The sequence below is a fragment of the Elephas maximus genome, chromosome 6 (assembly GCF_024166365.1).
Source record: "Elephas maximus indicus isolate mEleMax1 chromosome 6, mEleMax1 primary haplotype, whole genome shotgun sequence".
Taxonomy (NCBI): Eukaryota; Metazoa; Chordata; class Mammalia; order Proboscidea; family Elephantidae; genus Elephas; species Elephas maximus.
Window position 1 is genome coordinate 46561623 of NC_064824.1, and position 72089 is coordinate 46633711.

General features: G+C 38.9%; 1 protein-coding gene across 3 annotated transcripts; it reads right to left on the reverse strand.

The window, feature by feature from the left end:
* Positions 1-2697: 2697 nt before the first annotated feature.
* On the reverse strand, positions 2698-39057 carry MMADHC (metabolism of cobalamin associated D). Of its 3 annotated transcripts, none has more exons than XM_049887173.1 (8): positions 38921-39055; positions 38319-38378; positions 32793-32937; positions 26605-26822; positions 22923-23028; positions 20913-21043; positions 16672-16758; positions 2698-15781 (listed from the first exon to the last, which is right to left on the reverse strand). In XM_049887173.1, the coding sequence occupies exons 2-8, from the start codon at positions 38325-38327 to the stop codon at positions 15587-15589; spliced, it is 891 nt and encodes a 296-aa protein (XP_049743130.1). In that variant the 5' UTR covers positions 38328-38378; positions 38921-39055; the 3' UTR covers positions 2698-15586. The 3 variants fall into 3 exon arrangements, with proteins under 3 accessions (XP_049743130.1, XP_049743129.1, XP_049743131.1); XM_049887172.1 differs by having other exon boundaries at positions 38857-39055; XM_049887174.1 differs by lacking the exons at positions 2698-15781; positions 16672-16758 and adding an exon at positions 16771-18390 and having other exon boundaries at positions 38857-39057.
* Positions 39058-72089: the final 33032 nt, after the last annotated feature.

Genomic DNA, 72089 nt, shown 5'->3' on the forward strand with positions numbered 1-72089 from the left:
CAGTAGGGAAGTGGGCCCTTTGCAAGATATGGACGACAGAATTTAATACAAAAATCAAAACAACTGTGTACAAGTATATAATCAAGTGCAAAATGACAAGGTGTAGGCCAGGTGTTATGCAAATTAAGGGAAAGAAAAGATCAGTGAGGGTAGGAGCAGTCAGGGAACTCCATGGAGTTGTCTTAGAGAAAGCAGGACACAAATGAGTCCTTGAATTGATTTGGGCCCTATTAGGTCACTCAACACAGAACATTAGAGCCTTCATTTTTTGTTTTATCTCACACATTAAATCCATTATTATTCCCTGCTGTTAATTCCCTAGATGTTCCTCCAATTCACTATCACTCAGTGTTTTAAAACAGACTAATGGTTCTAACCCTGGCTGCACATCGAAAGCACCTCACCTGGTAGCCTTTAAAATATACTGATGCCCACTCCCACCACCTCCCCCCGCATCAGACCATCAGACTAATGAAACCATCTGTGGGTACGGGACCAAATCATCAGTATTTAAAGATGCTTCCCTAAGCTATTCAGATGTCCAGCTAAAGCTGGAGACTACTTTGTTAGAAGGCGCCTTGGATCAGTGGTTCTCAATCAGGGGTAGATTTGCCATATACAAATACAGGACACCTGGTTAAACGATTTCAGAAAAACGATTTTTAGGATAAGTGTGATTGTTAAGGTTGTGTCACCTTGGCTGGGCCATGGTTCTCAGTGGTTTGGCAGTTATGATGTAATCTGACAATCATATAATGACGTAATTGCCTCCATGATGAGATCTGATATAATGTGATCACCTCCATGATGGGATCTGCTGTGAGTAGCCAATCAGTTGAAAGGGGGTTTCCTTGGGGATGTGGCCTGCATCCAATATAGGTTGACTTACTGGCCAGGCTCACTGGCTTTTGCTTGCTCTGGACCCTGAAGCTGGTTCCTGTTCATCTGGCCTCTGGTTCTCGGGACTTGAGCTAGCAGCTATCTTGCCTGCTGATATTAGGATTCGTCCATCTCTGCAGACTGTGAGCCAGGAAAAGGCTCCAGTCTGATCCACCAACTTGGGACTTTCCAGCCTCTACAACAGCAAAATTTGACAACCCTAGCTTTTGTGAATTAAAAAACGAACGAAAAGAAACCCCATTTTGCCCCCTAGAGGAAATCTGGTAATGTCTGCAGACATTTCTGATTGTCAGGACCAGTAGTTGCTACTGGAATCTAGTGAGTAGAAACCAGGGACAATGCTAAACATTCCACAATGCACAGGACAGCCCCTCTACAACAGAGGATTGTTTCGTTCAAAAGGTCCATAGTGCCAAGGTGGAGAAACCCCACTTTGGAGCAACAAGAGAATCAGGTATAACAGGAAGAAATAAAGTTTGAATTAAAAGCAGAATTTTGTTCAAATGTAAGGATTAGGTTGATGTTTTAAGTGACAGAAATCTAAGACAGACATGAAAATTTAAACCTCAAGCCAGAGAAATAGTGCTTGAATGTATACTTGAATTTTTAGATGTTTCAGCAAACTTTCAAAGAAATCCAGTTCTTGCAGAACTCAATGGACCGAATGTCTAAGTTTATCTATGTGGCAGCAAAATTAGATAACCCTAAAGTTCTTTCAGCTTAAATTCTGTGACTCTGATATTCTTAATCAGACATGTAATAAGCTTCTTGATAATGACCATGAAGTGCCAATATAGCCAAAAAAAAAAAAAAAAAATCAGCAAATTCCGGTGCTAGGTTTTTTTAATAATTTTTATTGTGCTTTTTAAAGTGAAAGTTTACAAATCAAGTCAGTCTCTCACACAAAAACCCATATACACCTTGCTACACACTCCCAATTACTCTCCCCCTATTTTTTTTTTAATGAGACAGCCCGCTCTTTCCCTCCACTCTCTCTTTTCCTGTCCATTTCGCCAGCTTCTAACCCCCTCTACCCTCTCATGTCCTCTCTGGGCAGGAGATGCCAACATAGTCTCAAGTGTCCACCTGATCCAAGAAGCTCACTCCTCACCAGCATCCCTCTCTAACCCACTGTCCAGTCCAACCCATATCTGAAGAGTTGGCTTCGGGAATGGTTCCTGTCCTGGGCCAACAGAAGGTCTGGGGGCCATGACCACCGGGGTCCTTCCAGTCTCAGTCAGACCATTAAGTCTGGTCTTTTTATGAGAATTTGATGTCTGCATCCCACTGCTCTCCTGCTCCCTCAGGGGTTCTCTGTTGTGTTCCCTGTCAGGGCAGTCATTGGTGGCAGCCAGGCACCATCTAGTTCTTCAGGTCTCAGGATGATGTAGTCTCTGGTTCATGTGGCCCTGTCTGTCTCTTGGGCTCGTAATTGCCTTGTGTCCTTGGTGTTCTTCATTCTCCTTTGATCCAGGTGGGTTGAGACCAACTGATGCATCTTAGATGGCTGCTTGCTAGCGTTTAAGAACCCAGACGCCACTCTTCAAAGTGGGATGCAGAATGTTTTCTTAATAGATTTTATTATGCCAATTGACTTAGATGTCCCCTGAAAGCATGGTCCCCAAAACCCCTGCCCCTGCTACACTAGCCTTTGAAGCATTCAGTTTATTCAGGAAACTTCTTTGCTTTTGGTTTAGTCCAGTTGTGCTGACCTCCCCTGTATTGTGCGCTGTCTTTTCCTTCACCTAAAGTAGTTCTTATCTACAAATTAGTGAATGCCCCCTCCCACCTTCCCTCCCTCCCCCCTCTCGTAACCACAAACGAATGTTTTCTTTTCAAACTATTTCTCAAGTTCTTGTCATAATGGTCTTATACAATTGTCCTTTTGCAACTAATTTCACTCAGCATAATGCCTTCCAGGTTCCTCCATGTTATGAAATGTTTCCCAGCTTCATCACTGTTCTTTATTGATGTGTACTATTCCATTGTGTGAATATACCATAATTTATCCATTCCTCCATTGATGGGCACCTTGGTTGCTTCCATCTTTTTGCTATTGTAAACAGTGCTGCAATAAACATGGGTGTGCATATATCTGTTCATGTAAAGGCTCTTATTTCTCTAGGATATATTCCAAGGAGTGGGATTGCTGTATCGTATGGTAGTTCTATTTCTAGCTTTTTAAGGAAGCGCCAAATCGATTTCCAAACTGGTTGTACCATTTTGCATTCCCACCAGTAGTGTAGAAGTGTTCCAATCTCTCCACAGCCTCTCCAACATTTATTATTTTGTATTTTTTTGATTTATGCCAGCCTTGTTGGAGTGAGATGAAATCTCATTGTAGTTTTGATCTGCATTTCTCTAATGGCTAATGATCGTGAACACTTCCTCATATATGTTAGCTACCTAAATGTCTTCTTTAGTGAAGTGTCTATTCATATCTTTTGCCCATTTTTAAATTGGGTTATTTGTCTTTTTGTACTTGAGTTTTTGCAGTATCATTTAGATTTTAAGAGATCGGGCGCTGATCAGAAATGTCATAGCTAAAAACTTTTTCCCAGTCTGTAGGTAGTCTTTTAACTCTTTTGGTGAAGTCTTTGGATGAGCATAGGTGTTTGATTTTTAGGAGCTCCCAGTTATCTAGTTTTTCTTCTGCACTATTGATAATGTTTTGTATACTGTTTATGCCATGTATTAGGGCTCCTAACGTTGTCCGTATTTTTCTTCCATGATCTTTATCATTTTAGCTTTTATATTTAGGTCTTTGATCCACTTTGAGTTAGTTTTTGTGCATGGAGTGAGGTATGGGTCTTGTTTCATTTTTTTGCAGATGCATATCCAGTTATGCCAGCACCATTTGTTAAAAAGACTGTCTTTTCCCCATTTAAGTGTTTTGGGGCCTTTGTCAAATATCAACTGCTCATTTGTGGGTGGATTTATGTCTGGATTCTCAATTCTGTTCCATTGGTCCATGTATCTGTTGTTGTAACAGTACCAGTTTGTTTTGACTACTGTGGCAATATAGTAAGTTCTAAAATCAGGTAAAGAAGGCCTCCCACTTTGTTATTCTTTTTCAGTAATGCCTTATTTATCCGGGGCCTCTTTCCCTTCCATCTGAAGTTGGTGATTTCCTTCTCCATCTCATTAAAGAATGTCGTTGGGATTTGGATCAGAATTGCATTAAATGTATAGGTTGCTTTTGATAGAATGTTGTTGTTGCTGTTGTTGTTGTTAGGTGCCGTCGAGTCAGTTCTGACTCACAGCGACCCTATGCACAACAGAACAAAACATTGCCCGGTCCTGCACAATCCCTACAATTGTTATGCTTGAGCTCATTGTTGCCGCCACTGTGTCAATCCACCTCGTTAAGGGTCTTCCTCTTTTCCGCTGACCCTATACTCTGCCAAGCATGACGCCCTTCTCCAGGGACTCATCCCTCCTGACAACATGTCCAAAGTATGTAAGACGCAGTCTCTCTGTCCTTGCCTCTAAGGAGCATTCTGGCTGCACTTCTGCCAAGACAGATTTGTTTGTTCTTTTGGCAGTCCATGGTATATTCAATATTCTTCACCAACACCACAATTCAAAGGCATCAACTCTTCTTTCGGTCTTCCTTATTCATTGTCCAGCTTTCACATGCATATGATGCAATTGAAAATACCATGGCTTGGGTCAGGCACACCTTGGTCTTCAGGGTGACATCTTTGCTCTTCAACAGTTTGAAGAGGTCCTTTGCAGATTTGCCCAGCGCAATGCGTCTTTTGATTTCTTGACTGCTACTTCCATGGCTCTTGATTGTGGATCCAAGTAAAATGAAATCCTTGAGAACTTCAATCTTTTCTCCATTTATCATGATGTTGCCCATTGGTCCAGTTGTGAAGATTTTTGTTTTCTTTATGTTGAGGTTTAATCCATACTGAAGGCTGTGGTCTTTGATCTTCATTAGTAAGTGCTTCAAGTCCTCTTCACTTTCAGCAAGCAAAGTTGTGTCATCTGCATAAACGCAGGTTGTTAATGAGTCTTCCTCCAATCCTGATGCCCCGTTCTTCATATAGTCCATCTTCTCGGATTATCTGTTCAGCATACAGACTAAATAGGTATGGTGAAAGAATACAACCCTGACGCACGCCTTTCCTGACTTTAAACCAATCAGTATCCCCTTGTTCTGTCTGAAAAACTGCCTCTTAATCTATGTAAAGGTTCCTCATGAGCTCAATTAAGTGTTCTGGAATTCCCATTCTTCGCAGTGTTATCCATAGTTTGTTATGATCCACACAGTTGAATACCTTTGCATAGTCAATAAAACACAGGTAAACATCCTTCTGGTATTCTCTGCTTTCAGCCAGGATCCATCTGACATCAGCAATGATATTCCTGGTTCCATGTCCTCTTCTGAAACCAGACTGAATTTCTGGCAGTTCCCTGTCGATATACCGCTACAGCCGTTTTTGAATGATCTTCAGCAAAATTTTGCTTGTGTGTGATATTAACGATATTGTTCTATAATTTCCACATTCGGTTGGATTACCTTTCTTGCGAATAGGCATAAATATGGATCTCTTCCAGTCAGTTGGCCAGGAAGCTGTCTTCCATATTTCTTGGCATAGATGAGAGAGCACCTCCAGTGCTGCATCTGTTTGTTGAAACATTTCAATTGATATTCTGTCAATTCCTGGAGCCTTGGTTTTCGCCAATGCCTTCAGAGCATTTGGGCTTCTTCCTTCAGTACCATCGGTTCCTGATCATATGCCACCTCTTGAAATGGTTGAATATCGACTAATTCTTTCTGGTATAATGACTCTGTGTATTCCTTCCATCTTCTTTTGATGCTTCCTGCATCATTTAATAGTCTCCCCATGGAACCGTTCACTATTGCAACTCGAGGCTTGAATTTTTTCTTTAATTCTTTCAGCCTGAGAAACGCCAAGTGTGTTCTTCCCTTTTGGTCTTCCATGTCCAGCTCTTTGCACATGTCATTATAATACCTTCCTTTGTCTTCTCGAGAGGCCCTTTGAAATCTTCTGTTCAGTTCTTTTACTTCAGTGTTAGAATAGACATTTTTATAATGTTAAGTCTTCCTATCCACGAGCAAGGTAAGTTTTTCCACTTAATGTAAGTCTCTTTTGGTTTCTTGCAAAACTGTAACGTAGTTTTCTTTGTATAAGTCTTTTACATCTCTGGTAAGACTTATTCCTACATACTTTATCTTCTTGGGGTCTACTGTAAATGGCATTGATTTGGTGACTTCCTCTTCGATGTTCTTTTTGTCGGCGTAGAGGAATCCAACTGTTTTTTTATGTTTATCTTGTATCCCAATACTCTGCTGAACTCTATTAGTTTCAGTAGTTCTCCTGATGATTCCTTAGGGTTTTCTGTGTATAAGATCATGTCATCTGCAAATAGAGATACTTTTACTTCTTCCTTGCCAATTTGGATGTCCTTTCTTTCTTTATCCAGCCTAATTGTTCTGGCTAGGACCTCCAACACAATGTTGAGTAAGAGTGGTGATAAAGGGCATCCTTGCCTGGTTCCTGATCTCAATGGGAATGCTTTCAGGCTCTCTCCATTTAGGGTGATGTTGGCTGTTGGCTTTGCATAAATGCCCTTTATTATGTTGAGGAATTTTCCTTCTATTCCTATTTTGCTGAGAGCTTTTATCATGAATGAGTGTTGAACTTTGTCAAATGCCTTTTCTCCATCAATTGATAAAATCATGTGATTCCTGTCTTTTGTTTTATTCATGTGGTGGATTACATTGTTTTTCTAATGTTGAACCATCCCTGCATACCTGGTATGAATCCCACTTGGTCATGGTGAATTATTTTTTTGATATGTTGTTGAATTCTACTGGGTAGAATTTTCTTGAAGATTTTTGCATCTGTGTTCATGAGGGATATAGGTCTATAATTTTCTTTTCTTGTGGTGTCTTTACCTGGTTTTTGTATCAGGGATATGGTGGCTTCATAGAATGAGTTTGGGAGTATTCCATCCTTTTCTATGCTCTGTAATACCTTTAGTAGTAGTGGCGTTAACTCTTCTCTGAAAGTTTGGTAGCACGCTGTAGTGAAGCCATCCGGACCAGGGCTTTTTTGTTGTTGTTGTTGGGAGTTTTTTGATTACCTTTTCAATCTCTTCTTTTGTTATGGGTCTATTTAGTTGTTCTACCTCTGTTTGTGTTAGTTTAGGTAGGTAGTGTGTTTCTAGGAATTCATCCACTTCTTCCAGGTTTCAAATTTGAGTACAATTTTTCATAGTAATCTGATATGATTCTTTTAATTTCCGCTGGGTCTGTTGTAATATTGCCCATCTCATTTCTTATTTGGGTTGTTTCCTCTCCTGTTTTTGTCAGTTTGGCCAGTGGTTTATCAATTTTGTTGATTTTTTCAAAAAGCCAGCTTTTGGTATTGTTAATTCTTTCAATTTTCTGTTTTCTATTTCATTTAGTTCAGCTCTCATTTTTATTTGTTTTCTTCTGGTGCCTGTGGGTTTCTCTTGTCGCTCTGTATTTGTTCAAGTTGTAGGGATAGCTCTTTAAATTTTGGCCCTTTCTTTTTGGATGTGTGCATGTATTGACATAAATTGGCCTCTAAGCACCACTTTTGCTGTGTCCCAAAGGTTCTGATAGGCAGTGTTTTCATTCTCATTGGATTCTGTGAAGTTCTTTATTCCATCCTTAATGTCTTCTATAATCCAGTCTTTTTTGAGCAGGGTATTGTTCAGTTTCCAAGTATTTGATTTCTTTTCCCTGCTTTTCCTGTTATTGATTTCCACTTTTACGGCCTTATGATCAGAGAAGATGCTTTGTAATATTTCAATGTTTTCGATTCTGCTAAGGCTTGCTTTATGACCTAATATGTAGTCTTATTCTAGAGAATGTTCCATGAGCACTAGAAAAGAAAGTATACTTGTTTGTTGTTGGGTGGAGTGTTCTGTATATGTCTATGAGGACAAGTTGGTTGATTGTGGCATTTAGATCTTCTGTGTCTTTATTGAGCTTCTTTCTGGATGTCCTGTCCTTCACCGAAAGTGGTGCGTTGAAGTCTCCTACTATTATTGTGGAGCTGTCTATCTCACTTTTCAATGCTGATAGAGTTTATGTATCTTGCAGCCCTGTCATTAGGTGCATAAATATTTAATATGGTTATATCTTCTTGGTGTATTGTCCCTTTAATCATTATATAGTGTCTTTCCTTATCCTTTCTGATGGATTTAAGTTTAAAGTCTATTTTGTCAGAAATTAATATTGCCACTCCTGCTCTTTTCTGATTGTTGTTTGCTGGATATATTTTTTCCATCCTTTGAGTTTTAGTTTGTTTGTGTCTCTAAGTCTAAGGTGTGTCTCTTGTAGGCAGCATATAGATGGATCTTGTTTTTTAATCCATTCTGCCACTCTGTCTCTTTGTTGCTGCATTTAGTCCATTTCTATTCAGCATAATTATGGATAGGTATGAATTTAGTGCTATCATTTTGATGTCTTTTTTTGTGTGTTGTCGACAGTTTCCTTTTCCCACTTAATTTTATCTGCTGAGTAGATTTTCTTTATATATTATTCTTTCGTCATATTTGTTGTCGTCGATTTTGTTTCTGCTGAGTCTGTACTTTTCCCTTGTATTTTATTTTGATGAGTAAGATAGTTTCTCTCCTTTGTGGTCACCTTATTATTTACCCGTATATTTCTAAATTTAAAACTTTTATTTCTTTGTATTGCCATATCTTCCTCTCCATATGGAAGGTGTATGATTACATTTCTTAGTCCCTCTTTATTATTTTAATGTTGTCTTCTTTTATATAATAACATTGCTGTTACCCTGTTTGGGGCTTTTTTTTTTTTTAATAATCTTGTTTTTTTGGATTTCCCTGTCTAGGTTGACTTCTGGTTGCTCTGCCCAGCATTCTAGTCTTGGGTTGATATCTGATATTATTGATTTTCTAACCAAAGAACTCCCTTTAGTATTTCTTGTAGTTTTGCCTTGGTTTTTATGAATTCCCCCAACTTGTGTTTATCTGGAAATGTCTTAATTTCACCTTCATATTTAAGAGACAGTTTTGATGGATATATGATTCTTGGCAGGCAATTTTTTTTCCTTCAGTTTTTTAAATATGTCACCCCATTGCCTTCTTGCCTGCATGGTTTCTACTGAGTATTCCGAGCTTATTCTTATTGGCTCTCCTTTGTAGGTGACTTTTCGTTTATCCCTTGCTGCTCTTATAATTCTCTATCTTTGGTTTTGGCAAGTTTGATTATGTCTTGGTGACTTTCTTTTCAGATCTGCCTTACGTGGAATTCGATGAGCATCTTGGATAGGTATCTTCTCATCTTTCACAATATCAGGGAAGTTTTCTGCCAACAAATCTTCAACAATTTTCTCTGTAATCCCTCCTTGTTCTGGTACTCCAATCACTCGTAGGTTATTTCCCTCTATAGAGTCCCACATGATTAAGGTTTCCTCATTTTTCTAAAATTCTTTTATCTGATTTTTCTTTACATATGTTAGTGCCAAGTGATTTGAGTTCAGAAATTCTAGGTTCTACTTGCTCAATTCTGCTCCTCTGACTTTCTATTGAGTTGTCTATTTCTGTAAGTTTATTGTTAATCTTCTGAATTTCTGATTGCTGTCTCTCTATGGATTTTTCCAGCTTATTAAACTTTTCATTATGTTCCTGAATAATGTTTCTAATTTTTTCAGTTGCTTTATCTGTGTGTTCCTTGGCTTGTTCTGCGTATTGCCTCATTTCCTTCCTGATATCTTGAAGGGTTCTGTATATTAAACTCTTGTATTCGGCCTCTGGTAATTCCAGGAATGCACTTTCATCTAGAAGATCCCTGGATTCTGTTTTGAGAGCCTGTTGAGTGATCATGGTCTGTTTCTTTATGTGACCATATTGACTGTTGTTTCCGAGCCATCTATAAGTTATTAGTTTATGCTTGCTTACTGTGTTGTAGTTGCTTGCTTTGTTTTGTTTTGGTATACTCCTGTGGGTTGCTTGAGTGCGCTAGCTTATTTTCACCTTTGGAGTTCCGGTGTCCTGTCCCCAGCTGGCTAGAGCTGTTACAGGGATATCAGTCTAGGAGTCCATTCAGTTTTCTTGTATGAATTCAGCTCAGGTTTCCAGGTAGCTGATATCAAGTGTGTGGTACAGGCTCTGTCCTACAGTCTTAGAGGAGCAGGGGTGATTGGTGTATATACCGGTATCTAATTGCAGTAGAGGGTCACGCTGTGAACAAGGCAAGGGGCTGAGAACCAACCCCCAAGTGTCTCTGAGGAAAACACGTCCCTGTTCCCTAGAGTGTGCTGATGGGTGGGTTCTGCAGATGGACCATGGGCACCCAAAGTTTTTGGTTGTAAGGGTTGGGAGGTACCAGTTATCTTTGGCCCCCTGTCGTGGGTGGCTGGGTGTCCTGAGTGGAGCTACCAGTCCTTAGGTCCCTGATGTGGGTAGGTGAGGACCTTGTTCAATAGGCAAAACAATGTCAAACGTCAAACACCCACCTCTCCATTGCGTAGCTGAAATGGTTGGAGTTTGCCAACAAGGGTCTATTCGCCTGAAATAGGCCCACACAGGTCCATGCAGAAGGGAAACGTGCTCAAGGTCCATGGATGGTTTATGCGTGGACAAGAGCAGCTTCTGTCCTGAGCTCCTCCGGTTAATGGAGCTAGCAACTTATCTTTTCCCCCCAGTTGCAAATTTTCTCCTTCCCCAAGGCCAGGAGGATGGCTCTAGGTGCTCAACAGGGCCTATGTCAGGCCCAGGGATTCAGCCGCTGAAGCCAGTTTGCAGGTGTGGGGTGGGGGGCGGGTGCGGGTAAAATATACCCAAGTACTTAGCTTTTGCCGAGAGCACTGTTCTTCTTAGATCCCGGAGGTGTGAGTAGGCTGTGCAGCTGGCTGCTTTTCCTGGAGGAAACTGCAGCCGAACGCTAGTAGCAGCCCACCGCCGCCACCATTCCGGGAATGGCGCCTGAGGGCTCCCCGCAATTCAGGTACAGTAACTCCTCTCCACTTCTGAATGGTCTCTTTCTCCCCGCCCCCCTCAGTTCATTGTGTAAACTTAGCTTTGATGCTCAGGGCTTCCAGCTTGTCAGAAATATACTCGTTTCACTTGTTTTTTCTGGTCTTTGTTGTAATGAGGGCTCGCCAGAAATGTCTATTCCGCCATCTTGGCTCTACTTTCCCAGTGCTAGGTCTTAACATTGGCTGTCTGAGCTAATGTACACACCTATATGTGTTCATTTTCTCTATAAAAAATGTGGGTCAGATGATCTGAAGGATCCCTCTAGCACTTCTATGCAAACATTAGGGTTGCTATGAGTTGGAATTGACTCGATGGCAGCAGGCTTGGTTTTGGCTTTTCAAATTTCACAATGAGAACATCTGTTTCAGTGACAGATTTAATACCCATTTCAGTGGTTCAATCCTATTTGAAAAGGTAGCAAATTTATGTTTATGATGGATAATTTTACAGATTCTTTCTTGTTCATGGGGTCCTGATCAAGTGACCATGGTAAAACTGATAGCTTAGTGTTTTCTTCCTGCGGTACAAAACAGTAAGCCACTTTTAAAATAAGAATCCCTTGACCTGTATCTCCATAAACCTGAATCTTGCTGTAACACTTCAGGAAAAAAATTTTAAGTGGCAGTTACTGCTTGTCATGCTCTTTGTTCCTGAAAATTCTGTTGGAAAGCAAGATGATAAAAGGAGTCCCACAACCAAGTACTCTCCACCCCATACAATACAGTACACAGCTGTTGTTATTAGGTGCTGTTATTTGGTGCCATCAAGTCGATTCCGACTCATAGAGACACTGTGTACAACACAACAAAACACTGCTAGGTCCTGCGCCATTCTCAGAATCATTGTTATGCTTGATCTCATTGTTGCAGCCACTGTGTCAATCCATCTTGTTAGGGGTCTTCCTCTTTTTCGCTGACCTTCTTTATCGAGCATGATGTCCTCCTCCACAGACTGGTCCCTTCTGATAGTATGTCCACAATATATGAAATGAAGTCTCACCATTCTTGCTTCCAAGGAGCATTCTGGGCTGTACTTCTTCCAAGACAGACTTATTTGTTTTTCTGGCAGTCCATGGTATATTCTTCAACGACACCATAATTGAAATGCATAAATTCTTCAGTCTTCCTTATTCACTCTCCAGCTTCTGCATGCATGAGTCAATTGAAAACACCATGGCTTGGGTCGGGGCACTTAGTCCTTAATGTGACATCTTTAACACTTTAAGAAGGTCTTTTGCAGATTTGCCCAATGCAATGTGTCATTTATTTCCTGACTGCTGCTTCCATGGCCGTTGATTGTGGATCCAAGTAAAATGAAATCCTTGACTTCAATCTTTTCTCCATTTATCATGCTGCTGCTTATTGGTCCAGTTCCAAGGATTTTTGTTTTTATGTTGAGGGGTAATCCATACTGAAGGCTGTGGTTTTTGATCTTCATCAGTAAGTGCTTCAAGTCCTCTACACTTTCAGCAAACAAGGTTGCGTCATCTGCATATCATAGGCTGTTAATGAGTCTTCCTCCACACCCGATGCTGCATTCTTCTTCATATAACTCAGCTTCTCGGATTATTTGCTAAGCATACATATTGAATTAAGTATGGCGGAAGGATAAAAACCAGGTGCAAGACAGTGGATCAAATGTTTTAAGAAACTCTCCTGAGCACTGCAAGACATTTAGCAGCATCACTGGCACCTACTAATAGATGCCAGTGGCACCCCACAGGTGTGAAAATCAAAGATGTCGCCAGACATTGCCAGATTTCCCGAGGGGTAAAATTGCTCCTGATTGAGAAGCACTGAGAAAGGCAAATGCTATGCAAACAGGTGATCTATAATTATGAATAATAATATGAGAATGTCACAATGTTGTGATAAGCAGCTAAGAACAAAAGTGAACTTACTACTTGCATCTAGTGAGTAGGTGCCAGTGATGCTGCTAAACGTCCTGCAATGTTTCATATATATAAAGTATCAAACCATGCAAAACCAATTTATGCTGTAGGAAATCAGGACAGTGGTTACCCTTGGGAGAGATGAGGGAGGGGCAAGGAGTATTGCCTGGAAGGGAGCATAAAGGGTCTCTGGAATGCCCAGAATGTTGTCTTGATCTGAGTGCTGGTTACGTACATGAAAGTTGAGCATTTATGATATATACTGCATTTTCTACACACACATATACATGTATACACACACAAATTTATTGAGCTCTTATGATATATGCAGTTTTCTATACACACATATACATACATGTACACATAAAATTTCTTCAAAAAGCTATGGGACTCATTACCTCATCTTTTTCATAATGAAATGAAAACTGTAGTTCTTACTCTTTCAATCATAAACTAAAATCAGTTGCCATGGAGTCAATTCCCAATTAATGGTGACCCCATGTGTGCCAGAGTAGACATGTGCTCCACAGGGTTTTCAATGGCTGACTACCTTTCTTCCAAGGTACCTATGGGTGAACTTAAAAACCACCCACCTTCCACTTAGCAGCTGAGCACATTAACTGTTTACACCACCCAGGATTCCATTGTAATCAACCTGTTATTGTTAGGTGTTAGTGGCTTCTGACTCATAGCAACCCTATGTAAAACAGAGCAAAACACTGCTCAGTCTTGCACCATCCTCACAATCATTATGCTTGAGCCCACTATTGCAGCCAGTGTGTCAATCCATATCGTTGAGGGTCTTCCTCTTTTTCACTGACCCCCTACCTTACCAAGAGTAATGTCCCTCTCCAGGGACTGATCCCACCTAACAACATGTCCAAAGTACGTGAGGCAAAGGCTTGCCATTCTTGCTTCCAAGAAGCACTCTGGCTGTACTTCTTCCAAGACAGACTGATTCGTTCTGGCAGTCCATGGTATGTATATTCAGTATTCTTCACCAATACCATAATTAAAATTCTTCTTCAGTCTTCCTCATTCATAGTCCAGCTTTCACATGCGTTATGAGGTGGCTGAAAATGTCCTCAAAGTGACATCTTTGATTGTCAACATTTTATCACAGCAGATTTGCCCAATGGAATTCGTCATTTGATTTCTTGACTGCTGCTTCTGTGGGTGTTGATTGTAGATCCAAGTAAAATAAAATTCTTGACAACCTCAATCTTTTCTCCCTTTATCATGATGTTATCTACTAGTCCAGTTGTGAAGATTTTTGTTTTATGTTGAGGTGCAGTCCATACTGAAGGCTGTAATCTTTGATCTTCATCAGTAAGTGCTTCAAGTTCTCTTTGCTTTCAGCAAGCAAGGCTGTGTTATCTGCATATCCCAGGTTGTTAATGAGTCTTCCTCCAATTCTGATGCCACCTTCTTCATAGAGTTCAGCTTCTCAGATTATTTGCTCAGCATATGATTATGTATGGTAAAAGGATACAACCCTGATGCACACCTTTCCTGATTTTAAACAATGCAGTATCCCCTCGTTCTGTTCAAAGGATTGCCTCTTGGTCTATGTACAGGTTCCTCATGAGCACAATTAAGCGTTCTGGAATTCTCATTCTTCAGTAATGTTATCTATAGTTTGTTATGATTCACATTTTTATCATGAACAGCACTTATTATCAAGCTACATGGTAACTAAGCAGTTTTAAATCAAGGTGTGAACTAAATAAAAAAGTTGGTCATCTCTATGTTTTCCTTTTTAAATACAGTTACTTAATTTTAAAAAACACAGAAAAAAAAATCATTTCAATTAATTTATTTGGTAGAAGTTATTTATGCTCCTAAGGTTTGTCACTGTTCTTATTGGCAATAAATAGCCAAATGGAAGATGATTCTTTTTAAGTTTATAATACTGTAAAAACCAGCTCTGTCACAAATGAAGTATATCTTAAAGTACTGCAGTTTCAATGTATTGTTAAAATTGGAGAAATATGATTTAGCAGCTATGGCCTAATCTTGTCTGAAAATAAACAACATTTATCTATCTCAATCCAGGAGTTAATTGGGAATTACTTTTTTAATACAGTAAAACCTGCAAAAGCTGGAACCTGTGTAAGGCAGAAACCCGTCAGAGAAGGAAAACATGCAAGACCCAGAAAAACAAGGCAGTCCTGTCAAGTTCTAGCTCTCACAGGTTTCACTGCGTAAGGATGAGATTCATAAGCTTTTATACATAAAGACATGGTGCTAACCTTATTCTTCTTTTCCTGCACATCCATCCTTTCAGACTGGTGCCAGAACACTTTATTAAGAAAAAATAAAATCTACAGTAAATCTAGAGCTCTCAATTATATTAAAAAGAAATAAACACTTCAAAAATATTAATATTTTAGTTTTTTATAAATGTTTAAGAACCACATTTTTAAAAAGTATTGCAATGATAGAACACATATCGCCTCAACCAAATGTGTGATTTATTTTTGGAGAAAAATAATTAAAACAGGTTTTTCCAATAAGAGGGAGAAATAGTAACATGAGATCATACCCTGATTACATGTTAATTACCACATTCTATACAACGTGGATGTGCTCAACATGTACTCAATGATAAAATAATGAACCACTGTGATTTAAAAATCACAAATCACTTGCCAACATTTTAAATTTATGAATATCGAAACAGACACCTAAAAATAAGTGTATTTTAAAAATAAGCTTTTGACAGTGTTTATAGATCAAATGTTATGTATAAATAGTACAGCAAATATACTGACAACACTGCTAGTTTCCACTTAATTTCTTCATAATATGGCTGTCTGGTGTTGCATTAGTGAAGATACTACCAACAACCACATGGGTACCCCAGAGACTATGACGAATCACTTTACAGCAGCCGAGATCGTCCACAGAGAATCCTAAGTGTCGATAGCGTTCATCAGTTTCAAAAAGAGTGTTATTTGTATATGGCCCAAAAAACTAGAGGAAATAAAAAATGAAGTCATACTGTCATTATCAAGAAAGACATTTTAAGAATATACATATCTATTTAATATTCCAGATAGTTAAAAAATCAAATCACCACCACCACAACAAAGGTCACATGGAACACCTAACCCCCACCACCCGATACCTGAGCATTCTGGAAATGTGAAATGATCAGCAAATTTCAGAATACCTAAAACCGCACGCATAGCATTACATGGCTTTTAAGGATGGAATGACCATCTATGGTTCACCTTCATCACCTTCAAGATGAGGAAATTAAAGCCCAGAGTAAAAGCTTCTCATTTCTGAATCTGTACTATATCTTATCTAACTCTGAGAAGAAATAATATATATATTACTATCATAAATTCAAAAGTCTAAAATGAATTTACTACTTGTAAGTGAAAGGTACAGCCAGAATTTAAAATGTGACCACAACAGTGGCCTCAGTGATTATTTTCTTGAAAGTATAACTTTATAAATGTTAATTTCCAAAAAAAAAAACCACTTCTCTAAATATTTATTTTACCATCTATAGTTTTTTTCATTTAATTCTAAAAATAATTTTGGAATTACTTCTAATTTTCGACAAACAGTAAATACTATTTCAATGCAAATCAAATACCTACTAGTGACTATGGGAATTAGTATTTTTAATTAAAAAAAGTTAAGGATAGAGTAATTTAACTTTGAGTTAAAGAGATTCCTCAAAAGTTGTGAATCCAACTGACTCAGAGTAGTACTTCTTCGTGTAAAACTGTAAGGTTTCAAAATAGTCTTGAATGATCTACTTTTACCAAGATTATTATAATTTACAAATCTCAAGTCATTTCTACTTCAATTTATATAATCTAGCTTTCAAAATACATTTAATTACTCACTGCCACACCAGAGGATGGGTCAATAAAGTCAGCCCAATAACCTTCAGCTCGAAGAGCATAGCAAATTTCCTTAGCACCACTGATGAACTGCATTGAAAAAAAAAAAGGCACAAATAATATATGCCCACTATAGCATCAATGTAGACTTAGTTTTATTTTTTTTAATAGGCTTTTAAGTGATTATCTTTTGTTTCAGATAGAGAACTCAACAGGACTTAAAAACAACAACAATGAAAACAAAACCCAATGCCGCTGAGTCGATTCTGGCTCATAGCTACACTATAGGACACAGTAGAACTGTTTCATATGGTTTCATGGAACAGCTGGAGGATCTGAACTCCCAACCTTTTGGTTACCAGTTGAACTCTTAACTGCACCACCAGGGCCCCCCCCCAAAAAATATAGAAGTAACGACAAGTCAGACTACAAAGCCCTAAGATTTTCACCATTCCAAAAGAAAAATGGTTCACATAACACTTGCTTTTAAAAAGTCTGAATTCCATATTTTTTCTTCTAAATTATTTCCCATTTTATGAACTATTTCTAATCAGTTCTGTGCTATTAACTCCTGAATTCATCATGAATTATAAATTATAGTTGCCATATATCACTATGGAGATATTAGAAATAAGGTAAGATAGGGAAAAAAAAATTCAATAATGAAAAGATGTGAGCCATTCATTAGTCTGAATAAAAGATGTCTAAAAACGTATTACTGGTTTGTGCATCCTTCAAAAACATTTATCCCCTCACATGCTTCATAGTCATAAAGTATTTCTGAAAAAGCACATAAAGATAACAGAAGAAGAACTTGATACCTGGGATACAGCGGTGGACAGGATACTTGCTTTTACTATATACTCCTCTATATCTTTTGTATAGTGTATATTCATTACATACCACATGCATGTACTGCATATTCACAATCCTGACTTGCCATCCTAATGTTAGCTACCACTGAGTCAATTCCAACTCATGGCAACCCTATGCGTGCAAAGCAGAACTGCTCCGTAAGGTTTTTAAGGCTGTCTTCCGAGGCACCTGTAGATGAGTTCACACTGCCAACCTTTTGTCTAGTATTCTAGTGCTTAACTATTTTTGTCACCCAGGGACTGCTTTATTAGTCTTATCAAATGTCTAAGTAGTCAAAAGACAGTAACATATATTAAGGCCAGGTTACAATGTTAAAAAAGAGTAGTCCACAAATACTTAAAAAACAAGGGCAGTTTTACTTCCACCCATAAAATAACAAGTATCAAATTTGCCATCCTGGTGAAAATTATCAAACTGAACAAAATACATGCAGCAACTGTTCTTAGACTTGAACAACAGCTGGACCAAGACTGTAATCCTTGAGAGAAGGGAAACAAATGAGGTGATCCCCATACTTGTTCCAGCTTTCTGCTTGGGGTATTTTCCTCTTGTAGGGCAAAGGGGTAGAGTCCAAGGAAAGTGATGGTGTCACTGAGTTGAGGAGGCTGAAAGCAGAGTTTTCTTCTGGTGAAGCATCTAGCATTTGCGGGGCAGGGTACCGGAAAAGAGGGAGACGCATAAAGGGGGCTCCTGAGGAGTCACCCTGGTTCTTCAGCCGGGACTGGGCTGCACATGTCCAAACTGAGATTCCCTGAGGCCTAGCAGAGACTGCCTACTGGGACTGAGTTGAATGCTGACACCAGAGGTTTGTGGAGCAGGAAAACATTGGATTTCGGACCCAGCCAGCTTGAGGAAAAAAACAAAACACTGAGGACTTCTGACATTCAGTTGAGATCCCTGAAAGGTCAAGTCTTAGGAATACCAACTATGCCCTAACTCAGGGGTCAGCAAGCTATAGCTTGAGGGTCAAATCTGGCTTGTTGCCTGTTTTGTAAATAAAGTTTTACTGGAAAACAGCCATGACTATTCCTTTACATACTGCCTGTGTTGCTTTCATACTACAACAGCTGAGTTAAGTAGGTGAGGTAGAGGCTCTATGGTCTAGAAAGCCTAAAATATTTACTATCTGACCCTTTCAAAAAAAGTTTAGCTACTCTGTTATAGAGGTATAAAACCTAAGCTAACTTATTTTCTCCAGCTATCTTCTCATAAGCTAATGATAAACTCTAAAATAACACTGTATTCTTTAGGTTGTTTTCCACCCCTAATGTTTATATGTATTATATTGCTGTTTCACTAATTCTCATAATTCTTAAAAAAAAAAAAATAGAAAAACTACTGATTATGGTCTAGAAAATAGTTATTAAAATATATTGCAATTTTATGAATAGCCCTGCCATATACAAAAACTCTACAAGGAGAGCAAAGCAGTGCAGTCAAATGTTTACAAATATTAACTAGAAGAATTCCAAATGATAAGTACTGAGTATTTCTTGTAAGATTTCTGTTCATTGATAGCAAACACTGGCATCTGCTGGAAAAAAATAATAGATTAAACCATGAAACATAAAATACCTACTTGGAGAGTAAGCAAGGTGTGTTTCCAAAATAACCATTATTCTCCTTGCTGTCGAGTCAATTCCGACTCACAGGGACCCTAAAGGACAGAGTAGGACTGCCCATAGGGTTTCCAAGGAGCAGCTGGTGGATTTGAACTGCTGACCTTTTGGTTAGCAGCCGAGCTCTTTATCACTGCACTACCAAAGCTTCAAATAACCACTAACATATCTGAAATAGAAAACTCTCTCTTCAGTAGAAGATAAAATAGCTGCAGTCACTATAAAATTAAAAATTGCATGATAAAACATGTTGCCATTTTAAAGCAACAGGTTACAGGAAAATTAAGTTACAACTATACTGGAGCCAGTATCAAATTAGGTTAAAAATCTTTAACTGATCAAAAATTAAGACCACTAATGCAATGTACATTGTAAGAGTTCTTCAGAGGCTAAATGATGGTGATGGTGAGTATATATTTACTAAGCATTATCTTAATATGTAAATAGAAAACGTCTACTGTTAGCTATTGCCTACTTAAGTACCAACTCTTTAAATTCAGATATCCTTAAAAGTAGAGACAATGTCTTATGCCTCTCTGTAACTCCCTTCTTAATCAGCATATTAACTTGCTCATCAGTTTGTTGACTACTACGTGAAATTTATCAGCAAAGCTATATATGGGACGTTTAAGTATGAAGGCATTTTCATTAAATACTCTGCTGAATATGTCATTTACTATACACATATGTATACACACATACATATATACATGTGTATACTTTTTTTTTTTTTTTTACAAATTAAGAGATCCATACACCAAATTCCTAAAGAAAATATAAAATAATTCCTAACATTATTCTGCATGAATATCAGCAGAGTGGATTTTCAACTAAAGTTAGCTATGGTTCCCAAGTGAGTTATTCTTAACCTGTCGTGTAGGCAGAGGAACAATCCTTTCTATCATACAAAGAAACTGATAACATAGTATTACCTCCAAATAAAACTCTTAGAGAACTAGGTAGTTTAAAAAAATGACACTTTATCCAGGGTAAGCTGGGGTGAGAACATATAAACCAGGCTAAATCTTCTGGGTGGACAAATTGGCACTGTCTATGAAAATTTAAAATGTATATGTCCCTTGATTCAGCAACTCTCTATTTAGTAATCTACAGATAATTGTGTGTGCATAAAAATATATGTACAAAGATACTACTGTGTTGCCTGTAATAGGAAAAGTTTCATTCTCATCCTAAAAATCACTAAGGAAATGTTTAAACAAAATACGGTTTACCCATGTAATGTATGCAACGCAAAATTTACAAATAATGCAATAGATCTTTGTGTAATAAGGCTATGGAAAGGTGTCAAAAAACAGATCTTTACATCAAAAGCAAAGCACAGAAAAAAAATGTAGGTATATGGTATTGTGCAGTAGACTGTTACTGTTTACTTTTTGGAGACGGTTGGGGTAATTTTTACTTTTTATGATTTAAAGAAAAAGAAATAGTATAAAGAGTTAATTTTACTTTTTTTAAATGGCACTTTCCAAATTTCCTAAAGGAAACATAAATTTAAAAAATAGATTGAGGAAAGTACTGGAAAGAAGCTAGGGTATTCAAAGATATTAAAAAAAAAAAAACAAAAAACTGTGGTGTTTTTATTCTCAGAAAAGAGGTACTAAGTTCTTCAGCACTGAAATACTCTAGCGGAGAATTAATAAAGGCTAGAAAAGACACTCATTATTTTAGAACATTGTGGTCACTGATGCTTAAGATCACAAAAATTATTATCAGTAATTAAATAATTACCTTTTCTAAGAGCATTTCTCTTTCATTTTCTACCTCCTCACTCCAAATAGTCATATCATTCTTAGTTTTCTGCGTTACAGTCAAAACCATTAGTTTGCTGCTGGTCACTTCTGGAAATAGTGATTCAAAATCTAGAAAGAAAATACAATAAAAATTCCAAGGAGAAGAGAATTTGGTTAAAAAAAAACCCCAAAAAAACAGTGCATAAAAGTACTTTAGGAAAATGGATATTTAAGTTAAATTATAGTGATACTAAGGTATTTCTATATTATTTTTGAAAAGGGTAAGGTAAACTTAGTTTTGGTTTACTTAATTCTGCTGTTGTTAGATGAACTTAAATGTTACTGCCAACAATTCTGAAAGGTAGGTAGGATTACAACTTAGTGGTGCTATTATAATTTTCAAAAAAGTTTATTATTTTTTCTCAGTACTTACATATTAGCTCACGAAATTATAGCTATAATAATTACCCAGAGGCATAAATGATTTAAATTAGGCTTATGAAAAAAATGTTATTAAAAATTCTACTTTTCCTGTCTAATGTAAGCATGAGGTCAAATGCCAGGGGACATTTGAAAGCCTTAATTTTGGTCATGCAATTACCTCAGAGCATTTTAGCTATCCTAAATAAAAAAATGAAAAATCAAACAACAACAACAAAAAACCTACTGCTGTTGAGCTGATTGCAACTCACAGTGACCCTAAAGGACAGAGTAGAACTGTCCCATAGGGTTTCCAAGGAGAAAGTTGCAGATCTGAACTGCTGACCTTTTGATCAGAAGCCAAGCTCTTAACCACTGCACCACCAGGGCTCCAAACTGCTCCTTGGAAACTCTATGGGGCAGTTCTATTCTGAACATTTTTCTCAGTATTTACATACTAGCTCATGATATTATAGCTACACTAATCGCCCAGGAGCGTACATCATTTTAAATTAGCTTTGGAAAAACGTTATTAAAAATTCTACTTTTCCTACATCCCAGCTAATTGGCCTAATAACATGTTTAGCCCTTCTGTTCTATCTCCTAGTTTGTTGCATAGAGCCTGGGGTCTTAAATGCTTGCAAATGGCCATCCAAGGCACAACAATTGGTCTCTATTCACATGGTGCAACAGAGGAAGAAGAAGAGTCAGGAACAGGAGAAGGATATAGAATGTGTGGCTAACTGCCTCCAAGAAGAACTGCTTTCTCTGCCACGAGACCAGAAGAACTGAATAGTGCCCAGCTACCATTACTAAACATTTTGATCAAAGATTCCATAGAAAAGCCCTGATCAAAACGGAGAATATGCAGAAGAGAATTTCAAATTCTCATGAACTCTACACTTTCTGGGGCCATGGAGGGTGGATGAACCCCTGAAACTACTGCCCTGAGATAATCTTTAAACCTTAATCCAAAAATATCCCCTGAAGTCTTCTTAAAGCCAAACAATAACTTGGGTTAACTGGTAAGGAACGTCTGCCTTGGGCATTATGCTCTCTTAAGAACTATCTACATGGGATCAAATTGACAACAGCAACTTGAAAGATTAGATAGGAACCTTAGGATGCAATAAGTTTATGTTAATGAGGGAAGAACAACCCAGAATAGGAGAGTGAGAACAGTCACACAACTCAAAGAATACAATCAACTGTCACAAAATTGTATATGCAGAAACTGTTGAACTGGTGTATGTTTTGCTGTGTATATTCTCAACAACAAAATAAATAAAATTTAGGAAAAAAAAGCACAGAGCATCGTAACGCCTATTAAAAAAAACAAACCAAACCTGTTGCCGCGAGTCTATTCCGACTCATAGCGACCCTACAAGAGGGTGGAACTGCCCCATAGATTTCCAAGCAGCACCTGGTGGATTTGAGCTGCTGACCTTCTGGTTAGCAGCACGCAGCTCTTAACCACTATGCCACCAGGGTTTCCATAACGCCTACAGAATACATTATCCAACGCGTTAAAAGATTAATGACGTTATCTAATACACACTGATGTTACAGTGTATAAAGCATGACATACCTCTTCGCAGCAATTCTGGACACGTTTGGATTGCACACTCCACTTTGGCACTTTCAAAGTAAGTTTCTGCACTGTTAATTTCTTGTTCAATAGGTGCACCATTACTCTAAAGGGAACAAGAAATAAAAGCAAACTCTAAAATTCAAATAAAATGATATTTTACATATTATGAATTTATCTTCCACAGTTTTTTTTTTTTTTTTTAAATAACTCTAATCAAATTGGGGTTGGGGTGAATGGAAAACTTAAAAGGTAATAGCGCTTTCTTATGTACTCAAACTATTTTGTGATGAATATTAGATTTACAATTCTAAAGAAATTTTGATTAAAATATAATAATGTATAAGTATACTGATATCATAAAACTTGATATAAAAGTAAGCTAAGAAACTAAGATGCCTATGTGTCTTATAATGCTACCTTTTCTGATATTTTGTGATAGTATCAACTTTTTTTTTGCTCTATAATCTATAAAATGGGGATAATAACATTAACTTACAAAATAGCAATTAAATAAGGCAATCTCTCCTACAGGAAGGGCTTAAAGCCTTTTATTCAACTGAAATTTATCAGGAGCCTACTATGCATCAGGCACTATGCCAGAAACAATAGTTAAAGAAAAAAATCCAGTCTTTACTCTCAGGGATCTCAGACCTAGTAGAAGGAAAATAAGCACAAATAAATAAATGCAATTCAATACGAAAAGTGCTATAAAGAAACTCTTCTGGGAGTATAGATAGGGAAGAAACTTGCTTTGCCAGGAGGAATCAGGAAAAGATTGAAATGGTGATATCTGAGCTACATCTTGATTATAAAGCATGTGTTTAATAGGTAAAAAAGAGGTGAAACATAGGTTAGGAATTCAGAAGGAAAAACCGTCTAGCAAGAGATTACCAGACTGCAAGGCATGTGAAGATGAAAGGGAATGGTGTATTTACAACAGTGGAAAGTATGCTGTGGCTGCAGTGTGAGGGAGTAAGATGTAGTGGAAGACAAGGTAGGAAAGACTAGGGATCAGAGCTGTGAAAGGTCATCTGTGCTACATTAGGAAATTCTGACATCAGACTGGGAGCAGTGAGGAACAGGAAGATCAGATCTATGAAGCCAAAGCTAGTGCCAGTGTGGAGGATGTATGGTAATGAAGAGCAACAAGTGACAGACTATAGCAACAGCCAGCATTCACTGATTCTTCACAGCAACCTTGTGGGTTAGAAATTATTATTCCCACTTTGACATAAAAACAGAGAATCAGAAAGTTAAATAATTCTCAAGATCACAAGTGGCAGAGCTAATCCTAGATTTATCCTATTTCCAAAGTCCATCATGCTATAATGCCTCTAAGAATTCAGGTAAGTTAAGAGGCCTTGAACTCTGACAGCTAATATTAGTGACAACTCAAAGGACACAAGAATTTAGTAGCTATTTCAGAGATAGGTGCCCTGCTGACTCAGTGATTAAGCACTTGGCTATAACCAGAGGGTCAGCGGTTCAAACCTACCAGCTGCTCCACAGGAGAAAGATGCAGCAGTCTGCTTCCATAAAGATCTACAGCCTTAGAAGCCTTTTGGGCAGTTCTACTCTGTCCTATAGAGTCACTATGAGTCAGAGTTGACTAAGTGGAAGCGGGCTTGGGTTTTTTTAACCCCTGGCACTGGTGATGCCAGTGGTTAAAGCACTCATCTGCTAATTTAAAGGTCGACAATTCAAACCCACCAGCTGCTCTGAGGGAGAAAGATGTGGCAGTCTGCTTCCATGAAGATTTATAGCCTTGGGAACCCTATGGGGCAGTTCTCCTCTGTCCTATAGGGTCGGTATGAATCAGAATTGACTTGATGGCAATGGGTTTGGTTTTCATTTCAGAGATGGAAGCAGTAACAATTGGTCACTTGTTATTTATGAGGGTATGATAGAAACAGGAGTCAGGGTTAGTATTACAACTTTTTCTTGGGACAGTGGGTAGATGGCTAAGTCATTTATACTGTTGGTAATGTGAGAGTAATAGTAAGTTTTGAGAGAAAAAAGGACTCTTTCAGTATTCCAAAAAACCAAACCCACTGCTGTTGTGTCGATTCCGAAATATAGTGACCCCAGAGAGTTTCTACTGCTATGGAAGCAGGCTGCCACATCTTTCTTCTGTAGAGCTGCTGGTGGTTTAAAACTACCAACCTTTCAGTTAGCAGTTGATCATTTTAACCATTGTGCCACCAGGGATCCTTACTTCAGTATCATACATGTAAAATCTGAAAGTATCTGAGACATCCAGGTAAAGATACTCAGGGGGCAGATAGAAATATGCAACCAGAGCTTAGAAATGTCGGAGATAGGAATACTGAGTACGAATTATAATAAAAGCATTATCTTGTGGAGGAAGCCAAGGGAGTAAGTGACTAGAGATTAATTCAAATGAGAAGAGGAACAATGGAAACGTATGGGAAAGAATCATTTACGTGGAAGGTAGAAAAGGAACAAGCAATCAAGATGACTGAAAAGGAATTATTCAAGATAACATAGGGCGGTCAACCATGTCCCAGTGCCATTCCATACAAGCCGTAACAATAATTGATCCCAACAATATGACTTTGATAAAAAACTCAGCTCGAAATCACGTGGAAAGTGAAAAATGAAAAGCATCAAGGGCTTCACAGAAACTCTGAACTGCATGTTACTTTCCACTCGAATGAACAAAGGTCAATATCAGTGTTAAAAATGCAGACAAAATTCAAAAAAATAATATGGAGTCCTGGTGGCATAGTGGTTAAGAGTTTGGTTGCTAATCAGAAGGTCAGCAGTTTGCATCCACCAGCCGTCCTGTGGAAACCCTATGGAGTAGTTCTACTCTGTCCTATAGGGTTGCTATGAGTCGGAATTGACTGAATGGCAATGGGTTTTAATGAGTTAATTTATAACTTTCCAAAATTTTTAGTTTACTGTATCTGAGCATTTTGGAAATATCCTTCTTTTCTTAAGCTTGTAAATGGCAAGAGTAGTATAAAACTCATCAGAATTTGATCCAGATAACCCCGAGGGTATGGCCCCGGACACCTTTTTAGCTCAATAATGAAGTCACTCCTGAAGTTCACCCTTCAGACAATGATTAGATAGGCCCATAAAACAAAAGGAGACTAAAGGGGCACATCAGACTACGGGCAAGGACTAGAAGGCAGCAGAGGACAGGAAAGCTGGTAATAGGGAATGCAAGGTCAAGAAGGGAAGAGTGTTGACATGTTGTGGCATTGGTAACCAGCATCACAAACATTGTATGTACTAATTGTTTAATGAGAAGCTAATTTGTTCTGTAAACCTTCATCTAATGTACAATAATAAAAAGTTAAAAAAAACTAAAAAAAAAAAAATTACTGCTTTAAAAGTAAAAAACATGTATCCTAAATTTCCAGTAATATAGGAATAATTATATAATCTATGTATGAGAGACATGTATTAAAAACATACTTTTGAAGAATTAACCATTTCAAAGAGATTATAACTTGAAATAAAAAAAATTATATAGCAAACACACATAGGCCAATGCCAACGTTTTAAAAACTATGTATATTGTTTTTGTATATATTGGAATTAAACTATTTTTTTAAACTTTTTAAATGAAAGTAATATGCTCATATTAATCAGAAAGTAATACAGCCTTAATAATTAGAAAACACGATAAATGATATAAACAATTTACCTGAAATTCATTAACATATTGTGCCATCACAAACTCGTGCCTTTCACTTGATAAAGGTTCTGCTAGAACATCAGGCAAAGTTCTATGAACCGGGCTTTTCTTCTGTGAAGCTGTCCCATTGAGGTGACAATCAAAGCCTATATTCCCAGGAAGCTGGAATCTCTGATCCTGAGGTCCAAATGGTCCCATGGTTTCATCAGGCCATACTGTTTGAGTGCCTGAAGAACAACAAAATGATTCATTTTCTCCTTAATAGTCAAGAGCATTGGTAGACTGGAAGAATGATCCTATGATTATATATTTTTTGACCTAAAAGACAGTAAGATTTTCTTTAGACAAACATTACTTGAAATCTGCTTTCTTGTGTGAATGTCAATTAATTACTCTCATGCCACTTCAAAAACACTAATCAAAACAACCAGTTGCTGGCTCATAATCAAGTGAAGTAGACTCTGATAATTTGTTCATCTGGAAAACAAAAGTATTAAGACTAGATAGATACAATGCATTTTGATGTGGCCATCTGATACAACTGTCTTATGCGGGCCACAAAAGAAAGCTTTAAGCATCCTTCTTTTTATAACTTTTACATTCCTAAATTATCTGTAGACACTTTTCACTCTATCTTTGAGTCCCATTCTACTGCTAGCCTCTACCCAGGTAGTGGAGATTGGGGATGGCATGGATGTCAAGGATTATGTACACACTGGGAATAATCAGCAAAAACCTGCCATAACCATGCAGCCTACATTTTTTTTGGGCTTTTGTTTTTAATTAATATTTTATTTTTGCTGCAAATATACACATCAAAACCCATTCCCATTCAGCAGTTTCCAGGCATAATGATCAGGGACATTGGCTGCATTCTTCACATTGTGCCAACATCTTTGCTACTTATTTTAGTTGTTTCACTCCTATTGATTTAAACTCCCTGCCCCTTAACCTTCTCATCTATGCTTTAAAACAGCTGTTGTCCATTTGGTCTTATATAGATAATTTTTTAAAAGAATGTAACACTCAAGGTTGACAATCTTTACTTTTTGAGCTAAACTGTTACTCAGTTTAAAGGTGGCTTCAGAGGATAGTTTTGGTTCAAGGTTTGAGGAGAAGCTCATGGCAACAGTCTCAGGACTCTTCTACCCTCAACAGGTCTACTACATCTGATTTTTTAAGAATTTGAAGTCTGTTCCACATTTTTTCCCTTTTCTATCAAAATCCATCTATTGTGTTCCTGATCAGAACATTCAGTAGTGGTAACTGGGCACCACCTAGCTCTTCAGCTCTCAAGGTAAAAGAGACAGTGGTTCATGGAGACAATTACTCGTATATTCCGGTTCCTTCTCTGATTCTTGAGTTTCCTTCTTTTTCTTTTGTTTTAGAGGAACAGAGACCAATAGCTGTATCTTAGATGGCTGTTCATAACCTTTAAGACTCCAGACACTACTCATTATACTGGGAAGGTACAACATAAACTTTTAAGAACTAGATTATTCCATTTGACTGGATGGTCTGACAAGACCATGACCCTAAGCCTTCAAACAAAGAGAACTGATCACATGAGGTGATTGGTTATGTCTAATTCGTATCAGCATCTATAGTCCTTTTCTCCTTTTTTGGGTTGTTGTTATTGTAAAATTGTACATAACCTAGCATTTGCCAATTCATCCTTTTTTCTTATGTACAGATTATTGACATCAATTACACTAGTCAAGTTGTGCAAACTTCATCCTTTCCCATCACCATAAAGAGAAAGTACCTACTACCTCGGGAATACTTCCCCTCTCCCCCAACTCCCACCCCTGGTAAGCACCCAATAAACACTAGTCTCTGTGTATTTACCTATTCTTGTCATTTCATAAAAGTGACTGACTTATTTCACTCAACATAACATCCTCCAGGTTCTTCTACGTTGTAAGGTGTTTTGTGAACACATTTTTCGTTACGGCTGAGTAGTATTCCATTTTATATATGTATCACATTTTGCTTATCCATTCATCTATTCGTGGGCACTTAGGTTGTTTCCATCTTTTTTGCTATTGTGAATGAACGTAGGTGTGTGTATGTCTGTTCCTGTTCATTCTATTAAATCACCTAGGAGTGAACTTGCTGGGTCATATGGTAGTTCCAGTTTTTATTTTTTTGCGGAAATGTCAGACTGTTTTCTACAATGGCTATATGTGCCATTTTGTATTTCTACCAGTAATGAATGAAGATTTCAATTTCCCCACATCCTCACCAACATTTGTTATTTTCCTTTTTTTAAATCTTGGACATCCTAGTGGGAGTGAAATGGTATCTCACTGTGGTTTTGATTTCCATTTCTCTGATGGCTAAAATGCTGAGCATCTTTTCATGTGTTTGTTGACCATTTGAATATCCTCTTTGGTGAAGTGTCTGTTCATGTCCTTTGCCTATTTTATGACTGGATTATTGCCTTTTTGATGTTAAGTTGTAAGAATTTTATATGTATTTTAGATATTAGACCTTTATAGGTTATATTATTCCCAAAAATTTCTTCTCAGTTTATAGGTTATCTTTTTACTCTTTTGATAAAGCCTTTTGACGAACATAAGTATATAACTTTTATGGGATCTCAGTTATGTTTTCTGCTGCTTGTACATTTGTTTTTGTGTTTGATAGTCATTGCTCTTATATTTTTCCCCAAGAACTTTATGGTTTAAACTGACCCATTATGAATTAGTTTTTGTGTATGGATCTTGCTTCATTTTTCTGCATGTAGAAATCTAGTTTTGCCAGCAAAAGGTTTGCTCATTATCTACAGAATTTATGTTAATTTGGATGGTTTCCAAGTTATAAATGTTAACCTTATTTTATTTATTCCATACATGTCAGGAGGGAAGAGGAAAATTTTTGTGCCACATACACTCCCTCATTTCCAGCACCAGATTGAACAAGAAAGTCTCAATTAAATTTCACAAAGTTCTCGAACTACTTTTAATATTATAAAATTAATATGTATTCCTGGTTAAAGAAAGCAGACTGAGTGGAAATATTTACCTCTTCTTCTCCCTCCAAAAAATCTCACTGAACTATAGGAAAGATACAAAACAAACCTATAAAAATCCATGCAAAGACTAGAAAATAAGAAAGAAAACTATCCGTAAACCAAAACCACTGCTGTCGAGTCAATTCTGACTCATAGTGACCCTCTAAGACAGAAGAGAATAGCCCTATAGGGCTTTCAAGACCGTAAATCTTTTTACGGAAGTAGGCTGCCACATCTTTCTGGTATGTTTGAACCAAAGACCTATTCGTTAGTAGCTGAGTGCTTTAACTACTGGACCATCAGGGCTCCTTCATCCATAAAGAGGGAACCAGAAATCTGAAGGCCGTGTAGAAGACAGAAAGCATAAAAAAGAAAAAGCTAAGTCAGAGAATAGCATGTATGACAATACTTATGTCCTTATGCTTTCAAATGCAGAAAAAAAGATCTAAAAAGAGAGACACCAAACTTAATAGTTGTTACCCTTGGAGAGGAGAATGGGATTGGAGTAACGGTTTATGGGGAACTCTACTTTTTATTCAATACACTTCTGTAATATTAATTTCCATAGGTGTTTCTGCTACAAGGTGTCCTACTTTGTTTCTGGAGCGCCTCCTGTTGAACAAAATTATGCACTAAAAATAATAAGGCTTATATGAAACAACAGAATTGGAATAGACCTAATCAACTCTGTAACCTAAGAACTAATAAAAACAATAATGATTCTAATAAAAATATTATCCCAGCTAAAAAGATATGTTAATTTCATAATTAAAAAACACTATTAAGATTTTATCTTAAAAAGGGTAGGTAAAGGGAATTTACTGGAAGGGTGTATAAAAGAAAGAGGTTTATGAGCTCTGGAAACAAAAGAAAAATACAAAGATTTAGAAGAACTGTAAAATCAAGTACCTCTTAAAGTACATGACCAAACTGAACCAAGAGAAAGAACAAGGTGAAGAAGAAGGAGTAAATGGATACCATGAAGAGTAATATATTTCTCTGTCATTGTTGAGTTAGGCTGTATTAGTGTACTTTGCACTCAGCTGCTGTTACCTTATGGCACAAAACATAAATGGGCTGGGAAAAACTGTGAAGGAGCCATTGTGACATAATTCCCTGTTTAATCAACCTTGTAACTTAATATGAATTGCATAAACACAGAACAGGTCACATTAATTTTTTCACCTAAAACTTAAAAAATATCCTAACATAAAAAATCCAAAGATCCAGAAAAGAATAAAGCCGAAAATTAAAGTAATACATATGCAAGGCAAAGGTTTGGTTTATAGAAAGGAAGGGACAACTGCTGCACATATTACTTGGCTATAAAAAAAAAGTATTTTTTAATACTGAGACAAAACTGAGTGCCTGAAAATGGCCATGTCAGTATGGCTCCCGCACCTCTAGATCACAGTGCCACAATATCCCTCTTCCACACCTATAACATGCATCACCCATCAATCAAGACACTCTTTCCTGAACCCAGACACTGTCTCAAAATTGTCAACACGGTCTAGTCCAATGCTTCTCAAATTTTAAAGTACTCAAGAATCACCTGAGATCTTGTTAAAATGCAGATTCTGATTTAGGAGGTCTGGAATGGGGAGTGGGGCTCAAGAGTCTGCATTTCTCAAAAGCTCCTAGATGATGCTGATGCTGCTGCAGGTCTGAAGATCACGTTCAATTACAAGGTTCTAGATAGTCAACGAAGCCCTGGTGGCATAGTGGTTAGGATCTTACCGGCTAACCAAAAAGTCAACAGTTCAAATCTACCAAATGTTCCTTGGAAACCCTATGGGAGCAGTTCTACTCTGTCCTATAGGGTAGCTATGAATCGGAACCGACTTGACAGCACCTAACAACAACAAAAAAAACAACGACAGCCAATTGTCAAGTTCACAAGATAACACCTATTAGTTAATTTCCAACAAGATGAATTTTACAGACTATTCAGTGCTAGCATTCTCTAGTTATCATGTCTTTAAATAAATAAACACCCAATATTAATAGTGGATTTGATTATATTTTCATATGTTACTAGGTCATTTAGGTTTTCTCTTTTGTGAATAGCCTATTCATATCATTTTTTTACTTTCTACTGATGTTTAAAAACTCTTTTTATATCCAGGAAAACAATCCTTTATGTATTCTAGAGGACAAATTTGAATATACAGATGTCCCTGGAGAACTACATCATGCTCGGTAGCCAAAACCCACCGCCATCTAGTCCGACTCATAGCAACCCTATAAGACAGAGTAGAACTGCCCCATAGTTTCCCAGGAGCACCTGGTGGATTCGAACTGCCGACCTCTTGGTTAGCAGCTGTAGCACTTAACCACTATGCCACAGCGTTTCCATGCTTGGTAGAGGGTCAGTGAAAAAAAGGAAGACCCCTGACGAGATGGACTGACACAGTAGCTGCAACAATGGGCTCAAACCTAACGATTTTGAGGATGGGTGTAGGACCAGGCAGTGTTCTCTTCTGTTGTACACAGGGTCACTATGAGTGGGAACTGACTCGATGGCACCTAACAGTAATAGTTAGTTTTCAGATGGTGTGACCTGGGGAGTAGTTAGAGATGGGGTTAGAAAGAAAAACGGGGAAGATAAAAGTTTTTTATGCCCAAGTGAACTTACATTACATAGTAAGTAAAGTGTTCCATGAAAAGTGGATTCCATGTGCAATTCCTTTAGGACATCTTATGTTAAGCTTTTAAAAGCCTTTATATTTCAGTGTGTATTACAAACCTCCAAGATAGGAATCTGGGATGCAGCATTTCTCAAACTTATCTAACCACGCAGAACTTTTTTTTTTTTAACACTGAACAATGGTCGATAGCTTGAAGACAGCTTAGGAGCTGCTGGTGAAGTAATGAGAGATAACCAAGTAATGATGGATAAACAAAGTTTATCAAAGAAGAGAGGTGGATGAAATATTTTATGGCAAAGAATATCGAGAAGTAGTACTATGGCTTCATAGGATCGAAAGGAGATTTGTCTCAGGGAGGACTGTGCATGTTTGAAGACAGAAATACTTAGGCAGAGTTCTGATTTTATTCTCAACAGAATAAACACAACTTTAAAAGATCTGTAAAACCCCAAGAGAAGTAATATTACAGGACACATAATTAAAAATGTTTTAAAGCAATTATAAGTAAAGCAACAATAACTTTAACTTACATATATCCGGAGGCGCAGTGGCCACATGAGACTCATCAGAGCCTGAAGATCCTGCGGTTGAAAAGGCTTTGGGATTGACAACCCTTTTAACTAAAGAGTAAAATCCTGGGAGGTAGGAAACCAGTCTAGCTCTGTTACAGAGCACCTAAAAATGACACAAAACACAAATATTAAAAACAAAACAAAACAAGAAACAAGTAATTAATTACTCTGGGTAAAAAATATGTCTTTTCCAATGAAGGCAAGAATTCAAGGGTGCCACACGAGGAAGAATGGCAATCTATAAGAGTTATCTTATCTAGCAACACTAAAATGGAATCACAGCTAATAAGATTCTTTTATCCTCAAGACGGAGAGTATGGACCAAAATCTGTTTACTTTCTAACTCTACTCTTCTTTTACTGTTATAAAGCATGCTAATTACTCCGACATCATTCTTTCCTCTTAATTTTATGACAATGCCCTCTTTTCTTCATTTCACATATCTCTGTGGTACATTTTTTGCTCATATGTTCCTTTCCTAGACTCTGAGGTCAGTTGCATGGATGAATCTATCAATGTCTTTGGTGAATAAACTTGTGCAAAATACCTGGGTTTAACGCTGTGGTTGGCAGACTGTCTTTAAAAATAAAGTTTTATTAGAACACAACCATGCCCACTCCCTTATTTACTGTCTATGGCTGCGCCCACACTATAGTAGCAGAGTTGAGCAGCTCCGACAGAGACTCTAAGACCTGCAAAGCTTAAAATATTTACTATTTGTCCCTTTGCAGAAAAACATCTGCTGATTCTTGGTTTAGTGGAAAAGATGAAAGGGCAAATACCGCACAATCTGTGAAATACTACTGAAAGATGTGAAACACTGTTAAGAGCCTTGGGGAAGAAGGCCAAGTTTCATTAAGGATATATTAAGTTTTGAAGAATTGGTAGAAATTTAGTAAAGAAATTAGTAGAAGGGGGCATTTTTGAGTGACTACGATGAACAAAGGTATAGTCAAAAAAGATCTGTATATTCAGAAGAGTAACGAGTTCAGTGAGGGTAGACATCTGGAGTACAGTAAAAAACAGCCTTGAAAGCTAACTTGTGGGCAAACTAGTAAGAGCTTTATGTTTGACACAGACAATAAAACATCTGTTAGATCACGGTAAGTCAGAATTTTAATTGGTAGGCAGGGTGGAGTCAGAGTAAACTGATAAAATAAGGGATGTTTTTAAGGAATGTAACACTATTGGCAGTATAGAGAATGGACTCGAGTGGCAGCAGAGGCAGTAAGAAAGTTATTTACCAGGATGTTGAAAAAACAATCCAGCCAGATTTGATATTTCAAAATTATTCTGTTTCCCTTCCACAGAGTATTCTGAAATCCAACTCATTTGTTCTTTCTGACTTCATTTCTTGCCATTAGTATAAAAAAACACCCTAACTGTTCTTTTTACCTTTCTGCCATAATTTCCTACTAATTTTACTCTCCCTTCTCTTACTCCATTTGTTAGTCACATAAAAATAATTTCCCAACATTTCCCATACTTGTTTGCATTCTTTTATACTGCCACTAGATTGTTCTACTAAAACGCCCTTCATCCTCCTTCTGTTGCTATTTGTTGTCAGCGTTAGGTGCCGTCAAGCTGCTTGTGACTTATAGTGACCCAATGTGTAACAGAATGAACCTCTGCCGGGTCCTGCACCATCCTCACAATTGTTGCTATTTGAGTCCATTGCTACAGCCACTGTGACAATCCATCTCAATGAGGGTCTTCCTCTTTTTCACTGACCCTCTGCTTTACGAAGCATGATGTCTTTCTCCAGGGACTTGGTCCCTCCTGATAACAGGTCCAAAGTATGTGAGACAAAGTCTCACCATCCTCGCTCTGAAGTAGCGTTCTGGCTGTACTTCTTCCAAGACAGATGTGTTTGTTCTTCTGGAAGTCCATGTATATTTAATACTCTTTGCCAACACCATAATTCAAATGCATCGATTCTTCTTTGGTCTTCCTTATTCATTGTTCAGCTTTCACATGCATGAAGTGATGGAAAATACCATGGCTTGGGTCAGGCACACCTTAGTCCTTAAAGTGGCATCTCTACTTTTTAACACTTCAAAGAGGTCTTTTGCAGCAGATTATTTTGCTAACATGCCCTTTTTCCCTCCTTCCAGACTTAGCAAGTTCCTACTTTTTCTTCAAGATCCAGATAAGTATAACCTCTTTTGCGATATATGTCTCCAAAGCACAATACCTGTCTCCACAGCATTCTGCCCTCCTGAAAGTTTAAGTACCATCCTCCCTTGCAGTCTACACTCAACCCGCCCAAAGACGGCAAAAGTGATCATTACTCAGCTATTTCCCTACTAGACAAACTCAGACTTCTGAATGCTTATATAATATAAATTCACCTTCGCAATTAAGAATATTTAACAAAGTATGCCTCAGGATTTAAAGGTAATTTTAAATTTCAAAAACATGTTGAGCAATGTAGGGTCGCTATGAGTCGGAATCGACTCGACGGCACTGAGTGGGTTAATGACATAACAAGAGATGATAATCTGAAGGGGAAAATGTTCATATGAAGGCATGTAAGAGTTAATAAGCAATAGATGTTAGCTACTATGGGCCAGGGTCTATGCTGTGTTTTACATGAATTGTTTTATTTAATTCTACAACAATTCTATGTACTATTAACATTAGTTTTAGTATGATTATTAAAATATGTTTCACAATCCTTTTTCACATTGCTTCAAAAGCAAAAATTAAAAGAAAAGGAAGAGTATCCAAATAATTTTAGAAACTGCCTAATATTATTCATAATTATTTTAGCCTCTGAGAACCAAGGACTCTGAGATTTTATTTTCATGTTTTTTTCTTGCTGTAAAAAATTTTAACAAAAACTATATAATAAAATTTGAGTTTTGTTCCCAGTTTAAAGACAACCAATGATCAAGTTTCATTACACAACAAAATACACTAATATGCCCTCTGAATGGGACAGCTCATGACAGTACCAATCTGTTTTAAACCCTCCCCTTTAACCTCTATTGTTGTTAGCTGCTGTCGAGTTGGTTCTCACAGCGACCTTATGTATAACAGAACAAAATGCTGCCCAGTCCTGCGCGATTTTATAATCATTGCTATGTTTGAGGTCACCTAAACTTGTAAGATTTCAAATCCTTTACTGTGGAAGGGAATATTTTGTGCAAACTTTACAGATTTTATGACATCAAGTTAGCCAGTAAATATAAAAGTGTTAGAACCACCAGTTTATTTTAGTTCAAGGAGAATCATGTATTTTATACAAGACCAACTTCAAACAATCCCAGGATTCTAAAAGCAGGAAGATGGCAGGCTATTAAAATTTAATTGTAAAACTCTTAGTAGGATATAAAGAGACCCAGCCTTTTAGATACCATCTGAGGATGGTATTCTGCTCTTGGCTGTGGGAAAGGAAAAATGAGTCAGTATCAGATACTGCAAACTGGTGGTCTAAGGAGCTCATATACATCCAACCACTGACATCTGAGTGTGGCCCACACAATGTTACAAAAAATTTGAATTGGATACCAATAGTTAAAAATTGGGATATTTCACATAGAAGGTTCAGATTTTTGGCTTCTCTTGAAAACTCATTAGATCTGGCAGCACTGGACTCACATTCCCAAAGGGCATTAAAAAGGCATCAGCTAGTAGTAAATCACTAAGGTCAGGCAAGACTGCTCCCTTTATATTTGAAATGTATATTTCAGTACCTCACAGTCCCCATCAAGGCCTCTTAATTTTGTCTGCCTAATCCCTGAAATATAGGCATTTACAAACCTTGCTACATATGTTAACCAGATTGTTGAAGATGTACATATCTGTGTATTTCATTACTAACATCCACTCAGAATTTATAACGCATACAAATTAACTCAAATTTTAAAGTACATTTGAATACAAAAATTTAAAATACATTTTAATGAAAATTTCTTTCTAACAATAAAATAACTTATAGGAGTGTCTTTCACAAAACATCTACCCTACTGAACTTATTTATTCATTTACACCAAGATCAAGCTAAATCAAGCTAGGTTAAATATATTACCATTCTATTTTAATTAATGCCTCTTTTTTTGAAAGTACCACATACTTCTTTTATAAAATTCCCCTTCTGTCCAGGTTATAGGTAGGTAAGAACTCACCTTAAAACATGACCGACATTGGTCCATCTTATGCCTTATTCCTTTTGTCACACCTGGCTACGTATTGCCATATTAATCTTCCTAGCGTACAGCTTCAGAGCCCTGGTTGCACACTGGTTAAGAGCTCAGGCTGCTTAATCAGAAGGTCAGCAGTTCAAACCCACCAGCTGTTCCTTAGAAACCCCATGGGGCAGTTCTACTCTGTCATATAGGGTAGGGTTGCTATGAATCAGAATCACTCCATGGGTTTGGTTTTTTTTTTGGTTAATGTACATCTGTAATTAAATTACTTCACTGGGCAAAATCCTCAATGACTTAGCCCACCTTAAAGAAATAAAGTCTAAATCACTAAGTTTGGCATTCAAGGCTTTTTACTACTTTGCCCCAACTTCACATACCCAAAACCTACTGCCCTCGAGTCGATGGCCCACTAATTTTCACACATCTTATACACAATCAGGCAAAGCTGACATCCCAATTTTTGAAAGGGGACCGGTTCTTTAATTATACCTACTCTTTTTCCCATCCAAACCTCAGATACCTAAGTCCTACCCATCTTTCAAAATTCAAGTTAAATGCTTCTCCCATTAGGCAATTCCCAGGCCCCTGCTTTCACTGCTACATAAAGCTCTGTATCCGTATTGTACCTCTGATGCAGCTTTTTAAATAAAATTTTTACTTTCTACTTTTGTATTTTCTACTCTTTATACATGTCTTATGTTTCCAACTACATGAACTATATGTGTTGCGCTGTATTATTATCTCTGGTCTGTGTGAATAATACTCCTTACTCTCATTTTGTAGGATCTGAAAAGGAACTACTTATACTGAAAATATGCTCACAAAATTCTCAGTTTAGCCAAAAAAAATTAAAAAAGTTTAAAAACAGATGCTAAATATTTACTGAAATAATGTTTAAAATATTGAAAGATTGCTTGCATTGAATCTCTGTTTCTGAAAATTAAATTGGGGAGTAAAGTATACCTTGTAGTGAATACCAAAACCAAAAACCCATTGCTGTTGAGTCGATCCAACACATACCCACCCTACAGCACAGAGCAGAACTGCCCCAATAGGGTTTCCAAGAAGCGGCTGGTGGATCTGAACTGGTGACCTTTTGGGCTGCAGCCGAGCTCTTAACCCTGGTGGCGCAGATGTGAATAGAATGTTTATATTCAAACTTCCTTCAAAGCACAACATATTTTCACACCCCTTGCTTCCCTTGACATTTTGATTCAATTAATCTAACCAGTATAAACATTGTGCCACCAATGCCATCATAAAAGCGCCCTTCCATTTCCTAACAAGTTCCCAAACTGTTTTACTACGATTCTTACAAGACTAATTTACTCACATTGGCCATTTCTAGCGGAGAGGGCAGACGCAAAATATCTTTCCTTTTGAAAAGCTATTCCTGGGAAAGGACAAAAAAACAAAAACAGGCTCGTGACACATTAAGCTCTAACAACAAAAAGCTTGGGTAACGTCCACTATCTCCTACTGTGTGTCCCTCCACTACGACAGGACCAAAGCCCAAGCCCTCCGGTACCGCAGGGAGCCCAGAATTCGCCCCCGGCCCCTTAGGGCACAGAAGCGGGTGGGCAGACTCTTGCCCCGAGGAAGCCTTCCAGCCCTGAGCCCTCCCGGTTTACGGCCCCTGAAAACCACCTGCACCAGCTCAGGAAGGGTGAATGGGGGGGTGGTGGTAGGCGTGAGCGGCCAAGATACATAGTTCTGAAGGCCAAAGCAGGTACTTCAACAAAAATCAGGACTGTCTGATAGCAGCTGGAGCAAAGATTCGGGATGAGCTGAAGGATGAGGAAGCAAAAAAGTGCCTACTGACAGGATGATTGGGGTGAGCGACTGGGGCCCTGTGGGAACAGGGACAATACCGAGGGTTGTGGCCCGAAAGTGGGAGAATCTGGAGGCGCTAAAGCAGCCGGAAACAGTCAGTACCAGGAACCGCCGCCGCCTCCAGCTGTCCGAAACACCGACTCTTCCCGTCGCCAAAATGGCGGCGGCGACTGCAGCAGTTGTAGAGTCTACGCTAGCGTGATGACCAGGTGAAGACGTTGCTACTGAGCGCATCGATGGGAAGAATCAGCGAACAGGAAATGCGCATGCGCTTAGTAGGTGTACAAAGAGCCAACCTTCCATTGGATAATCCCAGGCAAGCGTCAGGGGAGGGGCAGAGAGTGGGGCTGACGTGAGAGACCGAAGGTGGGGCGTCTAAGGATGTGTTGGAACGTCGTTTCGTTTCATTGATCGAAGTTATTGGGCGGTGGTTTCGTACGTTCGTTCCTCCCCGCAGAAACCGTTTTTACTGCCCCCAGGAGACACAGCATACTGTTCTTCGTATCACAGTTGTTTATTTTGCATGAATCACTGGTTTTTGAGAATAGGGCACTTTTCTTTTTATTTGTGTCCCAAGCCCCACTACAGTGTCAGGCCCATAATATGCTCAGCAATATATATTTAACAAATTATTTGTAAGTAGTATGTTATTTTTATTTATCAATTTTTAAAAATTAACTGAATTTTCCTTAGTATTTTTCTGTTCCAGGGTCCCACATTTAGTGTTAATGTTTCCTTTAGGCGCCTCTAGACTTGTAGTTTCTGGAACTTTCTTGTTTTTTATATCTTAACAGTTTTGAGGAGTACTGGGTCAGGTTAAAAAAAAAAAAGGAAGCCCCTCAACAAGATGGATTGACACACTGGCTGCAACAATGGGCTCAAGCATAATGGCAATTGTGAGGATGGCGCAGGACTGGGGCGGTGTTTTGTTGTGTTGTACACAGGGTCGCTATGAGTCAGAACGGGCTGGACAGCACCTAAAAACAATGGTCAGGCATTGTATAGAATGTCCCTCAATTGGGATATGTTTTTCTCATAATTGGACTGAGGCTATGGGTTTTTCTTTTTTTTCTGAAAGCTCATAGAAGTGTCATTTTCATTACTTTGTGTCATAATCTACCAAGAGAATTTATCACTATTGAAGTTAATCCTGATCATCTGTTTGACATGGTGAATGTCAGGTTTCTTCATTTTAGAGTGTCCACCTGCCGCTGCCCCATACTGTACTCTTTGGAAGGAAGTCCCTCTGGGGCGGCCCACACTTAAAGGGTGGGGGTTATGCTCCACCTCCTTGAGGGCAGAGAACATACATAATTTTTTTTGAATTTTTCAGGAGAGAGTTGTCTATTTGTCCCCATTTATTTGTTTATTCAATAATCTATATCAGCATAGACTCATGGATATATATTTTATACTTTGGGATATAATTCAATACTATTTTATTTTATTGCTCAAATTGTTGCAGTTTTGGTCATGGGACCTCTTCCAACTGGCTCCTGTATTCCTTTTTTAAAAGATATTTCTTTACTTCCTGGCATTACAAAATGTTCCAGGCTCATCTTGTATATTCCTTGCCCCAGTGCTAGAATCAAGACTTTTCTCCAAGGAGCCCAGATTTTTTTGTTTTTTTTTTAATTGGAGAATGGTATTAGAAACCAAAATTCGGGTGTTTGAGGGTGTTGTTGCTTCTAGGCCCGCTTAGCTGACAGAACAAGGAAATACATGGGTGTATCTGAGGCCCAGTATCTCAGTGGTAAGAGCTCGGCTGCTAACCAAAAGGTCAGCAGTTTGAATCAACCAGCGGTTCTTTGTAAACACTACTGGGCAGTTTTGCTCTGTCCCATAGGGTCATTATGAGTCTGAATTGACTTGATGGCAATGGATTTGGATAGTAACCTGAGTATATATGCATGTATGTAGATATTTCTATATATAACCATCTATATTAAACTAAACATGAGTTCATGCTGATGTCTGTAATTCTAATCTAGTAATACATGAATCATTCTAGCCTCTTCCTATTGCTTGTCTGTAACGTCCTACTCCTGTGGTGAGAAACCTGGCTCCCACCATTTGCTGTTCATTATTGTTCAATTTCATTATACATGTATAGCAGTATCAGAATTGTTAATTCATACCTCTCTGGGAAAAGTTACGGACTAGAGTACAGTGCTTATGTACAGTTTTGCCTTTAGACATTTCTAAAGTTACTTAGGTCAGCATCTTTCCTCCTCACTCCTTCACTGAGGTTATTTCAAACGTTTGTCATGTAGTTCAATTCTTTTGTCACAGTCCACATTCCAGCCTCCCTCCATATGGATCTCATCTACTCCTGTGGCTTCAAATTCCAACTGAATTTGGATGACCTCTCTTCTTTTTAATTTTACTGTGCTTTAGGTGAAAGTTTACAGTGCAAATTAGTTTCTCATTCAAAAATTTATACACAAATTGTTTTGTGACACTGGTAGCAATCCCCACAATGTGTCAGCACTCTTCCACTTTCCACCCCAAGTTCCTCGTGTCCATTTGTCCAGTTTTCCTGCCCTTCCTGCCTTCCTATCTTTACTTTTGGGCACGTGTTGCCCATTTGGTCTTCTATAGTTGATTGAACTAAGAAGCACATTCCTCATATGTGTTATTGTTTGTTTTATAGGCCTGTCTAACCTTTGGCGGAAAGGTGGACTTTGGGAGTGGCTTCAGTTCTAAGTTGGCAGGATGTCTGGGGGCCGTAGTCTCAAGAATTCCTCTAGTCTCTGTCAGACCAGTAAGTCTGGTCTTTTTTTGTGAATTTGAATTTTGTTCTACAATTATTTTCCCGCTCTGTCTGGGACTCTCTGTTGTGATCCCTGTTAGAGTGGTCAGTGGTGGTAGCTGGGAACCATCTAGTTCTTTTAAATTCAGGCTAGTGGAGGCTGTTGTTCATGCGGTCCATTAGTCTTTTGGACTAATATTTTCCTTGTGTTTTTAGTTTTCTTCATTCTCCTTTGCTCCGGACAGGATGGGACTAATAGATGTATCTTACATGGCCGCTCACAAGCTTCTAAGACCCCAAATGGTGCTCACCAAAGTAGAACGTAAAACATTTTCTTTATGAATATGTTACGCCATTTGCCTTAGATGTCCCCAGAACCGTGGTCCCCAGCCCTCAGCCCCAGTAACTTGGTTCCTTAAAGTGTTAGGTTGTGTCTAGGAGGCTGCTATGACTTTGCCTTGGTCAAGTTGTGCTGACTTCCCCTGTATTGTGTGTTGTCTTTCCCTTCATCAAAGTTAACATTTGTCTACTATCTAGTTCGTGATTTGTCCTCTTCACTTCTCCCCTCCCTCGGAACCATCAAAGATTGTTTTTGTTTTTCTGTGTAAACCATTTCCTGGGTTTTTATAATAGCGATCTCACACAATATTTGTTCCTTTGTGATTGACTTATTTCACTCAGCATAATGCCCTCCAGATTGATCCATATTGTGAGATGTTTTGAGGATTCATCATTGTTCTTTATCATTTTGGGTAGGTACCATAATTAGTTTATCCATTTATCTGTTGATGGGTGCTTAGGTTATTTCCATGTTTTTGCTATTGTAAATAATGCTGCAATGAACATGGGTATGCATATCTATTCGTGTGATGGATCTTATTTCTCTAGGATACATTCCTAGGAGTGGAATTGCTGGGTCATATGGTATTTCTATTTCCAGCTTTTTAAGGAGAGACCATATCATTTTCCATAGTGGTCATACCATTTTGTATTCCCACCAGTAGTGCATAAGAGTTCCAGTCTCCCCACAAACTCTCCTACATTTGTTATTTTCTGGGTTTTTTGTTTTTTTTTTATTAGTGCCAGTGATGTCAGGGTGAGATGGTATCTAATTGTAGTTTTAATTTTTATTTTGATCGTGAGCATTTCCTCATGTGTCTGTCAGCTGCCTGAATGTCTTCTTTGGTGAAGTGTCTTTTCATATCCTTTGACCATTTTTTAATTGGATTATTTGGTTTTTTGTTGTTGAAGTATTTTATAGATTTTAGAAATTAGACCCTTGTTATATGTGGTATCCAAGATTTTTTTTTTCCCAGTGTCTAGGTTCTCTTTTCACTCTTTGGTGAAGTCTTTCAATGAGCGTAAGTGTTTAATTTTTAGGAACTCCCAGTTATCTAGTTTATCTTCTGGTGTTTGTGCATTGTTAGTTATGGTTTGTATGGTATTTATACCATGCATTAGGGCCCCTAACGTCCCTATTTTTTCTTCTGCGATCTATATTATTTCAGGTTTTATATTTAGGTCTTTGATCCATTTTGTGTTAGTTTTTGTGTAGGGTCGTTAGGAGTCAGAATCGACTCGACGGCAGTGGGTGATAAGTTTGTGCATGGTGTGAGGTATGGGTCCTCATTCATTTTTTTACAGATGGACATCCAATTATGCCAGCACCATTTGTTAAAGAGACAGTCTTTTCCCCATTTAATGGCCTTTAGCCCTTTGTCAAATATCAGCAGCCCGTGGGTTAAGGATTTATGTCTGGGTTCTCAATTCTGTTCCATTGGTCTATGTGTCTGTTATTGTATCAGTACCAGGCTGTTTTGACAATTGTGTCTGTATAGTAGGTTCTTTGTTCTTCTTCTTCTTACTTATCCGGGCCCTCTTCCCTTTACATATAACATTGATGATTAATTTCCCCATCTCATTAAAGAATGCTGTTGGAATTTGGATTCGGATTGCGTTATATCTGTAGATTGCTTTGGGTAGTATTGACATTTTCACAATTTTGAGTACTTCTGTCTATGAGTATGGTATGTTTTTCCATTTATGTAGATCTCTTTTGGTTTCTTGCAGTAGTGTTTTGTAGTTTTCTTTGTAGCCTTTTACATCCCTGGTTAGCTTTATCCTTAAGTATTTTATCTTTTGGGGGGCTATTGTAAATGGTATTGATTTCCTCATTTCCTTTTTGAAGTTCTCTTTGTTGGTGCAGAGGTATCCAACTGATTTTTGTAAATCTTGTATCCTGCTACTTTTACTGAAACCTTCTATTAGTTCCAGTAGCTTTTTTGTGGATTCTTTGGGGTTTTCTATGTATAGGATCATATCATCTACAAATAGGAATGGTTTTGTCTCTTCCTTACCAATTTGTATGGTCTTTATTTCTTTTTCTTGCCTTATTGCTGTAGCTAGGGTCATTCAAAAGCAGTTGCAGGAGTACGTCAACTGGGAACTGCAAGCAGCTGAAGCTGTATTCAGAAGAGGATGTGGAACAAGGGATATTGCTGATGTCAAACAGATGGACCTTGGCTGAAAGTAGAGAATTCCAGGAAGATATTTACTTGTGTTTTATTGATTATACAAAAGTGCTTGATTGTGTGGATCATGACAAATTATGAATAACCGTGCAAAGAATGGGAATCCCAGAACACTGAACAGTGATCATGAAGAATCTGTACTTAGACCACGAGGCAGTTGTTTGAACAGAACAGGGGGATACTGCATGGTTTAAAGTCAGGAAAGGTGTGCACCAGAGTTGTATCCTTTCACAATACTTATTCAGTCTGTGTGCTGAGCAAATGCTCTGAGAAGCTGAACTATCTGAAGAAGAATGGGGCATCAGGATTGGAGGAAGACTCATTAACAACCTGAGACATGCAGATGACACAGCCTTCCTTGCTGAAGTGAAGAGGACTGGAAGCACTTACTGAGGAAAATAAAAAACTGCAGCTTTCAATAGGGATTGCATCTCAACATAAAACAAAAATTCTCATATCTGGACCAATTAGCAACATCACGGTAAACGGAGAGAAGATTGAAGTTGTCAAGCATTTCGTTTTACTTGGATCAACAATCAACACCCATGGAAGCAGCAGTCAAGAAATCAAATGACATATTGCACTGGGCAAATCTTCTGCAAAAGACCTCTTTAAACTGTAGAAAAGCAAAGACATCATTTTGAGGACTAAGGTGCACCTGACCCAAGCCATGGTATTTTCAGTTGCCTCATGTGCATGTGAAAAGTGGACAATGAATAAAGAAGACTGAGGAATTGATCTCTTTGAATTATGGTGTTGACCAAAGATATTGAACATACTTTGGAGCGCCAGAAGAACAAACAAATCTATCTTGGAACAAGTACAACCAGAATGCTCCTTAGAAGCAAGGATGGTGAGACTTCGTCTCATGTACTTTGGACATGCTCTCAGGAGGAACTAGTCCCTGAAGAAGGACATTGTGCTTGATAAAGTAGAGGGTCAGGGAAAAAGAAGAAAACCCTCAAGGAAATGGATTGAAAGAGTTGCTGTAACAGTGGGCTCAAGCATAACAAGGATTGTGAGGGTGGCTCAGGACCAGACAGAATTTCATTCTGTGGAACACTGGGTTGCTATGAGTTGGAACCAACTCGATGGCACCTAATAACAGTACTTTAAGCACAGTGTTAAATAAGAACGGTAATAAAGGACATTCTTGTCTAGTTCCCATTCGGTCTTTCTTCATTGAGACTAATGTTGGCTGTTGGTTTTGTAAAAATGCCTTTGTATGTCAACGAATTTCCCTTCTATTCCTATTTTGCTGAAAGTCTCTTTTTTAATCAGGAGTGAGTGTTGGGCTTTGTCAAATGCCTTTTCTGTGTTGATTGAGATGATCATGTGATTTGTTTGTTCTATTTATGTGGTGGATTACGTTGCTCGATTTTGTAATGTTGAACCATGCTTGCATACCTGCTATGAATCTTGCTTGGTCATGATGTATTTTTTTTGATATGCTGTTGAATTCTATTGGCTAAAATTTTGTTGAGAATTTTTGTGTCTAGATTTACAAGGGATATTGGTCTGCAATTTTCTTTTTTTGTGGTGTCTTTGGTATCAGGATTATGCTGGCTTCATAAATAAATTTGGGAGTATTCCTTCCTTTTCTATGCTCTGAAATAGTTTGAGTAGTATTGGTGTGAGCTCTTCTCTGAATGTCTGAGAAAATTCTTCAGTGAAGCCATCTGGGCCAGGGTTGTTTTTTTTTTAGAATTTAAAAAAATTACCTCTTCAATCTCTTCTTTTATTATGGGTCGATTAATTTTTTTCTACCTTAGTTTGTATTAGTTTAGGTATATAATAGGTTTCTAGAAATTTGTCCATTTCCAATAGGTTTTTAAATTTGTTGGAATATAATTTTTCATAGTATTCTGTTATGATCCTTTTTATTATAGTTGATTCTGTTGTGATATCACCCATCTCATTTCTTATTTGGGCTATATGCTTCCTCTCCCGCTTTTCTTTTGTCTGTTTGGCCAGTGGTTGTTGATTTTGCTGATTCTTTCAAAGAACCAACTTCTGATCTTGTTGATTTTTTCTATTGTTTTTCTGTTCTCTTTTTCATTTATTTCTGCTCTAATCTTTATTATTTCCTTACTTCTGGTGTCTGTGGACTTCTTTTGCTGCTCTGTTTCTATTTGTTCATGTAATAGGGTTAAGGTTTTGATTTTGGCTGGGTTTCCTTTTTTGATCTGTGCCTTTATTGCTGTAAATTGACCTAAGCACTGCTTTTGCTGTGTCGCAGGCAGGCAGATGGGCAGGTGAGGTCAACTAGAGATGACAGCAGGGATAGAGGTCTACCTAGGGTCCTCTGAGAGCACATATGGGGGAACCTAGCACAGCACAGGGGTCACAGAAGGCTTCTGATAGGGACCACTGAGCTGAGCATTGAAGTTATTTACAACTCATTTTTTTTTCCATGTTTCATAACTGTTCTTCCTATTCAGGTTACTTTTCCAGGTTATATAACAAGGTTTCTTATTGGATGATGATTGTAAGCTTTTTGAAACCAGGAAGCATATGTTATTCATCTCTGCTATAATAGGAAATCATCTGTCAGGTACAGGTGGGACTAAAAGGAGATGGTGATCAATGGCGTGGCAGCAGTCTGTCAGGAATGACTTCATAGCATAGGTGATGCTTGACTCTGTTTTGAAAAATGAGTAGGTGTTTGAATGCCAAGAAGAGATATAGAGGAGTAAGAACATTTCAGCAAAGGAGGCAGTGTGAATAGAGGTATAAAATCCAAAACATTACGGACATTTTGAGGAATCTGCATGTAGTTGAAGGGATTGAGTCGGAGGTAGATGGGGGCCAGATCGTAGTCAGCCTTCTATGCAGTACTGAGGTAGATTTAATCCTGGAATAATGAGAAGCAACTGGGTAAATTTCAGCAGAGGCATGTTGGTATTAGATTTGTGTCTTCAGAAGGTCTCTGGTTGCAGTGCAGAGGGTAGAGGATAGGTTTCCCAGGGCTGCCATAACAGAACACCACAAACTGGGTGGCTTATAAGAGTAGAAATTTATTGTCTCTCGGCTTTGGGGGCTGGGAATCTGAGATCAGGGTCTTGGCTGAGGTGATTCCTTCTGAAGCTTTGAGGGAGAATCTGTTCTGTGCCTCTCTCCTAGCTCCTGGTACCTCGAGGAATTCTTTGGCTTGCAGCTGCAGTGTCACATGGTATCCTTCCTCTGTCTCCCCGTCTCTTCTCCTCTTTCATAAGGTCACTGGTCATATAGGTTTAGGACCCACCCTGCTCCAGTATGACCTCATGTTTACCTAACTGATAATATCTTCAAAGACCCTGTTTCCAAAAAGGGTCACATTCACAGGTACAGGGGTTAGGCCTTCAACCTATCTTTTTGGAAGGTGCAATTCAATCCATAACATGGGCTGTGGGACTAGAGTTGGCTCAACTGAATAGGAAACTATTGGTATATCCATGAGGGAGAACATGAGCACCTGAGTTAAGGGGGAGAAGGGTGTTGAGAAATTAGCAGGGCAGAGCTGTCCATGGGTTGTGGTAGATGAGGCAAAAAGAAGTTGAAGATTATTCCTGAATGTTTGCCTTAGGATACTGGGTAGGTGGAGTTGCTTTTACTGAGATTGGGAATGCAGCAATATTAATATTCATGGGATATATGCCATGTGGCAGGAACTCAGATAGGCGTTTTGTCATTATCTATTTTAATCCTCATAATCCAGAGAAAGGAGACATTATTATACTCATAAATGAGGAGATTAAAGCATAAGTGGTTAAGTACATTACTGAAGCTCCCAGGGCTGGATTTAAATCTAAGTCTGTTTTGTTCAAAAATAGTGTTCTCTTTCCCATAGGATATTGCCTCCCAGGAGGAGAGTGGGTTTGAGGAGAAAGACAGAGTCCGTTTTTGGGTATTCTGAGTTTATAAGGCCTAATGGATATTCATGTCAAGTTGTCTAGTAGGTCCTTCAAAAGCAGGACTGTAGCACAGGAAAGTGGTTTTTGGTGGGGGATAGAGATTTGAGGATCATTGACATATGGGTAATAGTTAAAGCCACCAAACCCATTGCCCTTGAGCCAATTCCAAGTCATAGAGACCGTATTGGACAGAGTAGAACTGCCTCATAGGGTTTCCAAGGTGTGGCTGGTAGATTCGAACTGCCCACCTTTTGGATAGTAGCTGAGCTCTTAACTACTGCGCCACCAGGGCTCTGTGGAAACTACAGGAAATCATTAACTCAGAGTATGTTGATGGGATTTGAGGGAGGGAAGAAGCTTTGTGAAGCTCCTTAAAATGTATGCAAAATTTTGTATCTTTGTGAGTAGATCCGAATTTCTAGGGAGAGGGTGCATAGCTTCTTCAGATTTTTAAAGGAGCCTATGACTCTGAGAAGGTCAAGAACCACTAGTGTTGAGAATAAAAGGAAGAGGGTGAAAGTCAGAACTCAAAAATATTAATTAAAGAAGTAGCAGCAGAGGAAACACCAGCAAAGGTGACAGAAGTTTCAGACAGAAGAAAATCAGGAGAAAGAGAACATTCTAGATGCTGTGAAGATAATTGCTCAGTATTATTAGATGCTACAAAAAGGTCTTATTAAGGGCCCAAAGGACCCATGCTGTTTGACAGGGCAGTGATGATTTGACAGAGGAGTTCCAGTGGAGTAGTGGGGAGTAGAATTTTTATTTTTGTGGGTGTTCAAGGGTAAAACATAAACCTCTTGAGGACAGAGACTTTGTTCGCTGTATTCCTGGGACTTCACTACCAGACCTGCCACAGAGAGGTGATCAGTAAATATTTGTTGAAAGTTGAATGGATGAAGTAGAGATAGCTACCCTTAAAAACAGCTGCTCTTGGTTCTATTTCCGGAGTGAACATGCCTACACAACATCTATCTTCCCAACAACTCTGATGGGGAAGTTGAAGTGTCCACATTTAATATATAAAGAAACTGAGACTCAGGGAGGCTAAGTACATTGTCCAAAGCCACAGAGCTAATGCGTAGTGATGGATATTAACTTTACATATGGATTTGTCTGGCTCCAAAATCTCTCTTTTTTTCCCCCACAATAAAACTAAGGAGACGAAAAATGGGTGAGTAGCTGCCTCTCAACTGTTCTCCCAACCTTCCCTTAGCTACTTGCCTTCCTCTTTTCACTCCCTCTTCAGCTGTTCTTAAGGGAGCCCTGATGGCACAGTGGTTAAAGTGCTTGGCTGCTATATGAAAGGTCGATGGTTTGAAACCACCAACTGCTCTGAGGGAGGAAGATGTGACACTCTGCTCCTGTAAAGATTTACAGCCTTGGAAACCCTATGGGGCAGTTTTACTCTGTCCTATCAAGCTGGACTCGATGGCAATGGGCTTGTTTTTTTTTTTTTTTTTTTTAATTGCTCTTATTTTTGGAGGCAAAATAGAGCCTTCATAGAACTATAAAGGCTGATTAAAAGATCAGATTAGGAGATTATTCAGAGGCCAATATGTAACCCGCAAGGGTTTCTTTTTCATTTCACTCCCACAGCTACCTGGGTTAATGCTTTGTGATAAACACGTGGGTGTCTGTTTATTCCAGAAACTGGCTCTGAACAACAATGGATGCATACTTAAGCAAACTAAGGGATATATAGCCATCACTAAGTGCTCATCCAGGAAAGACTGGCACTGAAGCCAGCTCTTTCCGTAAAGACAATAGGATTATAAAACCAAAAGAGACAAGAGGGAATGTTTTCTGCTCAACCAAGCATATCTAAAGCACATGAAAACAGTAGAAGTTTGGAGACAATATTCTGTGTTATTTTAAGAAACGGTGGCATGGAGCTGTTTCCAAGTGGCAAGAAAATACCATCTAAAGGAAGGATAATAATAGAAATAAAAAGGGGCATAACTAAAAGAAAAAGTATGAGGACACTTGGGTTTTATTCTTTGGCTTGGTCACAGGACAATTCTGTTGAGAACACACCTTTGTAAGTTGCCTGGATGCATGTTGCAATAATAACTCTTTCGCATTTCATGTATTAAGACAGGCATATCCTCTAGCTATTTCTAGAAAACCCAAGGTTTTCCTGGAAGTTCCTTGTACATTCTAGCTACCCATTGGTATGTGGCAATACAGGTATGTTATAGACACTAAGGATAAGGCCTGAGACCGTGGTGGTTCAGTGGCAGAGTTCTTTCCTTCCATGTGGTAGACCTGAATTTGATTCCTGGCCGATGTACCTTGTGTGCAGCCACCCACCTTTGTCAGTGGATGCCTGTGTGCTGCTAGGATACTGATTAGGCTTCATCTGCTTCTGAAAATCAACCAATGATAACTCTATGGATCATAATGGTCCAATTTGTAACCGATCATGGGAATGGCCCAGGACCAAGCAGTGTTCGGTTCTGTATAACAACAGGGTTATATGAGATAATTCATATAAATAATTTAGCACAGTGTCTGAAAGTATCCAGTAAATGTATCATCTTCACCATCATCACCATAAGCATCATTACCGAACTCTGAACTCCATTCTTGTAAACCAGTTAAAACCATTTGCTGTCGAGTCAGCCCGTGTTCATGGATTCTCCATGTGTGTTCAGAGTAGAACTGTGTGCTTCATAGGGTTTTCAATGGCTGATTTTTTAGAAGTAGATTGCCAGGCTTTTCTTTCAAGGCACCTGTGGGTGGACTCAGACTTCTAATATTTTGGTTAGCAGCTGAGTGTGTTAACCATCTGCACTACCCAGGGACTCCTCTGTTTTTGAAGGGCGGTGATAATGAGGTCTGGAGCTTTGGTCCCCATACAAATGCACAGTGCTCATAAGGGGCGATGCTGCATTGGGCCTTTCTGTCTCTTTGGTACCAAGAAAGGGTTTGGTCTAGAGAGGAGCAGGTCTGGGCTCAGGTGGGATTCCCATCACAGTGTTGGCCCACTTTGTTCCTAGTTACCTCAGCTTGAGGTGACTGTAGCTATCCTTTAAGTCTCAAAGCGTGCGAGCATAGTAGAGAACACGGGTAAGAAGAGGTTCACATAGAGATTTGCCTAACCACTGAACAAGATAGATGCTTCTGGCATCTATAAGTCACATTTTATAAACTCAGAGGATTTGAGCTCTGGTGATTTGGCTACCTAAAGAACTGGAAATGCTTATATTTAAAATAAGTGTATAAAATGACCCAGTAGCTTATTAAGAATGCAGAACCTCAGGCCCTCTCCCAAACCTAACGTCCCAGAATCTGTATTTTAGCAAGATTTCCAGGTAACTCACATGCACGATAAAGTTCAAGAAGCAGTGATACAGACTCTCAAAAAAGTAGAAAGGGGGTGGTAGGGATAGGGCTTGCAAACTGTAACTCACCCTAGATGTACTAACCAGAATCTATGAGAGTGGGGGCTAAGGACCGTGCGTTTAAACAAGATCCTCAGGGAATTTTTCTGAACAGTAGAATTTGAGGACCATGGGTAAAAGACAAAAACTGCAGTACACACTATGAACACCAGTTGTCACTACTTGTCAATTTAAAAACGATCCTGATCCCTAACAGTAAAAAGAATTGTTATAAGAACATTTTCTAAATTTGAAATGTAAGGATCTAGGGAAAGTGGTTGAACCTTGCATTAAACTGGCTTGGATCATCCTGTGATTTTATTAAAAACCCCTAGGACAGCTAAATGGCCCTCAGAGAATAATGGTTGTAGATTTAGAGATTTTAAGTATATGTGAATAAACCTACATCAGAGGAATAATATTTCACTATACTTGGAGAAATAAAGTGAATGGTTTTGTGGCTTTAAAAAACCAAACTGGAATCTATAGACTGAAAATATGTGAGGCAGCTGAGTGACTCCCTCTGAGAATATCTTTCAGTTTCCGGGTCTTTCGTCATGACGTTAGTTTCACAGTGGATTTTCCAGAAATTTAATTTTCATCTAGAGTTCAAGGACCAAAAGTCTGGTATAGTGTCCAAGGTGAACTTTTTCTTTATCTGTAGACACTGCATTGGGAGACCTGGATTCAAGTTCTGGCTTTTCTGTACAGCTGTATGTGGATCATGATGGACAATTCCTTAGCACCTCTGAACCTTGAAGGGGGCAGAAAAATACTCACATAAGGTTGTCATGAGAAGGATCCAGATAATATAATAAATATAAATTATAAAGCATTAAAAATGCAAAATATTTTTTGAATGCCTACAGTGTTGGGCCATTGCTTTGCTATTTATTGGTCTTTGAAAACCCACCAAATAACCTTTTCCATAAAAATGACTCTGCTGGCCCACGAAGGACCCGGGGCCAAGATGGCGGACTAGGTGGACGCTACCGCGGATCCCTCTTGCAACAAAGACTCGGAAAAACAAGGGAATCGATCACATACATAACAATCTACGAACTCTGAACAACAAGCACAGACTTAGAGACGGAAAACGAACAAATACGGGCAGACAGCGACTGTTTTCAGAACCAGGAGCCAGCGCACCAGGCAGGTGACCTTCGGAGCCCGATCTGGGGCAGAGCCCGGGGGGCAGACGGCACAGAAAGGGGGCCCACCCCTTCCCCCCCGAACCCATCCCGGGAGGAAGTCTAGCAGGTTGGCGCGGGCGGTGTAGATGCGCAGCCTGAGGGAGAAGCACCCGGGAGGCAGTGACTGATCTGGGAGGGGGGAGAACAGCGTCCCAGCTGGGGTGCCATCCCGCCGGGAGTTAGGCGAGAAGCCGACGGGGCGCGAGCGGGGGGGGGGTCAACTATATTTCCCTAAAGTGACCCCAGGGCGGGGCCCACACGTTCGTGCGGGAGGACGCACACCCAGTCCGCGCGTGTGGCGCGGCACACCAGAGGGAGAAATCCCCGGAAGTGTCTGGTCTCAAAACAGGGAAAGCAGCATCCCAGACAGGGAGCCATTCCGCTGGGATCTGGGCGCGCGTGCGCGTGCGGGCGGGGCGTGAGCGCGGAGTCCATTTTTATTACCCTGAATTGACCCAGGGGGCGGGCCCACCTGGTCGTGCGAGTGACGCCCTCCCAGTTTGCGCGAGAGGTGTGGCACACCGGAGGGAGAAGCCCCCGGAGGAAGTGATTGGTCCTGAAGCAGGGAAAGTAGCGTCCCAGACAGGGTGCCGTCCTGCTGGGACTTGGGCGTGCGCACGAGCGGGGCATGAGCGCGGGGTCCATTTTTATTACCCTGAATTGACCCAGGGGGCGGGCCCACCTGGCCGTGCAGATGACGCCAACCCAGTTCGCACGAGAGGTGTGGCGCACCGGAAGGAGAAGTCCCCGGGAGGAAGTGACTGGTTCCGGAACGGGGAAAGCAGCGTCTCAACCCGGAAGTCATCCCGCTGGGATTTGGGCGCGCGCACGGGCGGGGCGTGACCGCAGGACCCAATTATAATCGCCTGAATAGACCCTGGGGGCAGGCCCACCCGTTCGTGTGGGAAACGCCCACCCAGTGCCCACGAGCGGTGCCGCGCACCGGAGGAAGCCCCCAGGAGGAAGTGACTGGTTTCCGAGCAAGGAAAGCAGTGTCCTAGCCAGGGACCCGTCCAGCCCGGATTTTGGCGAACGGGGCAGAGCGTGAACGTGGTGTTCAGCTCTATATTCTGTGGTGCTACACTCCTAGCTCTCAGATCCCTCCCCCACCCTCCCCAGGCGACCCCATTAACATCTGAATACCCGGAGCCAGAGGGAGAATTCAGATAGGGATCTGACTGCATTTTTTTTTAGCCGACTACTTGGAAAATCTAGTTTCCCAGTGATGGCTCGGAGACAGCAGTCCATATCAAACCACATAAAGAAACAGACCATGACAGCTTCTCCAACCCGCCAAACAAAAGAATCAAAATCTTTCCCAAATGAAGATACAATCCTGGAATTATCAGATACAGAATATAAAAAACTAATTTACAGAATGCTTAAAGATATCACAAATGAAATTAGGATAAATGCAGAAAAAGCCAAGGAACACACTGATAAAACTGTTGAAGAACTCAAAAAGATTATTCAAGAACATAGTGGAAAAATTAACAAGTTGCAAGAATCCATAGAGAGACAGCATGTAGAAATCCAAAAGATTAACAATAAAATTACAGAATTTGACAACGCAATAGAAAGTCAGAGGAGCAGACTCGAGCAATTAGAATGTAGACTGGGACTTCTGGAGGACCAGGGAAACAACACTAACATAGCTGAAAAAAAATCAGATAAAAGAATTAAAAAAAATGAAGAAACCCTAAGAATCATGTGGGACTCTATCAAGAAGGATAACTTGTGAGTGATTGGAGTCCCAGAACAGGGAGATGGGACATAAAACACAGAGAAAATAGTTGAAGAACTCCTGACACAAAACTTCCCTGATATCATGAAAGACGAAAGGATATCTATCCAAGATGCTCATCGAACCCCATTTAAGATTGATCCAAAAAGAAAAACACCAAGACATATTATCATCAAACTTGCCAAAACCAAAGACAAACAGAAAATTTTAAAAGCAGCCAGGGAGAAAAGAAAGGTTTCCTTCAAGGGAGAATCAATAAGAATAAGTTCAGACTACTCAGCAGAAACCATGCAGGCAAGAAGGGAATGGGACGACGTATACAGAGCACTGAAGGAGAAAAACTGCCAACCAAGGATCATATATCCAGCAAAACTCTCTCTGAAATATGAAGGAGAAATTAAGATATTTACAGATAAACACAAGTTTAGAGAATTTGCAAAAACTAAACCAAGACTGCAAGAAATGCTAAAGGAGATTGTTTGGCCGGATGACCAATAATATCAGGTACCAGCACAATACAAGGTCACAAAACAGAACGTCCTGATATCAACGCAACTCAAATAGGGAAAACACAAAAACAAACAAATTAAGACTAATTCTAAAAAATAAATAAATAAACAAAATAATACACACAACAGGAAATCATGGAAATCAATAGATAAACGATCAAAATAATCAAAAAGAGGGACTAAATATGGGAGGCATTGAACTGCCAGATGGAGAGTGATACAAGGCGAAATAGAAGGATACAAGTTAGGTTTTTACTTAGAAAAATAGGGGTAAATAAAAAGGTAACCACAAAAAGGAATATCAATCCCATAACTCAAGAAAAAAGCCAAGAAAAACGTAACGACTCAATAAACACAAAGTTAAACATTATGAAAATCAGGATCTCACAAGCTACTAAGAAAAACGTCTCAGCACAAAAAAGCATGTGGAAAAATGAAATGGCCAACAACACACATGAAAAGGCATCAAAATGACAGCACTAAAAACTTATCTATAATTACGCTGAATGTAAATGGACTAAATGCACCAATAAAGAGACAGAGAGTCACGGACTGGATAAAAAAACACGATCCATCTATATGCTGCCTACAAGAGACACACCTTAGACTTAGAGACACAAACAAACTAAAACTCAAAGGATGGAAAAAAATGTATCAAGCAAACAATAAGCAAAAAAGAACAGTAGCAATATTAATTTCTGACAAAATAGACTTTAGACTTAAATCCGCCACAAAGGATAAAGAAGGACACTATATAATGATAAAAGGGACAATTGATCAGGAAGACATAACCATATTAAATATTTACGCACCTAATGACAGGGCTGCAAGATACATAAATCAAATTTTAACAGAATTGAAAAGTGAGATAGACACTTCCACATATATAGTAGGAGACTTCAACACACCACTTTTGGAGAAGGACAGGACATCCAGTAAGAAGCTCAATAAAGACACGGAAGACCTACTTACAACAATCAACCAACTTGACCTCATTGACTTATACAGAACTCTCCACCCAAATGCTGCAAAATATACTTTTCTTTCTAGCGCACATGGAACATTCTCTAGAATAGACCACATATTAGGTCATAAAACAAATCTTTCCAGAATCCAAAACATCGAAATATTACAAAGCATCTTCTCAGACCACAAGGCAATGAAGCTAGAAATCAATAACAGAAAAACTAGGGAAAAGAAATCAAATACTTGGAAAATGAACAATACCCTCCTGAAAAAAGACTGGGTTATAGAAGACATCAAGGAGGGAATAAGGAAATTCTTAGAAAGCAACGAGAATGAAAATACTTCCTATCAAAACCTCTGGGACACAGCAAAAGCAGTGCTCAGAGGCCAATTTATATCAATAAAAGCACACATACAAAAAGAAGAAAGAGCCAAAATCAGAGAACTGTCCCTACAACTTGAACAAATAGAAAGTGAGCAACAAAAGAATCCATCAGGCACCCGAAGAAAACAAATAATAAAAATCAGAGCTGAACTAAATGAATTAGAGAACAGAAAAACAATTGAAAGAATTAACAAAGCCAAAAGCTGGTTCTTTGAAAAAATTAACAAAATTGATAAACCACTGGCTAGACTGACTAAAGAAAAACAGGAAAGGAAACAAATAACCCGAATAAGAAACGAGAAGGACCACATCACAACAGAACCAAATGAAATCAAAAGAATCATATCAGATTACTACATAAAATTGTACTCTAACAAATTTGAAAACCTAGAAGAAATGGATAAATTCTTGGAACAATACTACTTACCTAAACTAACACATTCAGAAGTAGAACAACTAAATAGACCCATAACAAAAAAAGAGATTGAAACGGTAATCAAAAAACTCCCAACAAAAAAAAGTCCTCGCCCAGATGGCTTCACTGCAGAGTTCTACCAAACCGTCAGAGAAGACTTAACACCATTACTATTGAAGGTATTTCAAAGTATAGAAAAAGACGGAATACTACCCAACTCATTCTATGAAGCTACCATCTCCCTGATACCAAAACCAGGTAAAGACATTACAAAAAAAGAAAATTTTAGACCTATATCCCTCATGAACATAGATGCAAAAATCCTCAACAAAATTCTAGCCAATAGAATCCAACAACACATCAAAAAAATAATTCACCCTGATCAAGTGGGATTTATACCAGGTATGCAAGGCTGGTTTAATATCAGAAAAACCATTAATGTAATCCATCACATAAATAAAACAAAAGATAAAAACCACATGATCTTATCAATAGATGCAGAAAAGGCATTTGACAAAGTTCAACACCCATTTATGATAAAAACTCTAACCAAAATAGGAATTGAAGGAAAATTCCTCAACATAATAAAGGGCATATATGCAAAGCCAACGGCCAATATCACTCTAAATGGAGAGAACCTGAAAGCATTTCCCTTGAGAACGGGAACCAGACAAGGATGCCCTTTATCACCGCTCTTATTCAACACCGTACTTGAAGTCCTAGCCAGGGCAATTAGGCTAGACAAAGAAATAAAGGGTATCCAGATTGGTAAGGAGGAAGTAAAGCTATCACTATTTGCAGATGACATGATCGTATACATGGAAAACCCTAAGAAATCCTCCAGAAAACTACTGAAACTAATAGAAGAGTTTGGAAGAGTCTCAGGATATAAAATAAACATACAAAAATCACTTGGATTCCTCTACATCAACAAAAAGAACACTGAAGAGGAAATAACCAAATCAATACCATTCACAGTAGCCCCCAAGAAGATAAAATACTTAGGAATAAATCTTACCAAGCATGTAAAAGACCTATACAAAGGAAACTATAAAACTCTGCTACAAGAAATTCAAAAGGACACACTTAAGTGGAAAAACATACCCTGCTCATGGATAGGAAGACTTAACATAGTAAAAATGTCTATTCTACCAAAAGCCATTTATACATATAACGCACTTCCAATCCAAATACCAATGTCATACTTTAAGGGAATAGAGAAACAAATCACTAATTTCATATGGAAAGGAAAGAACCCCCGGAGAGGCAAAACATTACTGAAAAAGAAGAAGAAAGTGGGAGGCCTCACCCTACCTGATTTCAGAACCTATTATATAGCTACAGTAGTCAAAACAGCCTGGTACTGGTACAACAACAGGCACATAGACCAATGGAACAGAATTGAGAATCCAGATATAAATCCATCCATGTATGAGCAGCTGATATTTGACAAAGGACCAGTGTCAGTCAATTGAGGAAATAATAGTCTTTTTAACAAATGGTGCTGGCATACCTGGATATCCATTTGCAAAAGAATGAAACAGAAGCCATACCTCACACCATGCACAAAAACTAATTCCAAGTGGATCAAAGACCTAAACATAAAGACTAAAACGATAAAAATCATGGAAGAAAAAAATAGGATCTACCCTAGGAGCCCTAATACAGGGCATAAACAGAATACAAAACATTACCAAAAATGATGAAGAGAAACCAGATAACTGGGAGCTCCTAAAAATCAAACACCTATGCTCATCTAAAGACTTCACCAAAAGAGTAAAAAGACCACCTACAGACTGGGAAAGAATATTCAGCTATGACATCTCAGACCAGCGCCTGATCTCTAAAATCTACATGACTCTGTCAAAACTCAACCACAAAAAGACAAACAACCCAATCAAGAAGTGGGCAAAGGATATGAACACACATTTCACTAAGGAAGATATTCAGGCAGCCAACAGATACATGAGAAAATGCTCTCGATCATTAGCCATTAGAGAAATGCAAATTAACACTACAATGAGATTCCATCTGACACCAACTAGACTGGAATTAATTCAAAAAACACAAAATAATAAATGTTGGAGAGGCTGCGGAGAGATTGGAACTCTCATACACTGCTGGTGGGATTGTAAATTGGTACAACCACTTTGGAAATCCATCTGGCGTTCTCTTAAACAGTTAGAAATAGAACTACCATACAACCCAGAAATCCCACTCCTCGGAATATACCCTAAAGATACAAGAGCCTTCACACAAACAGATACATGCACACCCATGTTTATTGCAGCTCTGTTTACAATAGCAAAAAGCTGGAAGCAACCAAGATGTCCATCAACGGACGAATGGGTAAATAAATTGTGGTATATTCACACAATGGAATACTACGCATCGATAAAGAACAGTGACGAATCTCTGAAACATTTCATAACATGGAGGAATCTGGAAGGCATTATGCTGAGCGAAATGAGTCAGTTGCAAAAGGACAAATATTGTATAAGACCACTATTACAAGATCTTGAGAAATAGAAAAAACGGAGAAGAACACATACTTATGTGGTTACAAAGGGGGGAGGGAGGGAGGGAGGGAGAGGGCTTTTTATTGATCAATCTGTAGATGGGAACTGCTTTGGGTGAAGGGAAAGACAACACTCAAAACAAGGAAGGTCAGCCTAATTGGACTGGATTAAAAGTAAAGAGGTTTCCGAGATAAAATGAAAGCTTCAAAGGTCAGCGAAGCAGGGGCTGGGGTCTGGGGAACTTGGTTTGAGGGGACTTCTAAGTCAATGGGCAAAACAATTCTATTATGAAAACACTCTGCATCCCACTTTGAATTGTGGCGCCTGGGGTCCTAAATGCCAACAAGCGGCCATCTAAAATACATTAATTGGTCTCAACCCACCGGGAGCAAAGGCAAAGGAAAAACACCAAGGTCACACGACAACTAAGAACCCAAGAGACAGAAAGGGCCACTTGAACCAGAGACCTACATTACCCTGAGACCAGAAGAACTAGTTGGTGCCCGGCCACAATCGATGTCTGCCCTGTCAGGGAACACAACAGACAACTCCTGAGGGAGCAGGAGACCAATGGGATACAGACCCCAAATTCTCATTAAAAGACCACACCTAATGGTATGATTGCGACTAGAGGAATCCCAGAGACAATGCTCCCCAGAACTTCTGATGGCACAGGACAGGAACCAACCCTGAAGACAAATCATCAGGCATGAAAAGGACTGGTCAGTGGGGGGGAGAGAGATACTGATGAAGAGTGAGCTAATTAAATCAGGTGGACACAGGAGAGTGTGTTGGCAACTCTTGACTGGAGGGGGGATGGGAAGATAGAGAGAGAGGGAAGATGGTAAAATTGGCACGAAACGAGAGACTGTAAGGGCTGACTCAATAGGGGGAGAGCAAGTGGGAGAAGGGAGTAAGATGTATGTAAACCTACATGTGACAGACTGATTGGAATGGTAAATGTTCACTTGAAGCTTAATAAAAAAAAAAAAAAAAAGAGCCCACGACATGGTTTCTGCCCTCAAAGAGCACAAGATCTTGCTGGGAAGATGACCAATGGGCATGCAGAAATAGAGAACAATTCATAACTTAAAAAAAAAAAAAAAAATGACTCTGCTAGGAGACTAGTTACTTTTCCCAACTAGTTGTTTTGTTCTACCCCAAGTAGGGTTGGTAGATGAAGTGCTCAGTTAAATTCAAATTTCAGATAAACAGTGAATAATTTTTAGTATAAGTATGTCCCAAAGATGGCATGATAATCTGGCAACTCTTAACTCCTCCCACCCACTGCCAGTGAGTTGATTCCGACTCACAGTGACCCTATAGGACAGAGTAGAACTGCCCCCGTAGAGTTTCCAACGAGTGCCTGGTGGATTCAAACTGCCCACCTCTTGGTTAGCAGCTGGAGCACTTAACCACTAAGCCACCAGGGTTTCCTCTTAACTCCTAAAAAAAAGAGAAAAACTTTTTTTTTTTTCTTCTAGGCAACCCTAAATTCTGGAAGCCCTACCACCAGGGCAAACTAAGAAGGCTGTCCCATGTTCATATTTCTACATACCAACCTCATCAAATTGCTCAAATCTTCTATTTTTCCTGGTATCAAAAAATCTGACTCAAAGACCTCAAAGAATGTAGGTCTAACAATGCTTTGAGAGAAACTACTACTGCCTGAAAGCTTACCTTTTCAAAAGAGTTCATACTTCCCGTCTAGAAATACCTCAAGCTTATACTCGAAAGATTGCTTGGAAGAAAACAGGACCTCTTAAGTAATTACTCCTTGGGATTATTTTTGATTTCTGTCAATGTTTGATTTTTCATTATCATCTCTTTCTCATTCCTCTATGTGGTTGTACAAATGAAAGGAGGGAAAAGGTGAAACTCCAAAATGAAACAATTCAAAAGGTACTCAAGTGCTGGTGTTATGAAAAATCCAGATGCATTTCTGGGACAGATTCCTTTTCATAATTATATTTTGCTGCATCAAATAATGCTATTAAAATATATAGATTTTACATATAGAGAGTCCATACCTCAATAATGCAGGGGAGCAGGGGGAAGGAAAAGTGGGAGTCATCCTGCAAAGCTGAAGTAATTCCCCAAATGGAAATTTACACTAAAATAAATGCATAATTACACTTTCATGGGTACCCCCTGAAGTAGAGCGAGGACTCACAACAGAAGTCCTGATGTAATGAATGAACAGTCTAACAGCAAGCTCTTGGAGGGTAACTGCTGAAAAATGTCGTGTCTGGGCTCAGCTAATATTAAAGTAGGATCCATGGTGGCACAGTGGTTAAGCACTCAGCTGTTAACTGAAGAGTTGGCTATAATAAGCCATCAGCTGCTCCGTAGGAGAAAGATGTGGCAGTCGGCTTCCCTAAAGATTTACGGCCTTGGAAACCCTATGAGGGCAGTTCTACTCTGTCCTATAGGGTTGCTATGAGTCAGAATCAACTCTAGGATCATGGGTTTGGTTTTTTTTTGGACTGTTAAAGTGGAGTTGCCACTGGGTGGGGCAAACATTTAAGCACACTTGACTGTTAACCAAAAGGTTGGCAGTTGAAATCCACACATACACACCTCAGAAGAAAGACCTGGCATCTTCAGCCATTGAAAACGCTGTGGTGTGCAGTTTTATTCTGAAACACATGAGATCGCCATGAGATGGAATCCATTTGAGGGCAACTGGTTAGTGTTATCCACTGGAAGGCACTGGGTGGGTGGGTTAGTGTTAACGTATACCAGCCTCTCGACACTAGGTGGCGATATAGGCCTATGTGACAATTTTAGGCCTTGCGGTGGTTACGCTGAATTAGTGGAGGAAGAGTTGAGAAACGAGGTTTGTTTCCTGTTGTGAACACAGAGTTCTTCAATTTATGGTAGAATGTTCTTTCGGCTATGATCTTATGAAACTTCAATAGGGACAGGAACCGTGCCGGATTCACCTCTGGGGATTTCCTTCTTTTTTTTTTTTTTTACCTCTCTAGGACTGCTTACTTCCCACTTCTGTAAAGTACTTAATTAGTCTCATCAGGCACCCAAATTTGATACCTATGTCCAAATTTAGATATAGGGCTGGTGAAGGGGTTTAATTGGTACTTGGGGCCATGAGAGGCAGCTAGGAGAGCAGAGTGACATGGCACTGAGGTGATTTGAGCAGTGTGTAAGGGTAAGGATATATTCCTGGGCTGTGTGCTCTTGTCACTAGGAACATTTGCTTATCTGCTGACAGATTGTAATGGGAAGATCCCTGAACCCACTGAAGGCCCAGGGCCCTGTTAGTAGAGAAGAGCAGAGGCTTCGCCAGCCTACAGAAGTGTCAGTGATTACACTGTTCTTTGGAAGAAGGTTTCCATTTTATTCCAAAGATTGCTTGGAATAAAACAGGACTTCTTCAGTAATTACACCTTTCTATGATGCCACCAAACAATCCAACCCCATAAAAAGAAAAAAAAAAAAAAGTTTTTTTTTTTCTTTTTATGGGGTTGGATGTTTGGTGGCATCAGGTTGTGCTTATTAATAAACGTAAACAGCTTTTGGTTTTTTAAAAAAACCAATCAGATCTTGAATGACATGAAGTTTTTCCTTAATTTTTATTAATATCTCTATGTTCCAAGGAAATATGCATATCAAACGATCTTTGAAACCTTTTTCCTGTTATGTTGGGCGTTCTCTGCTCTCGCTCTGTATTTCTGCCCTTTCCCCTGCGTGAGTGAAGCAGAATGATTGAGCTAGAATTTGGGCATGAACATTATTAAGCCTGTATTCTCAACAACCGTCTGGGATTCTACTTAATTCCATGCCCCAACTCTTACCACTCTTGCTCCCTTTACATGCTCGGTTTTATCTCTAGCTATCTTCTAACATTTTCCACACCCAGCCAAGCAGACTATGCTTATTCCCACTTGAATTTTTCTCATCTTGTTACTGCTAACTAGTGGTAGGCCCCTTCTCCCTCCTTTACCTGTAGAAATGTGACTGCCTTTTCAGTATTCAGGTCCAAGTCATGCTTTCTATGACGTGAAGTAGCTATCTCTGGGTAATTCACTCTAGTCTCTTACTTTCCTGAACTCCTTTGTCTGTATTACCCAGTTTAGCTCATGATTACAGTCTGATCTCAGTTGCTGTCTAATTGTTTTACACACACACACACACACACAGACATACATGCACACACACATAATTAGATTCAGTACAGGGACAGCACCAATGGCAACTAGTACTATAGTGTATAAACGAACTATAGTGTATATTGCATATAAATACTCAATAGATATCCATCTTTCTTCTGTATTGGTGATTCAAGAAACCAGAACATAATACCACTGGGGTTTCCGGAACATAATAGGTGCTCCATAAATGTGTGTTAAGACAACTGAGGAATGGTTTCAACCACTCTGCTTAAGTACTAGATCTCTTATTAGACTCTGACATCTAGTGGGAAAAACATGGTAGTCATGGGTATAGACTTTACAAGAGCTAGCTAAAGCCTTACCTCTCCCATGACAATGTCTCCAGGCTCGTAAAATCCTTATTTCTCCTTCTGATTTGGAATTATTAAAGCATCTTATCAAATCTACCTTTATCGTGTTTACATTGGGCAAGTGCCTTAAGTTCATGTCTATAGAGTGGGGTTCATAAGAGTGCCTATTTCTTAGGGTTGTGATGATCAAATGACTTCTTACATATAAAGTACTTACAACTTTTCCTGGCATATAAAAGTGATCAGGAGATGTTAGTTGTTGCTGTTATTACTTGTATAAGATTGTTAATTACTTCCTGTGCTTAGAGTTTGTTCTACCAACTAGACTACAAATTCTTCAGGGACAGGGATCTTCCTTTTAGTAACTGTACACTCTATAATGATGTCCCTTTTTCTTTCTCAGTCTTGGAAATCTGTGTCTTCTCTTTTTTGTCCTGATCTGAATAGAGGTTTATCAGTTTTATTGATTTTTCTCCTAGTAGTGTTTTTTCTTTTGTTTTTCTGTTTATAATACCATTTATTTCTGCTCTTTATTATTTACTTTCTCCTGTTTGCTTTGGTTTTTTCTCGTTTCTTTAGATGAAAGCGGAGCCCTGGTGGTACAGTGGTTAAGAGTTTGGCTGCTAACCAAAAAGTTCAGCAGTTCACCAGGCGCTCCTTGGAAACACTGTGGGGCAGTTCTACTCTGTCCTATGGGGTCACTATGAGTTAGAATTGACTCAATGGCAATGGGTTTTTTTTAAGATGAAAGCTTAGGTAATTGATTTGAGACCTTTCTTCTTTTCTGATACAAGCATTTGCAGTAATTTTCTATATAAACTCTGCTTAGATGTATTACATAAATGTTGTTTTCATTTCCATTCAATTAAAAAAATATTTCCTATTTTCTCCTTTGTTTACATGTTATTTAGAATTTTGTTGTTTTGTTTTCAAATACTTGGGTTTTTTTTTTTTTTTTTTTAACTTATCTCCCTGTTATTGATTTCTGGTTTAACTCTTCTATAGTCAGAGAACATACTTGGTATAATTTCAGTTCTCCTAAATTTATCGAGACATAATATGACCCTGAAAATAGTCTAGTTTGGTGATTGTTCCATGCGTGCTTAGATAGGATGTATATTCTGCTACTTTTGGGTAAAGTGTTGTCGTGAGGAGGGGGTCACAACGACTACTCCAAATCATTTGTGTCTTTCCACAATGTCTTTATTAGTTATTAGGCACACAGGTTCTTGGCTACCTTGGGCACCAGAGATCTCAATTCACCAGGAGGAAGAAGAGGGAAAGCAAGCAAGCTTATGGCAAATGAAGATGGTGTTTGGGTGTTGTTGTTTTCTGGTCCAGGCCAACTCTTGACCATGCTGTCGTCGATGGCTCAGATGTCAAATCAGTCTCGATCCCCCAAAATCTCTCGTGGCTCTCTGTCACATCTCTTAAGCACAAGGGCTTATTATCCCTTAGCTCTCTACGTATGTGTGGCCGAAGCGACATGTATCAGGTCAGGAGTGAATTAAGAGTAAGCCCGGGTGAGCTGACACAGCCCACTGCCTCCTAGCTCACTGAGTCTACACCCTTGAAGTATGACCGAGTAAGCCTGGCGAGCTGCCACAGCCCACTGCTTCCCAGTCTGCAATGTATGGCCAAATTAGCAACGTCTCTAGGACCTGGGAGTAAGCCCCGGTGAGCTGCCACAGCCCACTGCTTCCTAGTCCACAGCGTATGACCGAGTAGGCTCTGGTCATGACTACAAGCAAAGCTGAGTCTTAGTGCCCCTTCTTTTATACACTTTGGAGCTCTTTGAGCCCATTTGGTTGGTATTGATAAGTCCTTGTTTACGACTTAGTTGGTCTCAGTGTCTTCTGTTGATAAGGTTGCTTATCTTCTCTAGGTTGTATCATCTTCCTTATCTCCTTTCTTCACGTGTTGTTTACTGCTACATTTGCTTTCAGGAGCCTATTCTCCACAAGTGTTCTGTAAATGTCTGTAAGTGTCAGTTAGGTTAAGTTGGTTGATAGCATTATTCAAGTCTTCTATATCCTTCAGACTTTCTGATTACTTTTGCTGTTGTTATGGATTGAATTGTGTCCCCCCCAAAATATATGTCAACTTGGTTAGGCCATGATTCCCAGTATTCTTTGTTTGTCCTCCATTTTGTGGTTGTAATTTTACGTTAAAGAGGATTAAAGTGGGATTGTAACATTCTTACCAGGTCACATCCCTGATTCAATGTAAGGGAGTTTCCCTGGGGTGTGGCCTGCACCACCTTTTATCTTTCAAGAGATAAAAAGGAAAGGGGAGTGAACAGAGAGGGGGGACCTCATACCACCGAGAAAGTAGTGCCAGGAGCAAAGCATGTCCATTGGACCTGGAGCCTCTGTGCAGAGAAGCTCCTAGTTTGGGGGGGCAGATTGACGAGAAGGCTGACAGAGAGAGAAAGTCTTCCCCTGGAGCTGACACCCCAAATTTGGACTTTTAGCCTACTTTACCGTGAAGAAATGAATTTCTCTTTGTTAAAGCCATCCACTTGTGGTATCTCTGTTATAGCAGCACTAGATAACAAACCAAAAACAAAAAACCCAGTGCTGTCAGGTCCATACTGACTCATAGCGACTCTATAGGAAACCCCTGGTGGTGTAGTAGTTAAGCGCTATGGCTGCTAACCAAAAGGTTGGCCGTTCAAATCCACCAGGTGCTCCTTGGAAACTCTATGGGGCAGTTCTACTCTGTTCCATAGGGTCTCTACGAGTCGGAATCGACTCGATGGCAGTGGGGTTTTTTTTTCTAGATAACAAAGCAGCTATTAATTACTGAGAGAGTTGTATCAATCTCCAGCTATGACACCAAGATTTGTCTGTGTCTGTTTTTAGCTGTATTAGTTTTGTATCTCGTAATTTGAAGTTCTTTTAGTGGGTACACATTTAGAATTGTTATGTCCTCTTGATGAACTGATCCCTTTATCATTATGAAATCCCTCTCTTTACTGCTAGTGGCTTTCTTGCTTCTGGAGTCTTCTTTAGGAGCCTGGGTATCTGATGTTAATATTGCCACTCAAATTTTCTTTTTATTAGTATTAGGATAGTATGTAATTTTCCATATTTTTTACATTTAAATTATGTTTTTACATTTAAAGAATGTTTCTTGTAGACATTTTTTTAGTTCTGCCTTTTAATTGGAATTTTTAGCACATGGTTATATTTAAATCACTCATCTTGCTGTTTGTTCCATCTGCCTTTGTTCCTTTTTCCTGCCCCCCTTCTTTCTCTTGTGATTGACTATTTTAAAAAATCTGTTTTATTTATATTGTTGGTTTATACCTCCTTGTTTTGTTTTGTTTTTGTTTCTCTTGGGTTTAAAATATGCACCTTTAACTTATCACACACTACCTTCAAATAATATTACGTCACATAAGTGTAGTATATTACATTATAACAATATATTTGCATCTCTTTATCCTTTGTGCTGTTGTTGTCGTATATTTTATTTCCACATAGGTTGTAAATCCCACACTACACTGTTATCATTTTTTGCTTTAAATAATCAATTATATTTTGAAGATAGGTTTAAAATATGAGACAAAATGTTCTCACGTATTTACCATTTCTGCCTTTTTTCAGTCTTGTGTCAATTTAACTTTTCATCTGGTGTTGTTTTCCTTCTGCCTAGCGAACCTCCTCTTTTTTTTTTTTTTAATTTATTCACTCATTCCACAACTGTTTATTGAGGATGTTCTACATGCTACGTACTGCTCTAGGGTCTGAAATTATGATGGAGAATAAAATAGGCACTGCCCTTGGTCTTGTGGAGCTTACATTTCAGAGGGAAAGATAATCAAAGAACAAGTAGACAAAGCAAATTATGAGAGTTAGCTATTATTATTATTTGTGGGAAGAGTTGGTTGTTTTCCCCAATAATATGTTCAGTGATTACAGCTCTGAATCCTTTCTTTATTTTTTAATTGTACTCTAGATGAAGGTTTACACAGCAAACTAGCTTCTCATTCAACAATCAGTACACATTCTGTTTTGCGACATTGGTTACCAACCCCATGACATATCAACACTCTGCCCTTCTTGACCTTGGGTTCCCCGTTACCAGCTTTCCTGTCTCCTCCTGCCTCTAGTCCTTGCTCCTGGAGAACTTCCTTTAACTTTTTTTGTTGTTGAAGGTCTGTGGGCAATTAATTATTTTAGTTTTTGTTCAATGAAAACATGTATATATCCTTCATTTTTGAAAGATGTTTGAAAGTACAGAACTGTAGGTAGACAGTTTTTTTCTTTCAGTTCATTTGGCTCACATAGTTTCTGATGAGGAATCTACTGTCAGAGTCCAGTATTTTTATGAGTACAGTAATACTATTCAAGATTATTCAAAAATGATATAAATGTACACACACACGAATATAGCTATACGGTTTGTTTTCTTTATTGCCCCAAATGGACTATGTCAAAATGTGCTTTGTTTTCCTGGCTGATTTTAAGATTTTTCTTCTCATCACTAGTTTTTTGCAATTTGATTATATTGTGCCTTACCATGCAATCCACTTCGGAGGATCCTACTGGGTGCCCTCTGTATTTAGCGGTCTTTCCATTGTGAATGGAAAGAAAATGAGCTATTTCTAGCCCTGTATGAGCTCCAGGGATTTTTCTGTCTACTCCTGTATGTAGTTCTTCCCCCAGTGCTGGAAAATACATGGTACATATAACAGTACTCAACCAAAGTCTTAACTGGACCCCATTTCAGATCTCCAGAGCTCTCTTTGTGCACTATTCTATGCCCCACGAATTCCACCTCCTCTTGCCTTTCTGAATTCTTCAGCTCAGAGGGTCTGCTTAACTCTGTGTTGTGGCTTTGAAACTGCCTCCAGGACATAAGTTGTTGTAACTGTCAAGCTCCTTGTCTGCTTTCTTTCTCTCAGGGATCATGGTCTTGTAATGCCTCTTTTCTCTTGTCTGTAAGTCATTGTTTTTAACGTTTTATCTGGTTTATAACAGACGGTGAGGTAGGGTGGTAAATCCAGCCATTTTTACTCCATTTCGACCTGCAGCAAAAGTGTCTGAGGAGATACTGATGGAGCTGGAAAGTGATACTTTTCTTCTTGACACCAAAATGAGAACTCCAGAGTTTATGACAGAAGACAATAGCCAGTAAATTAATGATTATATAGACGTACATGTGTAAGTAGTCCAGTATTTCCCAAGAAACGACAAATACAGATATCATACGGATCCTCTGAATTAGTAGGCTATTTGAACTTGCATCAGCTGTGGTAGAACAATACCGTGCAACATAGAGTCCTTTTCTTCTGAATTCTCTTAAAAAGTCTTAGGATTTCAAAAATTATCACTTTTCTTTTTCCATATACGTAACTGAAATTGAGAGGGGTGTTTTCCTCTGGCAGACAATTGGCAAGAAGGGCCAAAATAGAATTCATATGCCAACTGCCCTAATAGTTTGTTTAGGTAAGTGAAAGGCAACCTTAACATTCTGACTTCAAATTAGAAGAGCATATATATGTATATTTTTTTTATATTTAACTTCCTAATGGATAAATACTTTCTTGCTCTTCTCAATTAGTTTTTGTTTAAAAACAGCTTCTTCTAGAATTTTGCTTTGGTATGTTGGTTTAGCTTTGGCACAAATCCCCAAGGGTTCAGTGCAAAATTTAGTATCTAAGTCTTCCTTAAAAAGAGTGCAGTATTTTTATGAGTATAGTAATACTGTTCAGAAATGATATAAATGTACACACACATGAATATAGGTATATAGCTTCAAAATATACAAGAAATTATATTTTTAGCATTTTCTTTTTATTGGTCTTTTGAAGTGCCTTGAATTTTCAGATAAAATTACTCTCTATTATTGTGCACTTAGAGATATTTTCTGAGGCAATAATATGTAAATTATTTTGCTTTTTCAGTTTATTATGATTTTCCAGTGATACTTGTAACAATGCCTTGGAAGGATGTTTCTACTTTGTAGCAGTTTTAACTATTAAAAAAAATATTCTACATAAAGCTATCTCAGAATTAATAGGAAAAATTTCCTGTATTGGCCAATTGCAAAATTTAACCATGATTCCTAATAAATTTCCCTTTGACATGAATTTATAAATACCAATTATAGTGAGTCTGTTTCTCTAAATCAAAGGAGCTGTTAAGACCAAATGATCCAATTACAGGTTTATTTTAAAAATGAATGAGTAAGGAAAGCTTTTTAGTTCCTTAAGACGCTATCATTCCTCTTACAGAATGTCAGGGAAGTAATCAGTCATCCTTTGATTAGGATTATACCTTGTCTTCTCTTTCTCTCAAATTTCTGGAGACTTTTGTTTGTTAGAAAAAATGTTAGGCAGCCCCATGGGCAGCGAGAGATGACAGGTAAAGGTTTCCACAGGGCCTGGTGACGGAGAAGCAGTAATGGCTCAGATGGCCACTGCACTCAGGATTCCCGTGCGTGTGTTGTGCTTCTGCCATCTTGTTAGTTGACACTCATGGTTAAGGGTTGGACTCTAGGCTTTCATGTACATAAAGGTGAAGAGATCAGTGTGTCTAATAAAGCTAAATGTTCATATAAGTGAGATCATATAGTGTGTGTGTGTGTCTGTGTACATGTGTTTGTATATGCATATTTTAGGACTTTGTCAGGTTTATGTCCTAAAATAAGGAAGGTTCAAGGTTGTTCATTTTAACACAAGGAAGGTTCAAGGTTGCTAATTTTAAGATTGTATATAAAATGACAGCTAGTTCTTCTGTTTTCATCTTATACTTAGCATGTACCTAATACTGAAACATCCATTCATTTTTGTCAATACAGACGTGAATTTAGCTCAGTTTAATGCCTGGTGTTATATACAGAAAACAGCTGGCTGGCTAACTGGAGTTTGGTTTGTGGCTGAATTAGCTGGATGTTTGGTGTCAGTCGACCGATGTTATGACTGGCTAAAGATGGAACAGAGACAGTTGTAGGGAAGACCAGTTAAGAATTTGTGAAATAAAACTTTTTGTGTGAAATTTCATTAGAAGAGATAATTGTTTCCAAGATGGACTCTAGGAAACACTGAGGCCAGGCCAAGTTAATCTCTGGTGTCCTTCTATTCCCTTTTCAGTTAATTGTACCCTGGTGTCACCAATATCCTCAGGGTGCCCATGTCCACTTACCTCCAATGCACCTAGTTCTGGTCCTTATCTCCCTGAGAAGGACCTGAAGCTCTTTAGTTTTTTTAGCCATTATGTCCCCTGCTCCTCTTTCCCCTTCGCATCTAAACAGATTTGTCCTAGCCCCTTTGTTCAGAGACCTGTTCTTTTTCAAGGTGTCAGCTGATCTCAGAATCAAATTCTTATGAAGATGTTTGTAGATGATATTGCATTAATATCTATCTTTTCATCATTCCGTATGTGGGATGGGTCCCAACAGAGACTAGAATTCAGGCCCATCTGGCAACTTTTTGTTTTGTGTTTGCCAGAAGCGTATTTGCACAAATATTGAGAAGTGTCCTGGGATAAGAAGGAGTCAGGCCAGATGAGCTTGACTCAGAAGAGCTTTAGCTCTCAAAGGATGGGATAGGTCAGCCTGCAGCATGGTTTCTGCCAATGAGAGTTGTTTCCTTTCCCAGGTCTAATGGAATATATCTGAGCTCTGTAGAAAGCAGAGGGACCGTAACTAAGAATTCAAGAGATGTTACACAGAGAGAGAGAGAGAGAGAGAACTTTGTAAGTCCTGGGATCTAAGCAACAATGCTTGAGAATTTCTGCAAAGAAAAACAGAAGTGACATTTTCTTCTTTGCTGTGACACAAGTTCCTGCATAGATTTGACTTCTTGAGGGTTCTGTTAGGGACCAGGGTACTTGTAGGAATGGTGGCTGAGCCCAGCTAAGGTCACTGCAGGAGCCACCGGGAATGGGATTATTTAGGAGCAAGTCTTAGATACCTCCTGAAGACTCAGAAACATTGGAAAGGTGTTTGTGGAGGTGGGAGTTAGGGAGAGGGTGGGGCTGAGTGAGAGGGTGGAAGACCTCTGTGTCTGTCTAACACAAAACCATTGCCACTGAGTCAAATTCTGACTCATAGCAACCCTGTGGGACAGAGTAGAACTGCTCCATAGGGTTTCCAAGGCTGTAAATCTTTACAGAATCAGACTGCCACATCTATCTCCTGCGGAGTGGCTGGTGGGTTTGAACTGCTGACCTTTTGGTTAGCAGCTGAGTACTTTAACCACGGCACCAGTGGGCTCCTCGTCTAACACGAGGTATGTGGAGGTACAAACCAGGAAAATTTGAATATCCCCTTTCATGGAACTTTATTTAAACTCAGATGTGTTAAGGCCTAAGAAAATTTAGGCTATACCTGTGACCTATTTGTACTTTAAGCTTTGAGCCCAATAGGTAGATTGATGGTGGCAATTTCAGATTACACCAATGGTAAATTGGTAAAGAAAAATACTTTTAGGTATTCTTCAAATAATATTTCATAAATTTGCTTCTTACTCTGCTGGTTTTATC

Coding starts and splice junctions, on each gene's coding strand:
- MMADHC (XM_049887173.1), bottom strand. Junction 21,044..22,922: donor TCCAGAATTGCTGCGAAGAG/GTATGTCATGCT, acceptor TTTTCTTTCTAG/ATTTTGAATCACTATTTCCA. Junction 16,759..20,912: donor GAGAAATGCTCTTAGAAAAG/GTAATTATTTAA, acceptor TTTTCAATGCAG/TTCATCAGTGGTGCTAAGGA.